At 41.6% G+C, this 71,174-nt stretch overlaps 7 protein-coding genes across 8 annotated transcripts; 4 read left to right on the forward strand and 3 right to left on the reverse strand.

Annotated features, from left to right (window-relative positions):
* Window positions 1-804: 804 nt before the first annotated feature.
* Window positions 805-3,828, forward strand: LOC306745715 (transmembrane emp24 domain-containing protein 9-like; the record flags this gene model as incomplete). Its single annotated transcript, XM_079228553.1, has 5 exons — window positions 805-925; window positions 2,139-2,239; window positions 2,986-3,093; window positions 3,188-3,319; window positions 3,718-3,828. 5 exons carry the CDS (start codon window positions 805-807, stop codon window positions 3,826-3,828), a joined length of 573 nt encoding a protein of 190 aa, XP_079084679.1.
* Window positions 3,829-3,969: 141 nt separating this feature from the next.
* tmem216 (transmembrane protein 216) lies at window positions 3,970-7,180 on the reverse strand (the record flags this gene model as incomplete). Its single annotated transcript, XM_079228554.1, has 6 exons — window positions 3,970-4,032; window positions 4,136-4,337; window positions 5,139-5,231; window positions 6,214-6,307; window positions 6,614-6,627; window positions 7,171-7,180. 6 exons carry the CDS (start codon window positions 7,178-7,180, stop codon window positions 4,017-4,019), a joined length of 429 nt encoding a protein of 142 aa, XP_079084680.1. The 3' UTR covers window positions 3,970-4,016.
* Window positions 7,181-8,285: 1,105 nt separating this feature from the next.
* On the forward strand, window positions 8,286-14,029 carry LOC306745708 (transmembrane emp24 domain-containing protein 9). Its single transcript, XM_079228546.1, has 5 exons — window positions 8,286-8,442; window positions 9,089-9,189; window positions 9,270-9,395; window positions 10,846-10,992; window positions 11,811-14,029. The coding sequence occupies exons 1-5, from the start codon at window positions 8,295-8,297 to the stop codon at window positions 11,958-11,960; spliced, it is 672 nt and encodes a 223-aa protein (XP_079084672.1). The 5' UTR covers window positions 8,286-8,294; the 3' UTR covers window positions 11,961-14,029.
* A 1,731-nt stretch (window positions 14,030-15,760) lies between these two features.
* On the forward strand, window positions 15,761-20,652 carry b4galt7 (xylosylprotein beta 1,4-galactosyltransferase, polypeptide 7 (galactosyltransferase I)). Its single transcript, XM_079228543.1, has 6 exons — window positions 15,761-15,899; window positions 16,678-17,052; window positions 17,994-18,219; window positions 19,121-19,204; window positions 19,295-19,399; window positions 20,487-20,652. The coding sequence occupies exons 1-6, from the start codon at window positions 15,847-15,849 to the stop codon at window positions 20,640-20,642; spliced, it is 999 nt and encodes a 332-aa protein (XP_079084669.1). The 5' UTR covers window positions 15,761-15,846; the 3' UTR covers window positions 20,643-20,652.
* A 2,662-nt stretch (window positions 20,653-23,314) lies between these two features.
* LOC306745717 (NLR family CARD domain-containing protein 3-like) lies at window positions 23,315-32,115 on the forward strand (the record flags this gene model as incomplete). The annotated part of the gene is given in 9 exon segments (XM_079228555.1): window positions 23,315-23,418; window positions 23,599-23,763; window positions 24,040-24,138; window positions 24,460-24,572; window positions 25,038-25,195; window positions 25,199-25,211; window positions 27,819-29,679; window positions 30,933-31,106; window positions 31,890-32,115. Coding segments are annotated over 9 exon segments (2,913 nt in total).
* Window positions 32,116-41,816: 9,701 nt separating this feature from the next.
* LOC306745705 (NLR family CARD domain-containing protein 3-like) lies at window positions 41,817-51,993 on the reverse strand. Its single transcript, XM_079228542.1, has 8 exons — window positions 51,858-51,993; window positions 50,920-51,151; window positions 49,052-50,840; window positions 48,778-48,951; window positions 48,137-48,310; window positions 45,142-45,315; window positions 43,047-43,220; window positions 41,817-42,462 (listed from the first exon to the last, which is right to left on the reverse strand). Exons 2-8 carry the CDS (start codon window positions 51,122-51,124, stop codon window positions 42,453-42,455), a joined length of 2,700 nt encoding a protein of 899 aa, XP_079084668.1. The 5' UTR covers window positions 51,125-51,151; window positions 51,858-51,993; the 3' UTR covers window positions 41,817-42,452.
* Window positions 51,994-52,205: 212 nt separating this feature from the next.
* Window positions 52,206-56,114, reverse strand: LOC306745707 (uncharacterized protein). 2 transcript variants are annotated; one of them, XM_079228544.1, is made up of 7 exons: window positions 56,017-56,114; window positions 55,898-55,936; window positions 55,584-55,677; window positions 55,379-55,495; window positions 55,027-55,161; window positions 52,465-52,584; window positions 52,206-52,336 (listed from the first exon to the last, which is right to left on the reverse strand). In XM_079228544.1, the coding sequence occupies exons 3-7, from the start codon at window positions 55,673-55,675 to the stop codon at window positions 52,276-52,278; spliced, it is 525 nt and encodes a 174-aa protein (XP_079084670.1). In that variant the 5' UTR covers window positions 55,676-55,677; window positions 55,898-55,936; window positions 56,017-56,114; the 3' UTR covers window positions 52,206-52,275. The 2 variants fall into 2 exon arrangements, with proteins under 2 accessions (XP_079084670.1, XP_079084671.1); XM_079228545.1 differs by lacking the exon at window positions 55,898-55,936 and having other exon boundaries at window positions 56,017-56,104.
* Between the last annotated feature and the right edge of the window lie 15,060 nt (window positions 56,115-71,174).

Below are 71,174 nucleotides of genomic sequence, written 5' to 3' on the forward strand. Positions count from 1 at the left end.
GCTAAATGAAAAGTCAGAGGGTTCATCTGAGGAGAGCATGAATGTGTGATGTTATACAGAAATACATAAAGAATAATTTAAAACAGTAAAATCCTGCTATTACATAGTCATAATCATGACATGGTAGATTATACGTTCAATACTTTCACATTTTTAATGCAGCACTTGTCCTATTATTTAAGATAAGATGAGATTTCAATAGAATATTAGCACACAAAAAAACAATAAAAAAGTATAAAAAAAATATGGACATACAGTATATGAACAATTATTAAGTGTAAAATAAATAATACTGACAGAATTTCAAAAATTAGAACACATTATAAATACGAGGATGATTAATAAATAGTGGTCCTATAGAACAAATACATGTTTTCCCATGTGAGTCATTTAAAAAAAGAACAACACAAGAGATATGTACTATGTATTTAATATAGTAGTACCATCTCAATGCAGAATACCTATAAAACAACTGACACTTTTAGAGTAATTAAATAATTATCTGCAAGCAATGTTCCTATATCAAAGGTAAATCAAGAGAACATGAAGATATATGTTCAATAAAACATAGATTCTGATGCCGGTATTTAAAATAACCACAACAATTATTAATAAATCAATAATCAATAAGCAGATTGATTGAAATCACCGTTTGTTTTCATTAAAAAGTGCAGGAACGGTAAAGAAAGAGAGCCACGGCCGTAAAGAACTACAACCCCCAGCAGCGCCACGGTCTGTCTCCGCGCATGCGCAGTAGCAGCAGCAGCAGCAGCAGCAGCACGGAGCTGTTTCCGCCTTGTGAATATGTTGATGGCGGTGCTGCTGAGCGCGCTCTGCGGGCTCGCGAGCTCTCTGTTCCTGCGCGTGCGACACAAGGAGCGCCGCTGCTTCACGGAGGAGCTTCCGGACCGCGCGAGGCTCGTGGGTGAGCGCGTCACGGAGTAACGGCTCCGCTGGTCCCTTTACGAGTAAACAACAACAAGTCAGCGGAAGTTCCTCAAAACTAACTTTAAAACCTTAACACGTTATTACTATTAGCATCGTTACTGTTTAGCCGAGGGTTATATGTATATACTTTATAATAGTAATGACATAATCACTTTATTTATTTCTTTATGCACACTCTTAGAAAATGTTTCCGCTTTTCCTTGTTCCGTTTTCTCCTTTACAATAAAAGCCCCAGACACACTGTTGAAGGTAATTCAATATAATATTATTAAACAGTAAGACTGTTAGGCGTCGTTACTGTGTAGCCGAGGGCTACGTATATATATACTTTATAATAGTAATGAAATAATCACTTTGTTTCTTTCTTTACTCACTCTTAGAAAAATGTTTCCGCTTTTCCTTGTTCCGTTTTCCCCTTCACAATAAAAGCCCCAGACACCCACTGGAGTAACTCAATATAATAGTATTAAATATTATTAAACGTTATTACTGTTATTCAACGCCTCTAAATGAGAGTTTGTGTATAATTATTACACTTTAACGTATACTTTAACGTGTAGCATTGTTTCTGTCTTCATTTGGTTTAATTTGTCATTTTATAAATAAATAAAAATAAATATAACATAATAAATATTTTAAAAGAGATCCTTGTGAAGGGGAAAGTGATTTCAAAAGGTGAATTAAAAGGATAAATCCTGAACAGTCTGTGTGGACGTTCATATTCAAAAGAAACATAATTCATTGTCTTTTTTTATGTGTTTGGAGTTGAAAATATCTTTATTGTTGTCTTTTAATCTGTTTCTTAACTGTGTTTGATCCATTAAATATTACAATTCAACAGAGAAAAGCAACAAATGCTGACATTGCAGAAGCTGGAACTAGAAATGCTGAAATTTCTGTTCAAGCAATTAATTAATAAAACCAATTGTTTCTGCTTGAAAACACAAATAACCAAATATCCAATATAGTCTCGTATCAGCAAAGGCTAACTTTATTATTGTTTATTATTAGTATTCAGTTCTCCTTCCCTTGCTTTGGACTGATATTAGTACTGTTATTATTAATGATAGTAATAATAATGATAATAATACAACTCATATTAATAGCAAACAAAGTGATTTTGTGATATACTGTGTATTGTTAATCAAACCTACTCATGGTAATAATGTATTTATATATTTCTCTCTCAGGTGTGTACTGGACTCGGCTGTACAATGAACAGAGAGACGAGTACCTGCCGGTGGATCCGGACCTGGAGATAAACATCATGGCCACAGATCCTGATGAGCAGGTTGGTCCTGATGACACGTGAGCAGGTGACACAAGCCCCTCCCCCGCAGTAAGGGGTGTGGTCTTACACCTGAGAAAGGAGCCTTTAGTCCGCCTCCAGGAAACCCATCAGACCCACATGTAGACTAGAGATACAATATCATGTTTATATGAAACCCATCAGACCCGCATGTAGACTAGTGATACAATATCATGTTTATATGAAATGCATCATCATCCCTTCACTAATGCACAATACATACATATGATTGAATATTATTATAATAATTAATAACATTATAATAATTAAGAACATTATTACATATTATTAATAAATACAAATTAACCCAAAAAATATGAAATGTTATAATATTAAATAATTCATGGATCATTTTATTTTAAATTATATTAATTAAAAAAATATATCTTATTATTATAATAGTTTGAGTGAAGGATACAAACATAAATACAAACATAAATATGAGTGAATATTATAATAATTAATAACATTACATTTTATTAATAAATATAAATTAACAAAAAAAATAAAAATATAATATTTATTTATTTTTAAATGTATTTTGAATTGTATTCATTTCTTTGAACATTTTTGGCAAACAAATTAAGTAATTTGATCAAATTAAATGTATTTATGAATAAATACAATTTATTTAATAATATAAAATAAAGTAAATAAAATGTATTAATTATTATTAATAATAGTTTGAGTGAAGTATAACTATGAGTGTGTCCGTCTGTCCCCTCCAGCTGGTCCTGTCCGGGTCTTACGGCTCAGCGGGACGCTTCACGTTCACGTCCCGGCGGCCAGGACAGCATCAGGTCTGCCTGCAGTCGTCCCAACGGCGCCCCTGGCTGGTGAGCGGACGCTTGAAGCTTCTTTTAATGCCGTCGTTGATCCACAGAGATGCGTGCGCGTCCCTCCTCACCCACTTCCTGTCGCGTCCCGCAGACCCTGCACCTGGAGGTCCGAGTGGGGAATCGAACCAACGACTACGACGACCGGCTGACGTACTTGCAGCTGAGGGTCCGGCAGCTGACCGAGCTGGTCTACCAGATCCAGAAGGAGCAGGACCACCACATTGTGTGTTTGTGTGTGTGTGTGTGTGTGTGTGTGTGTGTCAGTAGTCAAATTAAAACGGTATAATGAGCTAAAACGAAAACGTTTTCCGTTCAGCTGAAGTGGCTCCTTGCTTCCTTCACTAGCGTCCTTTCCTCTCAAAGGAGGGAGTGCAATGTTGTGCATGTTGTTTTTAATTCAGAGGTGAGACAACGCTATTATGTGTATTTAAAAAACAAACAGAGGAAAGCGCCCGCATCGTTAGCACCGTTGGCTCGGCTGCCTCCATGTTGAGAGCCATGTGGACTCAATCAACATGCTCTATATCGAGCATCTTTTTAAGATTCAGACAACGTTCTTCCGGCTCGGGGATCCCTTTTAAAAACAGGAAGTGAATCTCTGCTCCGTCTGTTTGTTCTCAGCTGAGGTTGAACGAGTTCAATAACGTCAACTTCTCCACCAACAACTTGGTTTTCTGGTGGGTCGTGATCCAATCTCTCTACCTGGTGGCTCTCGTCCCCTGCAGCTGGTAACTACTCTTCCTCTCTTTACATTATCTATCTATTATCTATTCCTCTATTTACAGAACTTTATTGTCATCGATACAAAACGTTTGTATAAAAACAACAGATTTACATTTTAATAGGAAAATAGACTTATTTATAGTTGTATTTACACGGTTGTGTCCACTGCGGCTCTGTTTCAGTCAAGCTTCTCTTCTTCAGTAGACTTTGGACCTACGAGTAGAAACATTTAAAAAGGGGACAGTTTAAGTATGAAGTTGAGTATTTCCAGACTTAACAAAAGATGTTTCTTGGCCTGAGAACAGGACTCTCCCACCTGGAGAAGGTGGACACGGCGAGCAGCCCGAGCAGCAGCTCCAGGCCGTAGAAGCAGAGCAGCACGCCGCTGAGGAGAAGCTCCAGCCGCAGGACGAAGGTCTGCAGCAGCAGGAAGTAGACGGCCAGCGCGGCGCAGGGGAGGAGGACGAAGAGCGCCGCGCACGAGGCCAGAGAGCGCTCACACAGGTTCCCCTTCCAGCCTGAACACAACGCAGGTCAGCACTTCCTTCCTCACTGGATCCCTTCCTCCTTCACTAGATCCACATCCTCCTTCACTAGATCCCTTCCTCTACATCCTCCTTCACTAGATCCCTTCCTCTACATCCTCCTTCACTAGATCCCTTCCTGTACATCCTGCTTCACTAGATCCCTTCCTCCACATCCTCCTTCACTAGATCCCTTCCTCCACATCCTCCTTCACTAGATCCCTTCCTCCACATTCTCCTTCACTAGATCCCTTCCTGTACATCCTGCTTCACTAGATCCCTTCTTCCACATCCTCCTTCACTGGATCCCTTCCTCCACATCCTCCTTCACTAGATTTCTTCCTCCACATTGTCCCTCACTAGATCCCTTCACTGGATCCCCTCACCACATCTCTCCTCCACACTCAGCACCAGGTCTGCTTTATTAAAACCGTTGACGGCCTCCAGACGGAACATCAGCTCCCGGTTTCCAGATGTATGCAAACAGATCGCATCTTTAGCAAAGTACTGAACAGCAGACCCGGCCTCCCTACGAACGTTTTGCAGCTTCCTTTAGACGATGCATCGCCTTCATGTGCAGAACAAACATCCTGAATCATTTGGTTGAGATGACAATAAGACGTTGCCTCATCTGAGTAGATTGTTGTTGACAGAATTCAATCCAGACGTCAATATGTTGGCACTATTTAGCCGTGCGCATCAATTCATCAGCACTCAGGTGAACAGCATTGAAAACCTGCAGCTCAGTGCTTCTGGGAGATGAGAAACAATCCAATAATTAAAGGAGCGGCTCACCGTAGAAGAGCCGGAGCGTCTCCAGCCCGAGGAACAGGACCAGCAGAACCACGTCCAGGACCAGATTATCGGCCGGGTAGGGAAGCAGCACCCCTGCAGGCGAGAGGAGGGAAGTTCAGCTCGACTGCACGTTGAACACGAACCAAAGAAACGTTTTTATTGCCACCAAAACAGAAACGTTTGATATTAAGTGAAGATGTTTTCTTTTTAATGCAGTTCTTTGACCTTCCTTTGACCTTTTCTTTTACGTACTATGTTCACTTTACTATTACCACACGTTACCGTGTCTAAACGTGGTATCCGTGTACTCGCAGTACTTCAGAAGCACTTTGTTTTCTACTTTGATTCCTAAATGAATAAAAACTGAAATTCTTCCCAATGCTTGTAATTTGTTTACTGGCTCCAATGTTCAAACACAGTTATAGTTTTACTGATTTAACAGGTAATAACTCAAACTTTTAACTAGTTTTAACAGATTTCCGCTCTGCATCGTTACACCACAGTCACTGTAAGATGTTTTATTTGACATGCACTGAACCTGTGTGCCTCATTAGGGACATTTTGGCCTTTTTTCACGTATTGCTCCTATAATGAGTCTATAATAAACGGTGCAGACACTCAGACCTTTAAGGAATAAAATGTCCCATTAAAACACCTTAAAGTCACAATGTTTTCACGTACAACATAAACTAATGCTTGTATTATACTTACTTATAAATCTAGAGGCTTTACAACTGTAATCTCAACTGTTTTCCACCACATTGAGCCTCTTGTCTCATTGGCTGTTTTCCACTAAGAAACATCGCTGCTGTTTGATAAAATGCATCAAAACATAAAGTATACGAATACATGTGTTTTTTATAGGGTTGATGTTCTGAAAAGTTATGATCTGAACCGACGTTGGTAAAAAGGCTGTGAAAGTGAAAGTGGAAAATGTTAATATATAATGTTATGACTTTTGTAAAGGGTTCAGTAACCTGTTGCAGTCGTCTGTCTGCAGAACTCTGATTTGTTTGTGTATTTCTCAGTAATAATGTTCACTATAATAATGATGTTGTTGTGGGACGTCTCAGACCTTTATAGACGAACATCAGGGTCTCTGCCAGGAAGAAGGCAGCAAAGTACCAGCTGTTCAGGTAGAAGAGGACCTGCAGAGCAGTGGACGAGAGCTGAGGGAGAGCGGGTCAAGGACAACAGAGGGACCAGAGACAGAGACACACACACACACACACACACACACACACACACACACACACACACACACACACACACACACACACACACACAGAGGGACACAGACAAACACAGAGAGAGAGAGAGAGAGAGACACACACTCACACACAGAGAGCGACAGAAAGAGCCCCGCGCCCCCCCACACACCCACAGAGAGAGAGAGAGAGACACAAAGAGATAGAGAGACACAGAGAGAGAGAGAGAGCAGGTGTGTGTATGCATCACTTTCCTGTGAAGGATACGATTGGTTGGCTCCCTGCAGAGATGGAGATGAAAAATAAATTAGAAATAATACATCAAAATGGATCACTAAACAAGGAATAATTTAACCACTTTTTTTGCATCACTAAATATTTTTGTTTTATTCACTGACAAAAGTTTCAAAAAAGTATTAATACAATACAGATGTCAAAATGGAAGTATTTGTACAAGTATGGAAACAAATAAGATTCTATAATAATGAAGCTAAAAATGTGAAGTTAGCCATAATGTATACTTTTACTACTTTGAGTACATTTTCTTATACTTACATACCATCACGTGTATTAACTAGTATTTTGAACAGTATCGCAGTATATTTGGCTATGACGTAGGCGGCTTGTTGAGGTGAATTTGCGCCAACGTGTCTGACACGAGCCTTTATTCGAAGCTAACGTCGGCTAACTTCGTTTCCGGTCACGTGGTTTACTGTCGCAGCGGTAAATCATTCTAAATACATCTTATTATTAATATTTGTTTCATCTAAACCTTAAGAAACCTTTTATATTTTATATTAGGCGGAAAGAGTGAGGGACCTTACCCGCCGCCATGTCTGATTGCCATGGAAACAGCTTGGCGGAAGTGCTTCTTCTTCGGCTCAATCAGAGCGGGTTTAGTTTACTGCCCCCCAGCGGTTGTATGCGGTACTACTAGTACTTCTACTTAAATACCTTGTATGTGAAAAGCCTAATAATTAGTTTCTGAGTAGTACGAGTATGTAATTAGGCCTTCACGTAAAATGAATTTGCTTTGATGTATTGGTCAATGATAAAACATTGGAAAATAAAACAAAATACAAAATTAGACTGTCTAAAAGTTATAAATAATACAAATTTTGCAAATAAATACATATATTGTATTGGATATTTTTATGAACTATATGATTATGCACAATATGGACATGTGACAGCGACAGTGTCAAAACACACACATATAAAACACACACACACACACACACACACACACACACACACACACACACACACACACACACACACACACACACACACACACACACACACACACATATATATATTTACTTACCTAGAAGTTCAAAATCATCATACCTATACCAGAAGTAAAAGTACACAGAATAATACATATTATATTCTTATATTCTAACTATTGATGCATCACATGTTCATCAAGTTAGTGCAAATATAAAGAGTGAAAATGATCTGTTGAAAGTCATACTGACATCATAGAAGCAAAAATAATAATCAGCCATATCAATATTAATAAAAGTATATACACTACTACAGTATACTTGAATAAATGTACGTAGTTTTATTCCACCAAGGGAGGACTTCAACTTTCATTAGAGTAAATACATGACTCAATACATAATTAAAATGTTTGCATTATTATAATTATTATATTTATTATATATATATTTAATTTTGTTCTTGTTGTTTTAAATATTATATATATAATTATTTGTAATTGTTTTTTTTATTTATCATTACGTACACGTAATATAAATGTACTTCCGTGGTGCAAAAATGCCACGGAAGTACATTTATACTTAAAAACTACAACCCCCAGCATCTTCTTGCGGCGCGCTGATTGGCCAGAGCCGATCGCTGGGTTTACGTGGCATTGCTGCCTCCGCGCAGACGCAGTGCGTCGCTCTGCTCTCTCTCTCGCTCCCCGGCAGGAAGGAAGATGGTGTCCGTCAGGATGCGATCGTGTGTTTCGTCGGTTTTACTCCTGAACGTCTTGTTCAGCGTCGTGTCTTCGCTGTATTTCCACATCGGAGAGACGGAGAAGAAGTGCTTCATAGAGGAGATCCCGGACGAGACGATGATCATCGGTGAGTGTCAGAGAGAGGAAGTCTGCCGGCTAATGCTAATGCTAATGTTAGCCCACCAACTAACTTAGCTAATCGGCTAACTAGCTCAAGTTGTCGTTCGTGTCCAAACTGTAGTGCTACGTCATAGCTTTGTAAACACACACGCACTCACTCACACACATGCACACGCACGCACGCACACACTACGTACCTGAGATGTTGTGAAGTAAAAAGTACAATATTTACTGTTGAGATGTAATACAGTAACAAGTACAATATGTATATTTGAGATGTAGTACAGTAACAGGTGCAATGTAGTACACTAACAAGTACAATATGTACCTCTGAGATGTAGTAGAGAAGAAGTAGAATACAGCAGAATAAGGAAGTACAGGCACCTCAAACTCTTTCAAGTACACAGATTGAGTAAACGTACCTGTACCTCTGGTGTTAGTATTCTTGACTGTCCTTGAACATCTCACCTGAACCAGAAGGTGAACTGGGTTCTGGTCACATGACCTCAGAAAAACTTTAATATTAATTAGTATGTTACAGGTGTGTATGTATGTATATATATATTTGTTGACGTATACATACAGTATTAAATGAATGAAGAAGTCTCACCTCAACACACCTCTCTCTCTCTCTCCCCCCCCCCCCCCAACAGGTAACTACCGGACTCAGCTGTACGATAAACAGAGAGAAGAGTACATGCCGGCCACTCAGGGTCTGGGGATGTTTGTGGAGGTCAAAGATCCTGATGACAAGGTGAACAAGTGGCTTCCTCACACCATCACCTTCATCATCTTCATCATCATCAGTGTTTAACCGCTCCTTGTCTCCTGCAGGTGATCCTGTCTCGGCAGTACGGGTCAGAGGGGAGGTTCACCTTCACGTCGCACACACCTGGAGAGCACCAGATCTGCCTGCACTCCAACTCCTCCAAGTTCGCCCTGTTCGCCGGAGGCATGCTGGTAAAGGAGACACCTGGAGGAGACACCTCACTAGTGTAGAGGAGACACCTAGAGGAGACACCTCACTAGTGTAGAGGAGACACCTAGAGGAGACACCTCACTAGTGTAGAGGAGACACCTAGAGGAGACACCTCACTAGTGTAGAGGAGACACCTAAAGGAGACACAAGTCTCTAGGAGACACCTAGAGTAGACGCAGGTCTCAAGGAGAGACCTAGAGGAGCCATGTCTCGTCTCCTCAGCGCTCTACCAGCGGTTGCTCTCTGAACCGGTTCCAACAGGAACTCACATTTCACTCGCAGCCGTTGACTTTGTGTTTACATAAAGATTCTTAGAGCCGCAGCCAAGAAACTGTTACCCTGAACTGTGACCACATTAACGTTAATATTGATAATGTTAACCTTAATGTTCGTCGTGTCAACTCTGAATTCAGTTAACTGTCAACCATACTTAATGTTGTACTTTTACTTTGTTCTAATAGTTTATACTGTTTTTTTCTTTATGAATTCACACAATTCAAAAGATAATGAAATAACATATTATTTTATATTCAGCGTTAGTGTTAAAATGTATTAATGAGCTCAGAGCAGCTCATAATGCAGCTAATATCTATTTTATATTCATGTGAAAACATCTGGAGTCATTCAACACTACATTTTACTAGATTACACCTGAACGCATCACCAACATTACATTTTACTAGATTACACCTGAGCGCACCACCAACACTAGATTTTACTAGATTACACCTAAACGCACCACTAACACTACATTTTACTAGATTACACCTGAACGCACCACCAACACTACATTTTACTAGATTACATGTGAACGCACCATCAACACTAGATTTTACTAGATTACACCTGAACTCATCACCAACACTACATTTTACTAGATTACATGTGAACGCATCACCAACACTACATTTTACTAGATTACACCTGAACGCACCACCAACACTACATTTTACTAGACTACACCTGAACGCACCACCAACACTAGATTTTACTAGATTACACCTAAACGCACCACCAACACTAGATTTTACTAGATTACACCTGAACGCACCACCAACACTAGATTTTACTAGACTACACCTGAACGCACCACCAACACTAGATTTTACTAGATTACACCTGAACGCACCACCAACACTAGATTTTACTAGATTACACCTGAACGCACCACCAACACTAGATTTTACTAGACTACACCTGAACGCACCACCAACACTAGATTTTACTAGACTACACCTGAACGCACCACTAACACTACATTTTACTAGATTACATGTGAACGCACCACCAACACTAGATTTTACTAGATTACACCTGAACGCATCATGAGAACGTTATCATGTACCTTCAGCCAGTACTCATGTTCACTGAGCAGAGCCTGAACGCACCACGTTGAATGAGACGGTCACAGGGCTGCTTGTTATGTTGCAGAGGGTTCACCTGGACATCCAGGTGGGAGAACACGCCAACAACTACGCGGAGATCGCGGCCAAAGACAAGCTGACGGAGCTGCAGCTGAGGGTCCGGCAGCTGGTGGAGCAGGTGGACCAGATCCAGAAGGAGCAGAACTACCAGAGGGTGAGTGTGTGTGAGAGAGTGAGAGAGTGTGTGTGTGAGAGTGAGAGAGTGTGTGCTCACAGAGGTCATGAGAGGCGTCTGAAGGTCGAGCTGCACAGTTTAATGAGGACACGAGTCAGGAACGCTGTAGGAGCACAGAACCAACACTTTCCCACAATGCAACAGGTCACACAACCGGCTACACGGCTGAAAATGTTGCTTATGAAACTGAAAATACTGAAAAACATTTTTTTTAATATAATTATCTTCTTCTTCGCCACACCTGGTGGACGAGTGCAAGCGTTTCAAAACGTGATCAAACAACTCACTCTAAAGCTGCCGAGGTAATAAATAAAGATAAAATTCACAAAAACAAAACATTATAATTTCTGCCAGAAAGAGTTTTTTTTATTCAACGTGTGTTTCCACCAAAAGCTTGTTGACCAGACGTTATGGGGACCTGCAGCTTCTCTTTATGTTTATTTAGTTTCAGTCGACCTCAGCGCTGTAAAAATGTAATATTCTTTAAATACTCATAACGTTCAGGTGTCGGACTTCCTGTTTCTATTCATTCCCGTCGCTCGCTGTGAACGCTCCGGTTGAAAAGAGAAGTTCTGGATTCGATGTCTCTCTCTTCACTCATCGTGGATTTATTTAATCTGTTCTTGAGTTACATTTAGTTTATAAATATAGTTTATAATCCGTTAAGGATTTGTTAAAGAAGATTACAAGGGTGACTTATTTTGTGAGAAAGGAGAAAATCGGTTTTCATCATGTGACCTCTCTCTCTCTCTCTCTCTCTCTCCCTCTCTCTCTCTCCCTCTCTCTCCCCCCCTCAGTACCGGGAGGAGCGTTTCCGTCAGACCAGTGAAAGCACCAACCAGCGGGTCCTCTGGTGGTCCATCGTGCAGACGCTCATCCTGGTGGCCATCGGCATCTGGCAGATGAGACACCTGAAGAGCTTCTTCGAGGCCAAGAAGCTGGTGTAGCTTTGTGTGTGTGTGTGTGTGTGTGTGTGTGTGTGTGTGTGTGTGGATGTGTGAGTGTGTGTGTGAGAGAGAGAGAGAGAGAGAGAGTGTGTGTGTGTTTCTGCTGATCGGCGGCGGTCGCTGCCGTCAGGAGGAGCTGAAGCTGCAGAGCAGACGGAGAGAAGCAGCTGCGAGGTTCTAGTTTCCTCGGCTCTGCGCTCGACTATCTGGTGCAGAACTGTATTTATTACACGGAGGTTTCTACATGAGACGCGTTACTGGCCACTAGAGATGTTTGGATCACGTGAAATATCAGTTTGTCTTTTAAGCAAAAGCCGAAATTATAATCTGGATTCAACTGCAAAATAACTTTGAAACGTTTTCCTAAAGTTGGAGATTCTGCCACAAAAGTAGAACGCGAATATTGACGGTCGAGGACGTCGCAGCGCAGTGGACGCTCCTCCTCCTCCTCCTCCTCCTCCTCCTCCTCCACCTCCACTTCCTCCTCCTCCTCTGTTGTTGTTGTTGTTTATTAAGTGTTCATGGTTGACTGCGTCATCGTCTCACATTAACAGGATTTGAGCTTAAACACCAACGATGATCTAAAATCTAAATGCCTGGAGACGAAGATACTGATGCAACAACAACAACACGTCTTCAGTTTCCACCTGCAGGACTTAAAGAGACAGTTGAGATGTTTAGAGGTGTGTGTGTGTGTGTATGTGTGTGTGTGTATATATATATATATATATATACACACACACACACACGTCAGTGTTTTACTGCAGTAGATAAAGTAAAGTTCTGCTGTAGACGTATTTTAGACTCCTAAAATGATCTCCATCACTTTCATGTTTAGAGTTTCTTCACCTCTTTACCTCGATGTCAGAGAACTGAAGTGATATTTTTATTCTCTCTTCAAACACACCAGACTCCATTCATAAAAACTGATGTAACCTCTGAGGACTCAGGAGCTGCTGAAGCTTCTGTAGTTAGTTTGTGTTGCTGTGAGTTTAGTGTCTTTAAGTTTAGTTCAGACTCACTAAAGTCTCACGACAACACAAACTACCTGAAGCTGCTTCAGCAGCTCCTGAGCTATTGGAGGTCAGTGAGTGTTTTCATGAATGGAGTCTGTTGTGTTTGAAGAGAGAATAAATAACGGCTTCAGTTCTCTGACAGAAAGGTAAAGAGGTGAAAATACTCTAAATGTAGGATATATAACTCTTTTAGTGTTCTAAAATACGTCCACAGCAGTACTTCTGTTGTACTGCAGTAGTACACTGAAGTACTTACAGCCACACGATACTTCTACTGTCCTGCTTCAGAAACAAAGCGCTGAGTGGAGGAAACGTCCTCTGCAGCACAGATTACATTTATTCATCTAATATTATTTAGTTTCCTTGATGAGGAAAGTCTTTTGGGGGTTTTGTGTGTCAGCTCTTCAGATTATTTTGTTTCAGTGAAACCGACCGAACCAGAGTTCAAACTGAGCCGAGGATCTTTAAATCTTCTGCTGTTGATCATCTTAAAAGCCACCTGCGCTTTAAAATAAATAAATCAATAATAACAATCGTGGGTTCTTTAGATGAGGCTGAGATGCAAACGGGCACATTTATTTTATTTCCTGGATTTTAGGTTGAAAAGCAGCTTCGGCTCTCGAGGCGTCCGTTGATCTTTGAGCACTGGTTTGACGTAGAGGACGCGCTACTTCTCGCCTCTCGCGTGGTTTCTCCTCGGCTCCGCGGCGTCTCGTTCCTCCACTTTTATTCTTGTATTTCTTTTCGTTGACTCGTCGGCGTCTTCGGGGTTTTTGTTCGGCGGTTTCAAATCCTCCTGACGTTCAGAGACAAGAAGCCGTGGAATAAACAAACGTCCCTCTGTTGTTGTTGTTTTGTTCTCCGCCTCTAAAGATCTTCTTCTTCTTCTCTGGTGGGTTTATGTTGCTGGGAGGGTTCAGACGTGTTTGGGGTTAGAATTTGAATCGGTTGGTTTGAGGCTTGATTTGATTTAATTTAATTTCTTTTGCAGACGTTCTGTCCGTGTGAAATGTTTCTCAAATTGCACTCGGAATAAAGTTTTGTCACATTTGGTTTGAAGGACTGATGCTTCTTTTGTTCTTGTAGTATTCTCTGCTGAAACTCGGTTTGTAAAAGTTTTTTATGAGCTGTAACTTTGTTGTATTATAAGGAAAAGATATATCCAGCAAAGAAATGTGACTGCAAAATAATGTAATAAAGTTCAAAGTAAAATAAAGATGCCTGGTTCCTTATGTGAGAATACAGCTGCTGGAGGCAGAATGTATTTATTTAAATACTCTGATCTTTTAATTAAAGAAGTATTACCACAGCGTACAGGTACATCCTGCAGTATGAGCATCAACATATACTTAACAGCATCAAAAATGTCAGAATAATATATATTATAATTATTGATGCAATAATATGTTCCTCACTTTAATGATGTAGCTGGTAAAGATGGAGCTCATTTTATTCACTTATGTAATTATAATAATACATAATTTATTAGTTGATCATAGTTTTGATTATCTGAATCTGTAAAGTTATTATCCAATAAATGCACTGCAGTAAAAAGTACAATGTATTCCTCGTGGAGGAGAAAGTAGCATGAAGTGGAAATACTAAGTAGTGTACAAGTACCGCCAAAATTCCACTTCACCACAGTACTTTGAGTAAACATAGTAAATGTGTGTGTAAATATAAGAAAGCCTGAAGCTAAAGAAGTCATTAAGGGACACGGCAACAGGTTATGGCAGGGAATAAAGGGAGTAAAAGAAAATATATATATATATATATATATATATATATATATATATATATATATATATATATATGAATAATAAAGAATATAACTCAATGTTTGTACTGCTCTTCACAGTTCTCTCTATATTATTACCTCAAAAAGTACTTGAGTAAACACAGTAAATGTGTCAGTGTAAATATAACTCAGACAGAAGCTAAAGAGGTCATTACGGGACACGTCAAAAGGTTATGGCAGAATTAAGGGAATACAGGGAGTAAAATAATATACATATATATATATATATATATATATATATATATATATATATATATATATATATATATATATATATATATATGCAATAATAGTAATTCTGTCTGTATATATACTGTTTCAGTTATTGTGGCTTCTTTACCGCTTTTATTTTTTATTTTCTTCCTTATAATACTTATTTTGAGCTGGGGAAAAAGGATTTCCCTGCTGCGAGACTAATACAGGATTATCTTGTCTCATATATATATTTAAAACAAACTATATATATATATATATATATATATATACATATATATATATATATATATATATATATATAGTATATAGTATATACTATAGTAATATATATAGTATACACTATAGTATATACTATAGTAATATATATATATATATGTGTGTATAAACCATTGGTGGAAGAAATATGAAATAATAAAAAAAAAAGGACTATAACTAGAATAAGGAATGACTTACTGATCTTCGACATTATTAGAAAGCATAATAGTATTAAGTATTAATAACACGTGAAACCATATTTTACTTGTTTTATCGGAACTCAGAAGTCGGAACCTTTCCTCGGTAACACCCGGAACTGTTTCCACTCGGACTCCGAAAGCCGTCGCACAGCAATCCAGTCGCAGCTCTTTTTTTCCTCCGTGTGTGAGAACCGCTACGTGGACAGTTTTAACGGGCAGCCCGCGGCGGCAGTGACCGGACGAACCGGTTAGAATATGGATTATTATTATTATTATAATATCACTGAACATGTAGACAGGCCGCAGAGGCGGTGAGGAGCTAGGACGCAGGACAGAGGAGACGAGGACATGAGACTGTAGCTGCGGTGTTTCTGGTCGTGGAGCAGCTGAGAGTCGTGAAGATGATGCACTCGTCGAGGAGGAAGCCGGTCCTCTACTTCAAAGAGGAGCGGAGGTGAGGAGGATGCTTTTGTTTTACGTTGTTGTTGTTTACTCTGTCGCCATGTTCTCTCTGTAGTTTCACAATAAAAGCACCAGAGGAGGGAAGTAAAAGTACTACTAAAACCCTGTGAATGTGTTCCACTAACGTCTCCCTTCAGCTGAAGTATGACTCTGCTAAATGTACTTAACTTGTGAATATGGTATCCTTCACAGTGAGTACTTTTACTATTTATTTTGCTTCTGTACTTTTTCTTGAATAAGTAAATACTTTGTTTACCTAAAGTTACTGTGAGGATATGGCCGTCATCAGTACAAAGTACAACAACCTCTGAGACGTAGTACAGTAAAAAGTACAATATGTACCTCTGACATGTAGTACAGTAAAAAGTACTATATGTACCTCTGACATTAGTTATTTGATCTCTCTCTCTTTCTTTTTTAAATCTCTTTTAAAAAAAAAACTATTTTCACTTAATTTTATAATCTCTTCTCTCATTTTTTAAAATCTTATTTCTCTTGTTTTGTCTCTTTTGAATGATCTTTGATCTTTTATTTTTGTATCTCTTCTCTTTTTTCGTATTAATTTGTATCTCTTTTTTTAAATCTTTTTTTTGTGTCTTTTTCTTTTTTTAATCTCTTTTTTCTTTTCTTAAAGTCCAGACCTTTTCGATGATTACTTCTTGTTGTTTCCCCCCTGACTGCTGCATGTTTGTTGTTGTTGTTGTTGTTGTTGTTGTTGTTGTTGTTGTTTTCCCCCTGACTGAAGCTCCGCCTCTCTCCCGTGTTCCCAGGTTCCTGTCTGGTAAATGTACGATCTACAAGCTGTTCGGCCTCTGCTTGGTGCTGCTGCTCGTGTCTCTGCTGTGGCTGCAGCTCGGCTGTTCCGGTGACCTGTCGACCAGCGTGCACGGAGACCGCCGGCAGCAGCAGCAGCAGCAGCAGCAGCAGCAGCAGCAGCAGCAGCAGCAGCCGCCCTGCCCCCCCGCCGCCGCCCAGGCGCCTGCAGCGGACGACCCGTCCTGGGGTCCTCACAAGCTGGCCCTCATCGTGCCCTTCAGGGAGCGCTTCGACGAGCTGCTGGTGTTCGTTCCCTTCATGCACACGTTCCTCAACAAGAAGAAGATCCGCCACAGGATCGTCATCATCAACCAGATGGATCACTACAGGTGAGGAGGGGGCGGAGCCTCTGCTCACCTGTTCACCGCTTCGTTCTGTTCAAAGAGCAACTTCACATCCTGAATGCGTCAATTAGTCTTTAACACGAAACTCTTCATCTTTAATAATCGCGACATTCATAAACATTATATTATATTTTGATATAAATTAAAATGCTAAGCGATCAGTTTAATAATAAAAATGTGACAGAAAATAAGAAACTCTTTATTACAGAAGCAAAAACAAAAAAAAACACAATGAAAAAACTTTATTTACTTTGATATTTTTTCTGAAAAAGAAAAAATAATATTTTAATTATTACTATTTATATCTTTTTAAGTGTCAAGCAAAAGCCAATAATCTGTTGGATCAATACTTTAATACTCTTATCAATACTTTTTGATTTAAATTGTGAGGAAAAAAAGACAATTCATAAAGAAAGGAATCCACATTTCTTTATTATTCTTGTATGTAAACAAATATTCTTTCTTGAGTTGTAAAACTCTTTTCTCAGCTCAGAGGTTAGGGTTAATGATTAGGGTTAAGGATTGGCGGATCAATGATCTCATTGAACCGCCTCATCATGTGTTGAATCACAACGTATGACATCACTACGTATGACATCACTACGTATGACATCACTACGTATGACATCACTGCGTATGACATCACTGCGTATGACATCACTGCGTATGACATCACTACGTATGACATCACTGCGTATGACATCACTGCGTATGACATCACTACGTATGACATCACTGCGTATGACATCACTGCGTATGACATCACTGCGTATGACATCACTACGTATGACATCACTACGTATGACATCACTACGTATGACATCACTGCGTATGACATCACTACGTATGACATCACTCCGTATGACATCACTACGTATGACATAGCGTCTCTCTCCTCCCGTATTGATCCTCGTCGTCGCTCGCAGGTTCAACCGGGCGTCTCTGATCAACGTGGGCTTCCTGGAGAGCGGCAACGACACGGACTACCTGGCGATGCACGACGTGGACCTGCTGCCGCTGAACGAGGCGCTGGACTACGGGTTCCCCGTGGAGGGCCCGTTCCACGTGGCCTCGCCCGAGCTGCACCCGCTGTACCACTACAAGACCTACGTGGGCGGGATCCTGCTGCTCACCAAGAAGCACTACGGCGCGGTACGGAGCCCCGCCTCCTGCTGCTCTTAGAGCGGCGTGAGGTCAGAGGTCACGCAGCGATGATGTTCAACTGCTGTCGCTGAACTGGGCTCATTTTGGCCTTTTTACGATGTTGGATCATTTTTTGTTATATTGATTTTATCTTAGTTCTTGTATTTAGTAATATGAGAACATGTCGTTGTCTTCTCCTGCGAAGGGACGCACTTTTATAAACGTCTTCATCTCCAGGGTGAAAAGCAGCGATATCGATATAACGTGCGGTTCTGATCGGGAAAGACAGACTTTTTAAACACGCTTCACCTGACAATATGTTTGCTTTTAGTTCATGTCATTAAATATAGCTTCAAGCTCCGGTTCCTCTTCAGCCCCGGGGTTCTGCATGATGGTGATGATGATGATGATGATGATGATGATGATGCTTTGAAGGCGTTGTTCCTGTTTTGCAGAATCATTTTCCATCTCTGCTTCAAACAAAACAAAGTCAGAGAGACGAGTCGTTTTCCCCTGCGGCTCAATCGCAATAAATATTAAACATGTATTTATTTAGTTTTATCGGTTAAACAAAAAAAAAGATTGCAAACGGATGAATGTTAGTCTGGATCGAACTGGTTCTTGTTTGTTTTTTTTGTCGAGGTTTGGTCGGGACTTTTGGAACAAATACAGGAAGTTCTGTCTTTAATGACGTTTATCTTAAAGAAGGCGGTTTGTGGTTGAAGTTCCTGCAGATAAAAAATAAAAAGCCCGACAGCCGTTTCGCAGCACGTTGATGTAATGATCCAAACTGTCCACCAGGTGGAGCTGTTCCACCCGTGTTTGACAGCAGGGGCTCGTCTGTCAGCTCCTCACAGTGTGTTTGTTTTTATTATTATGAAACTGAAACGTTCTCCGTTCTGTTCCTCAGTGCAACGGCATGTCGAACCGGTTCTGGGGTTGGGGCCGCGAGGACGACGAGTTCTACCGGAGGCTGAGGAAGGCCGAGCTGCAGGTACGCACCAGTTCTTCAGGGACCCCGGGACCCCGGGACCCCGTGCGACCCGGTCTTTGACTTCCCTCTGTTGCTTCTGGTTCTCCGCAGCTCTTCAGACCGAGTGGCATCACCACGGGATACAAAACCTTCCTCCACATCCACGACTCGGCCTGGAGGAAGAGGGACCAGAAGAGGGTCGCCTCTCAGAAGCAGGTAGAGCTCACCTGTGAGACCCGCGTCTCTTTTATCGCATAAATCAGGCCTGTGAGGTCGACCAATCACTCGTTTCAGTTTGAGACGACGAAGATTTATTTAGTAAACAAGTCATTTTTCAGCTTTTTTCATACTGAATGACGTATTTATTTAGTGAACTAATCGATCCTGTGAGCGTAAGTCGACTGAGAAGTTCTGTGTCTGAGGAGAGAGAGTTAATGCAAAGCTCCTCGTGTTGGAGGAGCAGCAGAATAATCTCGGTCACACAACACACACACACCACTTTTAAGACAGGCGGGGTTATTTGGTTTCTACACTTATTAAAATAGTGATAATAACCAAAAAACTGCAAGAAATGTTTATGGTGTGACGACTACTGCCGTAATACGTTGCAATATATACGTTGCTTCATGAGAGAAACCCTTGGTCAGCATTAGCATGGGGCTCAATGGAGGAGGGAGGTGGACGTCCTCCCACAGGCGGCTTCAGCCAAATGTGTGAATCTGTGGATTCCATCGACCTACGTTTACGACAAAAGACAAGACGTATACATTATACCTGAAGAGTGAAAATTGTGTAGTGAAAGGCAAAATATAAATATTTTTTTCGCAAGATCCTGACACTGCTCTGTGCTCTAGTGATGACATCACGTCCTCTGAGCTGCGCCAGGTTTGAAAAAAGCATAAAACAAAAACGGTGACAGTTCATAAAGTATTAAAGTTATCAAAAAGCTGAATCATTCCGTAATAGTTGGAGGTTTTATTAACATTTTAAAGATGAAATGGTGTCTATAGTTGACAGTATGGTGAACTTTTAAGCTTTTAAAGTTTAAGAAGTTTAAGCGGATTTAAAGATTTTCTCCATTGGATCCCATACATTTTTTTTGTTTCATTAAAGGTTAATTAAAATTTTAATTTTTTTAAATTTTTTAATTAAAAAATGTGAAAGGTTAGAAATATGAAAGGTCATAGCTGGAGGAGCTGAATATTTTAATAGCTGTTTTAATGTGAATGAAGGGATTCACAACACTCGTCAGCTCTGACAAAGTAATCAGTAATGAATACTAAATGGAAATCTCTCCCCGCAGGAGCAGTTCAAGGTGGACCCTGAAGGCGGCCTGACTAACCTCCAGTATCGGGTGGAGTCCAGACAGGAGCTGAGCATCAGCGGCGCTCCGTGCACCGTCATCAACACCAAGCTGGAGTGTGACCAGAAGACCACGCCCTGGTGTCTGCTGGCCTAGAGGAAGTACACACCCCCCTCCCCCCTGGTGTCTGCTGGCCTAGAGGAAGTACCCCCCACCTCCCCCCCCCCTGGTGTCTGCTGGTCTAGAGGAAGTACCCCCCACCTCCCCCCCCCCCACCACGCCCTGGTGTCTGCTGGACTAGAGGAAAATGAGATAATGGGACAAACTGAAATATTTAACATTTGTGAATTTCATCTCCATCGGGAGACACAGGACACACAAAGCGGAGCTTCGTGTCCTCGGGGATCAGGGTCACGAGGTCACGTGACTTTCCCACGCGGCGAGGTCACGGCGTCTGACCTCCAAACCTCAACGGACGGAGAAGACTGTTACGCCGAGCCGGCTGCTTTTAACGCAAAGAGTCTATTTTAGTTTTCGTTTCACTGGGATTGTGCAAAAGGAGCCGAGCTGCAGGACGACCGGAAGTTTAAATATTCAACGTCACGCTGGAACGAAATGAGGAGAGTTTCACCTCAAAGACGCAGCGAGTATCTGTCTTTAGGGGTCCATGCAGAAAGAGAGGTTTCATTTGTCATTATTATGAGATTATCTGGGTATTTATTCCATTTATAAAAACAGTAATTTAACCCTTAATAACTCTGCTGCTTTACTTCTTTCTCCATCTGTAGTTAGTTTGTGTTGTGAGAGTTTAGTGAATTTGAACTAACCTTTAAAACAATAAACTCTCACAACACAAACTAACTACAGATGTTAAATCAGTTTTTCTGAATGGAGTCTGGTGTCAAACGTTAGCTTTCCATCACGTCGCATGAACTTCCTCGGCTGTGTTTTTGAGCAGTTAAAAAATTTCCTCGTCAAAAATTAACTTTTATCCTCGTCAAGAATTCATGGTGTGAAAATAATATTATTAAAAATCTTTATTTCTAATGTCAGCAAGAAGAGCTTTGACCTCCTGATCTTTTCATGATGATGATGATGATGATGATGACGATGGGTGACCTCAAACGCAGATAGAAACCAGATGAGATTCGGGTGTATTTATTTTTGGGAGAAGTATTATTTTAGTGTGTTTTTGTTTCGTCTCTTTAGTTCAACATTTATTTTTTAAATAATTGAGCTGATCTTAAAAGCAGATGAGATTTATACTTTATTCTCTCACTTATTTAGATTAATATCATCAAATGAAATCTGAAGTCTATTTTAAAGTCTGGAGGAGCAGTTTGTGGTTTAAAGTACTTTTTTCATGAAAAAAAGTTTAAAGATTTGACCTGAAAATCATCTTTTAAAAGGTTATTTCAAAATAAAATGTCCGTCATTATCTGCTCACTTCAGTAAAATGTTGAGCAGAGATTTAAAAGTCACATCTTTATCTTCTGGCTTATTTTCTGTCTTTTATCGGCACGAAAATCTGCTAAAAATCTTCTCAAATCTGAGGTCACTTCTTTCATAATTGTGTTTTTTTTGTCTTGTGAGTTCAAACCTGCAGAAAGTTCCATCCTGAGGAAAAGCTGGAACATGTTACATATCATTTTTAATACCTATAATAGGTATTGTTACCTTTTTTGAATGCAGATTTTGGCTCGTTTGATTACACAAAAGGCCGAGACCCCGAGTTCTTCTGGACCCGAGACCCCGCAGAGGTCCTGGTTCTGGTACGGTTTTATATTCGGAGGTCGACCGACGCCGTCTGGTTCTCCGCTGCTGTAATGTGCCGGTCGGCCTCCAGAGGGCGCTCTGGTGTCATACTGATTTTATTTTCCAGAGACAAACGGTACCGTGTATTTGTACAATATTAAGTATTTATAAAAACCTGAGTCTTCAAAACTAAATCTAAAGGGTTGTTGTTTCTTTTCCACTACACACCTTTGTCTCCCCCTGCGAGCCCATCTTCAGTGGTAGGCTACCACTGGTAGGTTGGTACCACTGGTAGGCTACCACTGAAGATGAACTGCTTCTCTCCTGGAACAAAGACTAGAGCAGCGTCATCATCAGGGGGCGGAGCCAAACAAATTGTCAAAGCAGACCGTTTTCAGCCGTCTTCAAAGAATAAACAGGAAAAGCTGATTCTTGTTGCATCTGTAGGTTACTTGTAGTTTACAGATCTCGTTTTGAATTATTCATGTGTTTGTAAATATAGATTTATGTAGAAATGTGCGTGTAGCTGCATCTTTTGTTCTTTTCATGCACTTTATAATACAAGTACACACTATTTAGCATTAGTAAAGCATGAATAAACACTTAATTTATCAATTATAAAGCATTGTTCCAACATGAACACTCATTAGTAACTCATTAGTATGCAATTCATAAACAGTTATGAATGTTTCATTCTTGATAAATAAGCTTATTGGGTTTTCATACTTTATAAATGATGGATTCCCCATTTGTAAATGAAGTACTGATCTACTCGTCACATGACCAGAGTCTGAGATTAGTTTCGGTCCAGCATGATAACAGTTCACACACAGACGGGCGTCAGTAACACATTGAACTCAATAAGTAATAACTCAGTATCAGTGGGACAGGAAGCTACTGGCAGCAGCAACATTTTGACCAAAACTCATTTTAATTCAACCTGTTGAAGCCGAGAGACTCATGAACACATCATATTCATAACACACACACACACACACTTCTCACACTTCTATGAACTCGGCTGATTTCCTGTAAATGAAGAGGGGCGGAGCCACAGAGACCATGTGATCCAGATGCATGATGAAAACAGGAAAAGAAGCCTGAAGTGTTGCGTCATAGTCCAGACTCCATTCAGAGTCGACGGAGCAGAAGGAGAGAATATGGAGGCTGAAGCAGGGTGAGAGTGTGTGTGTGTGTGTGTGTGTGTGTGTGTGTGTGTGTGTGTGTGTGTGTGTGTGTGTGTGTTGGTCCAACATGTATTAGTCGTACTAAAGTAAAGTCAGTTTGATTCCTCCGTCAACACAAAGTCAGGATGGTGAATAAAACCTCACAGCCAGTGTTCCTGTTTATCCCTCAGACTGACTTCAGATCAGAAGATGAGAGGTGATGAGGAAGAGGAGGAAGAGGAGGAAGAAGAGGACAGAGCAGAGTCTCTGGTCTCCGGCTGTCTGTCCATGAAGAGTGATCGCTCCAAAAATATTATTGAAACCTTCAGTAATGAAGCTGGACCCTCAGACACAAAGTAAGAACTCATGTTCACCTCTGACAAAGTCTTCTGTTGACTTTCTGTATATTTTATTTTTCTAATCATACTAAATGTTTTTAACACCTAAATTATACATTTACCAAACTGGTCATGAGTCAAACTCTTCCTCTTCGTATCAGTGACAGCTGTGATGTCGTCTAAGAGCACTAATACTTGAAAGCCTTCTCCATATCTGCAGTACCAGAAGTTTGTGTGTTCAGATCTTCTTTAATGTCTTTGTTGTTCTGAATAAAACCCTCTTGATGTTCACAGAGTTCAGTCTCCAGGATCCGTCTGCCTGTCCATGAAGAGTGATCGGTCCATAGAGCATCCTCCACTCTTCAGTCATGAACCTGGACCCTCAGACACAAAGTAAGAGACTGTTTACTGTCAGCTGACCTGATGAAGACGATGCATTGAGGATGAAGACTAAATCCTCTGCTCAAAGGTTTATCTTCCTGAAGCAGAACTATGAGAGCAGATCCTGGTTCAGACTCAGATGGATCTCTGTCTGGTTCTAGAGCCTCAAACTACTGAAGTTTACATCTGGAGCAAAACACCTGAGAACCTTTTTCACAAGTTACACTTCAACTAAACACTCCTTTATGTCTGCTCACAGTCTGAGGTCTCTGTTCTAAATGAGGAAAAATGTGCTTCAGATGTGTGAATGTTTCCTCCCATTGACTCCATCAGCTGTTCAGACCCACCAGGGCTTCTGGAGTCACTTCATATAGTGATCCTGAAGGTCCAGACCCACCAGGGCTTCTGGAGTCACTTCATCACTGAGCAACATGTGGCGAAGAAGCGTTGGTAGAAAAGCTTTGATCTCTTTGCTTCTGTTAATGTTTGACTTTGTTCTTTAATATTTGTGTCAAATATGGAGAAGAAAGATGAAGCTCAAAGGTTCACTGACTAAAGATCCAGAGTTTTCAGCTGAAAGCTTTAAATCCTGAGTAAGAGGACCTTTAAGTTTAGTTCCTCTCCTCCATGTATTGATCCTGGAGGTCCAGAAAAAACTCGTGAGCAGAACTGATGTCAAAGTGATCAGCTGTGATCACTCGTGTTTTAATAACAATTATGAATTCATGCTTCATTTGATGTTGACAGTAGAAAGTGACAGAAAACGTGAAGAAGGAAAGTGTGAGGACTTGAACCTGAGACTCCATGTGACCTGCTGAGGGTCACAACATGTCCACCTCTTCATCCTCAGTCTAACATCACTTGCTCAGAGACTCCGAGACCGTAGAGGACACATCAGCGCTCTCCTTTAGTGATGAAGAAATGTCTCCACAGAAAGAGGAAGAAGAGTCCTGTTCCTGAGGAGGAGCTGATGTCCAGAACCAGAACCAGAACCAGACTGCAGACAGCCAGTGAGAGCAGCTCTGGACAAAGTAAGACGGTCCATTTCTCTGCTGATGTCTTCATGTCCTGAAACAGGACTTATTGTTTTAATACAGGGACACAATAACGGAAACACACACGAAGAAAAAAGGTCTCATGGATTCATGCTAAACCTGCAGAGAAAAACACATTTTAATACACGTTGTTGGTGTTTCTACACTCAGGGAATCTAGAATAAAGAGTTCCCACAGACAAACAAACAAGAGACAGAAGTAGAAAAAACATGACCCAACAGCCATAAATCACCAAAAAAAGATTCTGAGCAATTTTAGAGAAATATGTTGAACTTTCGCCGGAGAAAAACGATCGCCGATGTTTAAGCGCCGTATCCACATTGCTAACTGACGACTTACTTCCTGTTATGTGCAGAACAGCATTTCTGGGTCCATTTCAGTCAGATTCTTCATGTGGGTTACTTTTTTATCAGCCAATCGTAGCGAGCGTTTGACTGATTCTGGTTGGCTGTCAATCTCATTTTGGTTGATATATAGAGATCCTACAGTCTGTAAAAGTTAAAAGAAGGGGTCTTAGGCCATTTAGGCCATTATGTGAAAACATATATCTTATTAACTACAATATGTTGACAAAGTTTTCCTTTGGTTACAATTTGCGGTGGAAAAAAGGTAATAAATTGTAATATATCACAATACACAATGTATCGCAGTATCGTGATAATATCGTATCGTGACTTAAGCATTGCGATAATATCGTATCGTGGGACCTCTGGTGATTCCCATCCCGAGTGCATGTTGGTGCATGTGACTGTGCATGTTAGTGCATGTGAGCCTGCGTGAGAGCGTGCATGTTGGTACATGTGAACGTGCATGAGAGTGCATGTTGGTACCTGTGAGCGTGCATGAGAGTGCATGTTGGTACATGTGAGAGTGCATGAGAGCGTTGTGACGGGAAATTTGACCCTACCTGGTGTTGAGTCTTTTTAAGATGAAATAACGAATATCGAAGAAACATAACTTGTCTATGAAATCATTGATTCCCTCACAGAGAAGAGGCAGCATCACAGAGTCGCTATGAGTCGGCCTCAGGATGCACTGAAGAGAGACAGTTTACAGGGTCATTTATTTACAAAGAAACATGTTGTCTCAGGTTGTGATAGAACCAGAGTGATTGAATCAGTGCGGGCATGAAAATATCAATGTTTATATCCCTAGCTTGATGCCACACATGATTGGTGCACCTTTCTGGAAAGCTTATGAACTACGGAATCAAAACCACTGTCAGACAAAGCCTCAGTAAGATATCAACCACATTCCAGTCAAAACACTGAAATATGACTTACTTATGGATAAACAATACTTGCTTGGTATGTATTGTACTTACTTATGATGAATGATACTTGGTATGTATTGTACTTACTTATGGATAAATTATACTTGGTATGTATTGTACTTACTTATGATAAATGATACTTGGTATGTATTGTACTTACTTATGGATAAATGATACTTGGTATGTATTGTACTTACTTATGATAAATGATACTTGGTATGTATTGTACTTACTTATGATAAATGATACTTGGTATGTATTGTACTTACTTATGATAAATGATACTTGGTATGTATTGTACTTACTTATGGATAAATGATACTTGGTATGTATTGTACTTACTTATGATAAATGATACTTTCTTGGTATATTTTGGTGCATCTGCTTGAGCAGAGCACCTCTGTTGTGGAACCAGAGGCGTTCAAGGTCCAGGAAGAAAGTTAGGACATTTTTGCTCTCCGCTGACCTAAACCTACGGTTCACGAAATCTGAATCTAAATGTATTACTACAAATATTTGACTTCACTTAATCAAAGTAAATATTTGCACAGATACTGTGAAAACATAGTGATATTTTATAGTAGAAAAAAAGTGATGATTTGCGTAATCAAAAAGAGGAAATACATCCTGGAAAATCTTTTTTTAGGAAGTTTTTTCTTTTTTTCTTTCCTGTGTTCTATCATCAATCAATAAACCAGTAAAAAATATACTGCTATATGAACCTCTTAACTGATCTCATAACTGTTTTCTGTATATTATACCTTTTGAAATTATTCATGGTTGAGGAGATATTCTGTATTTAGTATGGGGATGCAAACCATTCCGAATTTTTGAGAAAAATGTCTGGGGAGCTAAACGCGTTTCAATAAGTTGCTTTGAGATTTAAAGCCAATCGATAACAGTGATAATTCATGTTTGATAATATAATCATTTCATAATTTAATATTTACACTGATGAAGTGTCAACATTTCCTGCTGCTTCTGCGTCAAATAAGAGTTTTCTACCAGCAGAAGGCTTTTATTTTGAAGCTGCTCAATTAAAAACAAGTCTCCACAAGAGGACCTGAACACAAGTGTTTGATTGGATCAGTTTAAAGTATCACAGGGAGGAAGCAACAGCCACAGTCAGCTGTTCAGATGAAGAGCTGCAGACGAGCAGCTGAGACTCATCTGTCAATCAAACATGAACACACAGTCAGAGAGGAAGATCGTTGTGCTCAAACTCCTGCTTTGCTTCCCGTTAGTCAGACAAACTATGAACAATAAATGTAAACATCACTTTGAAGTTATGTCTGACTTCAGGAAGTGTTACGACGTTCTAACTTTACTTCTTTATGTTCTCTCTTGTTCCTCTGGTTCAGTAGATCCTGGTCTGCAGGAGGTTTTAGATGAACACAAGATCAGTCTGAAGGAGAGATGTGAACGTGTGACTGAAGGAAGTGGTGAAAAAGGAAGTGGAACCCTCCTCAACAGGATCTACACTGAGCTCTACATCACAGAGGGACAGAGTGAAGAGGTTAATACCCAACATGAGGTGAGGCAGCTGGAGTCAGCCTCTAAGAAGAAGACCCTCCATGACACTCCCATCAAGTGCCACGACATCTTTAAAGCCTCAGCTGACCAGCAGAGACGCATCAGAGTGGTTCTGACCAACGGCGTCGCTGGCGTTGGAAAAACCTTCTCGGTGCAGAAGTTCACTCTGGACTGGGCCGAGGGTTTGGAAAACCAGGACATGGGTCTGGTGGTTATGCTTTCCTTCAGGGAGCTGAACTTGATAAGAGATGAGCGGTTCAGTCTTCTCAAGCTGCTCCATGTGTTCCATCCAACAATACAGAAGGTCCCAGCAGAGCAGCTCTCTGTCTGGAAGCTTCTGTTCATCCTTGATGGTCTGGATGAAAGCAGACTTGCTTTGGACTTCAAGATGAAGAACAAGGTTGTGTGTGATGTCACACAGAAGGCATCGGTCAACGTGCTGCTGACGAACCTCATCCAGGGGAACCTGCTTCCCTCGGCACTCGTCTGGATAACTTCCAGACCTGCAGCAGCCAATCAGATCCCTCCTACTCGTGTTGACAGGCTGACAGAAGTGCGAGGCTTCACCGACCCCCAGAAGGACGAGTACTTCAGGAGGAGGTTCAGTGATGAAGAGCAGTCCAGCAGAATCATCTCACACATCAAGACCTCCAGGAGCCTCCACATCATGTGTCTAATCCCAGTCTTCTGCTGGATCACTGCTACAGTTCTGGACCACATGTGGACCACAGACCAGAGAGGAGAGCTGCCCAAGACCCTGACTGACATGTACTCACACTTCCTGCTGGTCCAGACCAAGAGGAAGAAGCGGAAGTACCATGAGGGACATGAAACGAGTCTTCAGGAGCTGATGGAGGCTGACGGGGAAGTTCTTCTGAAGCTGGGGAGGCTGGCATTTGAACATCTGGAGAAAGGAAGCATCATGTTCTACCAAGAAGACCTGGAGCAGTGTGGTCTTGATGTCACAGAGGCCTCTGTGTTCTCAGGAGTCTGTACAGAGATCTTCAGAAGAGAGAGTGTGATCTTCCAGAAAACCGTCTACTGCTTTGTTCATCTGAGTGTTCAAGAGTTCCTGGCTGCCGTGTACATGTTCCACTGTTTCACACACAAGAAGACAGAGGTACTGAAGGACTTCATGAGAGAAGACTGCACTGATTCAGACCTGGATAGTGAGGACGATAGTGATGATGACAACAGCAGTCTTCATGGTCAAAGAGACACTGATTCATCTCTGGATGACTTCCTTAGGAGAGCCATGAAGAAATCCCTCCAAAGTAGAAATGGCCACCTGGACCTGTTTGTCCGCTTCCTTCATGGCCTCTCTCTGGAGTCCAACCAGAGACTCTTAGGAGGCCTGCTGGGTCAGACAGACAACCGTCCAGTAGCCATCCAGAGAGCCATCAACAACCTGAAGGAGATGAACAGTGAGAAGATCTCTCCTGACAGAAGCATCAACATCTTCCACTGTCTGATGGAGATGAAGGACCGCTCAGTCCATCAGGAGATCCAGCAGTTCTTGAAGTCAGAGAACAGATCAGAGAAGGAACTCTCAGAGATCCAGTGCTCAGCTCTGTGCTACATGCTGCAGATGTCAGAGGAGGTTCTGGATGAGTTGGACTTGAACAAGTACAACACATCATTGGAGGGACGACGGAGACTGCTTCCAGCTGTGAGGAACTGCAGAAAGTTTCGGTGAGTCCAGATGTGATTAACTTCATGAATCAGTGTAGATCAGTCGTTTAGTTCTTCAAATAAAGAAACTATAAAAATAACAATATTCTTAAAATAGTGTTCCAGTTGTTTGATACAAAGTTATAAGTCAGTCGCATTTAGTCTCAGATGTTCTTGTTTCAAAAGCTGGAGTGAAAACATGTTGATGTTTCAGTCGGTTGTTTTACTGTCAACTCAATGAACAGTTATTATATTCATTTATAATGATTGTTATAATCTATATTCATACAATTCTTCCTCTATTTCTCCACCATTCATCATCTATTCACCCTTTAATCACTAAATCTACCCCAGAAAAACGCTCCCTGATTGTGTTACTGGAGTCACTTCATGGAGGTCATTTCCAAAATAAAAAAAAAATATATATATATATTATTATTATATTATTATTATTATTATTATATATTAATAATATTAGTCTTCTGTTTGGACATCAGCTCCACATCAGGAAGTAGAGGATTCAGTTTGAGAGTAGCACTGCACCACCGGGGAAATACTTTGAGTGTGGGTAGTAGTTTATCTACAAATGTAGATAAAGCATTATTATGATTAATAATATAATTATTATTCTTATGATTAATATTGTGGCACAAGTGAGCATCAATTACACAACAATATGTATCTGATGAATTATTTCTGAATATGTTGAAAATGACTTAACCTCATTGGTTGGTTAATTGGGTTGAACAACGACAAAACGTTGTGCAGTTGTCTAAATATCTCATTATATTAATATTTAATCACGTACAGGTCTAATATCATCCAGCGGTTTGGTTCACAGAATTAAATAAAGATGATGATAAAGTGAATAAATCCTCTCCAAGGACTTCAAAAGAAAAGAAGATCAAAAGCCTCACTTCCTGCTCTCCTGCTGGAGGTAGAGGTGTGAGATGTGTCAGAGTTCACCTGCAGTACAGCACCACCTCACTTTTACTATGTTTCTAGCTATCTGGTTCATTGTCACTTTGATGAGTCAATGAATGAGTTGGTTCTTGAAGGAAGTGGATAGGTAGGAAGGTTTGGGTGAGCTGTGACTCACATTTGAGATGGAAACCTCAACAACAGATGCACTGCAGGAAGGAGAGTTCTGGTTTCATGTGAAACACAGTGAGATCAGATCAGCTGATCATGATGTGAAGAGCTAATGTTCATCAACACAGGAAGTCATATGAAGTCTCCTCTTTCATAATTTATACCATATTTTATCTTGACAGACTTTCTTACTGTTATCTCTCAGAGACTCACTTTGAAGTCGTGATCTCAGCTCTGAAATCCAACCCGTCCAGTCTGAGAGAACTGGACCTGAGTCACTACGACCTGCAGGATTCAGGACTGAGGCTGCTGTCTGCTGGACTGGAGAGTCCTCACTGTAGACTGGAGGTTCTGAGGTCAGTCTGGTATAATAAGTATAATACACAAGTATAATAAATAGGTATAATATATAAAATAAGATGTGAAGAATATAATATCTTGCATTTCTTGGTCGACGTCACTTCACCCTGAATGAACTGGATTTAAATCTGCAGGACATTTGTATTAAATTAAATTGTTGATTTTTACATGAACATTTTTCAAAAGCTTTCTGTTATATAATTTATTCTTAAATGTGTCCATTATTTTACTTGAATTGAGAGAATAACTTTTATTTATTAATAGAGAATATATTCATATTTCATCTAGTTGAATTTGAAAACTGATGATGAATATTATTGAGATATTATTCAATTCAACGTTCTTTATTTGATGACAGAAAGTTATTGGTTACGTCCAAACGTTGATTCAGCTGTTGGCTACTTTGATACATTTGGGACTAAATCATAGAACAAGTGACTTTATTGAGATGATCTGACCTTTAATGAGGACGTTTTCTATAGCTGGACCTCCTGAGCTGTGACAGAACCCCTCTAATCAATAAGGCCCTGATCCTGTAGCTCCAGACTGAGAGCAGCAGCATGGTCTTCATCTATGTGGACTTCAACAGGTTATGAATGTTGTGCTGACATGTGATGATGTCTGTAGAAGGCTGACATGATGATGATCCACAAGAACACAATGACAAAGAGAAAAGCTCATTGATGAGGACATCGTCATGTTGAGCTACACATTTAAACCTCAACACATCTGATGGATTATGAACGGATTCTGATCTTCATCTTTTATTCTTTATTCAGGTTGATGAACTGCAGCTTGTCAGAGATCAGCTGTTCTTCTCTGGCCTCAGCTCTGAAGTCAAACCCCTCCAGTCTGAGAGAACTGGACCTGAGTAACAACAACCTGACGGATTCAGATGTGAAGCTGCTGTCTGCTGGACTGGAGAGTCCTGACTGGAGACTGGAGACTCTGAGGTCAGTAGAGGGTTGGAGTCGGTCCATGCTGGTTCCAGCAGGGTTGAACTAAACACAGATCCAGTATTTCCTGTAGAACTCCAACGCTGATGGGTTTCATGAGCCAGAAGCTTGTTGTGATCGTGTGTTTGAGTTGATGTGAAGAAGTCTGTTGTTGTGTTCAGGTGTGCAGGAAATCACGCTGCTTACCAGCTGACAGCTGGCACTGAGACTGTGGTTTTAATCATCTCTGAACCCTCACAGCAGTGAATCCATCACTACAGTGAGCAGTGAACGCCTCTCTGGTTCTGCAGTCATGATGCGTTCAGGGCCCTCAGCTCTGTATGTCCACTGTGTACTTGTGAAAGCTGCAGAGGAAACAGACCTGATGTCCAGAGTGTCTGCAGGTGTGAGAGCTTGGAGCTCAGAGTGTTCACTCCAATACGTTCAGATGAGAGCTGAAAGGACTCAATCCTGCTGCTCTTTCTATTGGATGATGAAGGGAGTCTCTGAGACACTGGTCCATCGCTTCTTCTTCTTCTCTCCTCAGATGGAAGTGAGTCCACCATCATCTCTGTGTTCCTCTGGACCGGATCAGAGGATCCTCAGTGGATCTGGACTCCACCAGGACCTGGACTTAGTTCAGTCCTTTGGTTCCTTTATGTGTTCTGACCCTAAAGTACCAGATGAGTTGTGTTCATGACCTCATCGCAGTAGATGAACACATGTAAATACTCCTGCTTTGCTTCCTGTTGCAGCGCCTCCCTGTGGTTCGATGGAGTTCTGCACTTCATTGACTTATATTTCTCAAGAACAGTGGGAGTTGATATCATGTATAAAGTGTCCTTATTACCACCAGTACCAGCCTTTCCTCATGTCATGATGCATATTAGCTTGTAACAAACAGAAAGAGAAGATGAAACCTGAACCTGAATCCAATCAAAGCTTCACTTTAGTTCCTCAACTGACAAACAGATCAATATCTACAGTTAATATCCATGAATCATGTGACCAGGAGAATAATAACCTGACTCTCTCCTTGTTGTTTATGTGGAAGGCAGGAAACAGGCAGCCTACTAGTAGGACCCAGGCAGAGGGGCGGAGCCTATAAAAAGAGGTGTGAAGCTCACCTGGGCCTTTCTTCCTGGTTACCCAGACACACAGGACTTCATTTTAAAATGTGTTATTAGGCTCGTTCGTTAGAGCTGCGCCTCGCCTGGAATCCAGAGAGAGCAGCGGCCGCAGCAGAAGGCGTTGACAAAAAACTGCAATCAAGTCGGACAGTTTTCAGCTGTCAGCTGTGTATACGCAGGAAGTCACAGAAAAAAGTACTTCCTGTTAGTTCTGAACTTTTGTTTACTTGTAGTTTACAGATCACGTTTGGATTTATTATATGTGTTTATAAATATATATTTATTTATGTAGAAATGACTGTGTAGCTGCATCCTTTGGTATTTGTATGTCTGCCTGTGAAATACATTACTACTGGTTTAGATATATGTTATGAAAATACGATTTTGTATTATCAACCACACAAGATGTGTTTTTAGATTAAACATGAGACGAATAGTCAATAATCAAGGGTAAAGTATTACAACTACACATAAAATACGGATTTTCTACAACACGTGGCGTTTGCTGTCAGATCTAAGAGCCAATCAGCTCTCTGATGTGGCGAGAGCCAGGCGTTTCCCATCATGCACTGGGCCAAGCAGTCGGGGGAGAGCCACTGCAGCGCCTGCCTCTGAAATCGACGGTCGGCTTAGTCTCGTGAGAGTATCGTTGACCACGTGTGCATGACGTCAGAGCAAGTCGGGAGCAAGTCGGACACAAATCTAACCGGCATGCATTGCGCGCCGATCAACGCCGATCGATTCTGCGCAGAACTGGCTCATCTCGAACGAGCCTATTTATCTTCCTGTCTGTAAGGGACGACCTCTTGGAGTGATTGCTCAGCACATCAGCCAATAAGATGCCAGTCAGCTGCATGTTTCCAGCTGGGGGCGGTCCAGTCAGGTAGATCTACTATCATAATGTATGTTTTATAAAATGTTTTTGTAAAGGTTCTTTTAGAGGAGCAACCACTGTTTTCCCAGACCTGTTAGATTTTAGTGTCCTTTTTAAATAATCAACTCAATGGGCCTTTTCTGGTTTATTTCTATTGTGGGTCTTTGTGCTGTGCTGAAGGAGGCACATAGTGGTAGAGCAGCCATCTTGATGGCATTTTATTATGTGGTTTGAGTCCCTTTAGCTACCTGTGAGTAGGTACATTTAATTTAATTTGGTTTGTGTTTGTGTTTAATCATAATTTGCCTGCATATTTTGTAACAATTTACTTGTTATTTTACGTCTCAGTCTACATTGACCTCCCTGATGCTGCAGTTTAGCTCCACATGGTTTACTTTTAGGCCTTCTTTTGAAACTCACTTGTTGAGTTTATTATTTCATGCATAAAATCTGTATTTTCGGTGTCGTCGTCTCTGGATCTTGTGCGTTGAGTCTCACCAGGTCACATTTAGTTTATTACAGATTAATGTGAGAGCCTGCTAGTCGTCACGTTTCATGTCTGAACTCTGAGGTAGTGATGGCGAGATGAAGCTTCCTGAAGCATTGAAGCTTTCCATCCAATTGGTTCGCTCATGGGCCCAAGCTTCACGGAGCTTCATTTGCTCTACTGCGCCACCAAGTGGACAATACATGTAAAACAAGCAGAGTGATCATAACGACACCATGGCTTTGGTGTGTGAAGCTTTAAATTGAATAAATTATGTTTGTGACGCCAATACATCAATTATTAACTTAATATTGTGTCTATCTTTATGATATAATGGCGGGGTCAAAATCTAAACTCGAAACCAATTGGGAGAGGGTTGTGATGTGACTGTGGGTCGGTGGCTAGAATATCCGACTTTCAGTCAGAGGATCGGTGTTTCGAGCCTCAGCTCCGCTAGTCCATGTTGATGTGTCCAATTTTTTAAGTAAAAATAAGAACTTTTCCACAGTGCTGGGCTTTTTGAGACTATTTTGCCTGCTTTATAAAATACCCTTTCACAGGCACACATGAAGCTGGGTACAGAGAGGAAGGGGGAAATCCATTGAGTTTTGCTGCCCCTTATATTTCAAATCGCACGGCAAACCAACGAACCATGTTCTGACTCAGTCACGTGGTACGGCCGGCTCAGAGGCTTCCAACGTCACCACATACGTCATCGACACAAGCCTCGATACGCGATTCACCAAAATCTACCTGATTACTCGACACGCGCATCGAAGCCTCGACACACAAGGAGACATCACTACTCTGAGGAGCTTCTTCCCTCAGAAAGTCTAATCACAACGTTCTGCTTCTGGTTCCTGATGATGGAGCTGGATTAGTGAAGAAACCTGATTTAATAAGACTCAGTTTAGTTTTAATGTCAGAGAAATGATTTACTCACATGCCATCAAACTATTAATGCTCACATAGCTTTTTATAATCAATGTTTTTATATATTTATGTATTTAATGTTCAAGGCTTTTTTCCTCCTGTAACAATAAAGTTGATATAAAATTAATCTCAAATAGAGTCGTGATCTCTTCACGCAGTTACATCCTGAGTTGTTCTGTCTGTTAACAACATTTTTCTTTGTTTTATACACTTTGAAAATTTGTTTGCTGCTCAGTCTTACTGAGTGAATTATTACCAGCTGACAGTAAACTGAGTTTAGAGAAAACTAAAGATTCATCTCATTAGACATCAGCATGAGTTAGTTTTAAAGCTTCAGACTTCTCTTTCCTGCTCATTTCTTTCTAAAATATATTTTAATTTGTAATGTTTTCATTCTGTCTTCACATCTCGTTCATCGTAGTTTTTTCTTTGTACTTTAGTGCTCTTTGTGTTTAAAGTCACTACGAGGAACTTTAACTTAGTGTTGATTCTGGCGCCCCCTATGGACTGACGTGGTAGTGTCTCTGAGCACCAGGGTACCTTTAGAAAACCTCTCATTTTACTGCAGGGTCTGACAGTCTGGTCCTCTACGTCCTGGTCCTGGTTTTCCCGTGGCCCCTTTCCCTCCAGCGGGTCCAGCAACACGTCCTGGGTCTCCAGCAGGTCCAAGGCTGCAGGTGTAGCCGTATCTGGGTCTGGTGTCTGAGCTAAAGGATGATGTGCATGATGTCATCTGGTTTCACCTGATGGAGGTTCTGGTGAACCTACATGATGTCATCTAGTTTCACTTGGAGGAGGTTCTGGTGAACCTACATGATGTCATCTAGTTTCACCAGAATCCGACCCGGTGGCTCCGATGAGGCGTTTTAAGAAAAACTCTTTCGAACCAGACCATCTTCTCTCTGGTGGTCTGGTTACTGATGGAGGTCTATAGAGGACCAGGACTACACTGAGGTCTATAGAGGACCAGGACTACACTGAGGTCTACTATAGAGGACCAGGACTACACTGAGGTCTATAGAGGACCAGGACTAGACTGAGGTCTATAGAGGACCAGGACTAGACTGAGGTCTATAGAGGACCAGGACTAGACTGAGGTCTATAGAGGACCAGGACTACACTGAGGTCAATAGAGGACCAGGACTAGACTGAGGTCTATAGAGGACCAGGACTACACTGAGGTCTATAGAGGACCAGGACTAGACTGAGGTCTATAGAGGACCAGGACTACACTGAGGTCTACTATAGAGGACCAGGACTACACTGAGGTCTACTATAGAGGACCAGGACTACACTGAGGTCTATAGAGGACCTCAGAGTCATTACTATGGAATCTGAGTGTCGTCGTGGTTCATAATTAATATTTACAGACTTGTTATCTCGACATCAGGAGGGTTTGCCTGTGGACTTTATTATTTCAAGTCAGAATCATGACTTTCAGTAAATATTTCATCATCTGCAAAGATCATAGCTGTTCTGACTTCATGTCGTCTCATATCACATCTCTGTTCTGTTATTTACAGGTGATGTCACATTGTCTCTTCAATCTTATCATTGAAGAAGTTCATGTAGTCATTACTACGGAGGTCTGTCGGAATACTGACTCTCCGTCAGCCTGGTCACAGTGCTAAAGAGAAACCTGGGGTTGTTCTTATCTTTCTCTATTATTGATGCATAATAAACTGCTCTAGTTGTGATTTTGCCGTGGGATAGTTGCCGGTCTTTTCAAAATGGCCTTCAAAGAATACACAGGAAGTCACAGAAATGGTTTTAAACTGTTCCAGAAGGTCTTATTTCCAAAACAAGGACATCCAGTGAGGACTTGATCTGCAGCAGTTTGAGACCCATCAGCTTGAATAACGGCCTCTTAGCATCACAGAAGGGCTGAGCTTTTAATGGACAAAGGCCTCACACCAGTGGTGGCCGGCCAATAGAGGGCAACAGGACTTGGCCCCACCCACCTTGAGCTAGTGAATATACCCAAAATATATGCTTTCCTGCTTGTCCTCTCAGGCCCCTCTCAGCTGCTCCGTGCACGTCTCTGCTGCGCCAACAGTTTCTGAGTGAGATTCTAAAGTAAGAATAATACATTTTAGAAATGTCTGACATAATAAAATCCACCCGTGTTTTCGCAAAAAGTCTGAAGGTTTTCATACCCATACTAAAACTGGGTTTTCTCCTCAACCACAGGGGCTATTTGAATAATTCAAAGTGCTATAATACAGAAGCCCTTGTGAGATTACTTTTTACGAACACGTAACGGAGATGCAGCACGGCATGAGCTAAATGTGCTAACTTTGCTAAGGTAAATGTGCTATTGCAAAACAAAGTTTAGTAAATACACTTACCCATCTTCAAATGGATCCCTTCTCTCTGCATATTCCTCTTCATCGCATGAATCAAATTCTTCAGGCTCTGAAGCTCCTGTCGTCCTCGCCGCTACTCGCCAAAATCGCCGCCACTGCTTCCTTCGTAGTGAAGTGCGTCCTCGCCATATTCTATCTTTATCAACCGCGGGAGTGTAGAGTAGGGTCTTGTAGGTCCTTTGTGATTTCTTGAGTTTTCATTGGTCAGTTTTTCACAAAATATCGACAGACATACGAATCAACAAATCACGGTGAAGGATTTCGTGTCACGAGTACTTCCGACACTGCGTCATTCGACACATCCCTGCCCCTTTCTCTCTGTTTGAATCGCTGAGGTGTTGGCTAACTACAGACCACATTTTATTCACCTTATATATGCTTCTTTAGGCAATATTATCAGAAAACACTCCATAAACTTTCATTGTTATGCCGATGATACTCAACTATATCTATTGATTTACCGTCCTCTGTGGGCCAAAACTAACATGTATGTCTGAGGTTTTAAATCAGAACAGAAATGGAAGGATAGCCTACAGAGATGTTCCAGGAGAATGCAGTGCACATGTTGTAAAAGTGTAATAAAGTAATGCTTAAAAAGAGTTGTACCACCCCAACCCCCTGGGTCTCAGGGGGATAAATTGTAAATGTGCATTGAGAATAATGGGGCGAGGCTTTTGCCCTGTTGCATGCACACCTTCTGTTATGATAAACAGATCTATTCCAGGTGCAGTCGCTCAAATCATCACTGAGACCTGTGAATAGCTTATAATGGCTTTGTTTTTAAAATGTGAAAGCAAAGTAATGGTGCCTTTAAACACAGGGGTGAGGCCTTTGTCCATTACAAGCTCAGCCCTTCTGTTATGCTAAGAGGCCGTTATTCAAGCTGATGGGTCTCAAACTGCTGCAGATCAAGTCCTCACTGAGTCCTCCCTGAATGTCCTTGTTTTGGAAATAAAACCTTCTGGAACATTTTAAAACAGGTTAATAGATTCTAAAGTAAGATTACTACATTTGAGAAATGTCTGACATACTTTAAAACAGTTGAAAAGAGTCTAAAAAGGTTAAAACACTAGAAATTCCTGCTACAGTTTGAAACATTGTGTTACGCCCTCCAGTGAATTACTTTGGATCCTCCTATTACCTGACAATGGCCCAACCCCATCTCACCTGAGAGTGTCTTCATTGGTCCATTCCATGCACAGGTATCATGACATCACAATAGGGGTGTGAGCTCAAATGTTTGCTATATATACAGGAGCAAAATGGAATACAGTCCACTGTGTTTCTAGAACATAGTTCAGTTTCCTGCTTTTGGTGGATCTTTCCTAACTTTTTCTCTCCAGATCACTGATTGGATTCAAGAATGGCTGAAGAAGACAATACAAGGTAAGACTTGCTTGTGTCATTGATCATCCATTCATTGTATTTTTCTGCATTTTGAGTTAAGAAAATAAGAATTACATTTCAATGTTGTTAATGTCGTCTATTTGACATTATCTTGAAGGTTTGCTGATCTCAACATGGTCCATTGTTTGAAGTGCCACATAGCACAGCGGAACATCTCTGTTCATCTCAAGAGGGTGTGCATGAAGAACAGCACGCCAGAAGAACGGAGTACTGAGCGCCAGAAGATGAAGTTATCTGCCCATAAGTGGAACTGTTCAGACAAGACTTGGGATTACAGGTTTCTGTGCAAAATGGTGCCACACAAGCCCAGCCTTCGTATACTGCTGGATGAGTTCCATCAGCGTGGCATCGTGGTGAACAACGTGCCACATGAGTCAGACATGGTCTGGACCTATGGAACTGATGCTGCTGCTTCACCCTTTGATACTGCCAACACGTCAACTCCGTCTGGCGATTAAACCAGTCTGAAAAGCCAGCGCAATATCTACAGTGTAAGTGCTATAATCGAATAATACGACGATCAAAAATACCTCAAACTCAGAAATTAATTTAGTGTCAGAGATTACTTTTATGTCTGAATATATCTGTATTCTTTCTATCAGCACACTTAACACATCGCAAGCCGTCAGCCGGGAAAGTGTCCAGGCTGCTGGAGAAGGAAGGGTGGAAGGCCAACTGTCTTATGGCAGAAAAGGTTTTGCAGATGTGGGACAAGTACTGTCATGTCTAAATGTGTGATGATGAATTTCTGTAAAATAAAGGGTGAAAGTTTTAAAATTGCGTTTAAATGGTCATTTAAGCGGTGCACAATAACACAACCTAGCAGTCTGAAAGGGACACAGACACTTTTAGAAGCCAAATGCAAACAGTGACATTGTCCAGATCTGCAACTCAACTGGCAAATAAAACAATAAATAAGCATGTGTGAGTGATTTGGAACTCCAAAAAGAACTTCATACACATTGGGTTGAAGTAATGGTTAAGGTTAGATGGTAGGAGATAGGAGGTCATTTTTTGGACCGCAGCCCTCTTCTCGACTTGCTCTGACGGCATGCACACGTGGTCAACGATAATCACACAATTATGAAATGTATTTCACAGGCAGACATGAAAATAATTTGATGTAGCTACACACACATTTCTACATAAATATACATTTACAAATGAATAAATCTGAAAAGAGGTCTGCAAACTACAGATTGGAACTAACAGGAAGTACCGTTTCTGTGACTTCCTCTGTATTCTTTGAAGGCCATTTTGAAAAGACTGGCAACCATCCCACAGCAAAAGCACGGCTAGAGCAGCCTATTACGCATCAATAATAGAGAAAAATAAGAACCCCAGGTTTTTCTTTAACACGGTGGCCACGTAGTAATAACATGAACTTCTTCAATGATAAGATTCTGGCTATCAGAGGCAGGATTGGTGATCTCTTGCCCTCAGGTGGGATGGCCATGGAGGAGGCTGTGGGCCCTGTTCAACCTTGACCAATTGTCTTCAACGCGTTCTACTTCTAAACCAACTACCTGTCTCTTATATCCCATCCCGACGAGGCTGCTTAAAGAACATTAGCCAAATTATATTTATATTTATATTGATATAGCGTTTTCAATGTAGAGCTTTTGGTGTGTTGTTTAAGTACTTTTATGTAAGTCAATTATATTGTTGAGGATTGGGTTATGTAAAATACAAGTTCTTTTCTTCTTTTTTATTGAATATAACTACATATGTTTTGAGTGAAATTGTCTTCTATCACGCTGCATTATGCTAATTGTTTTGAGCAAAATTGTCTTCTATCACGCATTAGTACACTGTAGTACATTCATGGTAGATGGTATCATGTTGCTTTGCAGCTGACCTTTTGTGTCTTGCTTATCTGTATTATTGTAGCTGTGGCCACAAACGCTGTTGGGCGTGTGTCCAGGGTCAGAGCATGTTGAACCATGTTGCTACTATAATAATACAAGAATAGTGATGTGCTTGCATGGAGGTTTTGGTCCGGTTTTGGAAATGTTTAATCTAATGGATACACACACACACACACACACACACACACATACACACACACACACACACACACACACACACACACACACACACACACACACACACACACAGTCAGAGAGTGAGCTCTCAAACTTATGATATTGTTCATTAAAGCCACAGTGTAGATTGTTCAGCTTTGTCACCCCCTAGTGGTTTTATCAAAGAAGACATTGCGGCAGACATGAACTTTTTTTCTTATTTTTTCTTATTCATCATTTAAAAAAAAAACTAAAATGTTATCGTCATTCCAGCCCAAAAGGAAAAGTCTGAGGATCGACAACATCAGGATAAAGACGCCATCTGGGGAACATGAATATCCGGACAAGATGTTGACCTATAGTTGATGCTTGTGGATCTCCAAAATTATTGGAAATAATCCTCTGAGGAACTTTGTTTAGATATTTCAATAGAGGCCTAACAAGTTAACGTCATGGTAGCACTAGAGGAAAAGTCACCAACATTAGTGGGATTCATCCTCTGGGGAACATGAATGTATGAATGTCAAAAAAAGCAAAGAAAGGATTTGATGTCATATGCCAGATGTTTTATTTATTCATGTTGTTTGAAGAGCTGGGAAACATCTTTGAGGCCACACACTGGACTGAGCTGGTTCTGAAGATGTAAGAGTTTGAGCTGAAGTGGCAGACAACAAATAGAAAACCCTAACAAAAAGTCCTCGGGCCTAAATAAGAGATAATGTAACACCCGGTTAATTGTGTGTGTGTGTGTGTGTGTTTGTGTGTCCCCTGATTGTCATTCCCTTCACCTGTGTTTCCCCTCTCCTATATATACTCCCCCATCTTCCCTTGTCCCCTGTCGGATTGTCTTTGTTCATGTGTTCCATGTTATGTGCCACCTTTTTCTAGTTTTGTTTTGAGTTTTGAAGCAACTTTAAAGTAAAGTACGTTTTGGATTTTTCCCCCCTTAAACCTGCCTCCGGTCTCTTCCCTCTGACCTGCACCTGAGTCTCTGCGCAGCACACACCCGGGTCGTGACAGATAATCTGTTGTTACATGAGGCCCAATGTCTGTATGTGTGAGAAGGGGTCAGACTTTAGTCTTTTAAAAGTCTTCTGCTGTGTGGGAGACTAAATCAAATCCAGGTGGAGGTGGTGGACCAGTCTCCAGTCTCCAGATGGTCTCTGGATCATCAGGACTCAGCTGATCACTCCCATCTGATGAGAGAAGAAGAAGACAAGAGAAGAGATGGATCAGTGTCTCCAGAGACTCCCTTCATCAGCTGTCGGTCAGTGAGCAGCACATCCAGTAGAAAGAGCAGCAGGGCCTTCAGTCTGTGCAGCTTCCTCTCAGCTCATGTGAACCTCCACTGAGCTCCGAGCTCACACAGCTGCAGACCCTTTGGGCATCCAGTCTGAGTCTCTGCTGAGGGGCCTGAACGCATCATGACTGCAGAACCAGAGGGGTGTTCACTGCTCGCTGTAACGATGGACCCAACCCTGTTCTGCTGTGATCACAACAAACGCAGAGCCATTACATACAAAGTCAATGCAAAGAAGCAATAGACGAGGATTCCAGCCAATGAGGAGAAAGACAAGAAGTTAATTTAAATAGTTCAACACGAGTGAGGAATCCACGGGGCGCTGTGTCTTAAAGCCAATCAGTGTTGAGACTTCCTGACGTTGAAAAGAAACCACTGCTAGGTGTTCACTGCGATACCTCATATTAGTACAGAGACCAGATGAAACTGTGTTTAGTACAATACTGCAGGAACATGGACTGACTCCAACTCTGTACTGACCTCAGAGTCTCCAGTCTACAATGTGGACTCTCCAGAAGATCAGACAGAAGCTTCACATCTGAATCCTGCAGGTCGTTAAGGCTCAGATTCAGTTCTCTCAGACTGGAGGGGTTTGACTTCAGAGCTGATCCCAGAGAAGAACAGCCTTCCTCTGTGATCTCACAGTATAACAGGCTGCAAACACACAAAACAACACACAGAGTTTCTTACATCGATACACAATTAATAATTATTTGAATCATAAACATTTAGGTTTCATCTTCTTTTGTAGACAGACATTTTGTTAAAATCATGTCACTTATAAACACATTTAAAAATGATGTTTCCAGTGAAATAAGTTCTAATGCTGCGATCACACGGAACGCAACACAAATTTGTTGAGCGACCAGATTACATGCAAAGTCAATGCACAGATGCGACAGGTTGCGAAGGCGCGACATTTCCGCCGGGCGATGCGACTGACGCGTTTGAGGCAGTGCGAATAGCGCGTTTGACGCGGGACGAACAGAGCGAAGGACGCGACGCGACAAGAGTTGAAATTTCCCAACTCTGGCGACAAAATCGTGTGAGTCATAGTTGCGTCAGCCAATCAGCGTTGAGAACCGCCGTCCTGCCGTTGCTGAATCAAACTGCTGCTGCTCGCTTCATTCAGACGCTGTTGTGGAACTACGGATAATATTATGAACCCAGACACCATGGAGTTTGATGTTCCCACGTATGTGGAATTTACACAACAAGTATAAAGCAGAACTAGTGGTTATTTTCATGGTGGATGAAGGAAACGGTATCCATTTTACGGAGAGAATTGACGGCGATAAGCCACGCCCCCTTTGTCGTCGCGCGATTTGTCTTTGTTGCGTTTGGTGTGAACACCCTTGTTTCACTCGCACGACCAAACTGAAGCGGTAAGCGCGACGCGACAAATCGTGTCGCGTTCGGTGTGAACACAGCATTACAGTGCAGTGGAAGCTCTAACAAACTAAAAGCAGGACTTAAAGCGTCCTGGTTCCCTGAAAGCAGGAGGGCCAAAGGATGTTCATGTTGACCTCCAACACTTGATCCCCAGCAGGATAGTGGCCAGTTCAGCATTCAGTTCACAGCATTATGTCCAAAAGCATATTAAGAGACACCAGTTCTCCCACAGCAACATGTTGGGAACAACAGCATGAACTGGTATGCAGTAGATGATTTCAGAGCACTTCAGACTTCAGAGCTGAGAGAAGAACAGCTGACCTCTGTCAAGCTGCAGGAACTCAATCTACACCAAGAAGAAATATCAAGAGAAACAATCTGTTCATAATCCATCAGATATGTTCATGTTTTAAATGTGGAACTCCACTTCACAAGGTTTCCTGCAGCTGGTAGCAGACGTGTAGAAGCAGTTTACGGAGGACAATTCATGACTTGTTTCAATATAATATTAACGTTTAGGACAAACTCATCACAGTGAATGTTCACATGAACCTGGAGCACAACTGGTTGCTAAGAGATGTGAACTGATGATGCTTTCTATCACTTTTAGACATCTGCTACTAAATGTATTGATCGGTATTGATCCAGATTATTCACAGCAGATCAGAAAATATAAAAAAAGTTATTTAGAAATATCAAATGCACTGGAAAAAAAAGTCACAATCAGAATTATTATTATCTTCAAATACTTAAACAGTTATTTCCTTAAAATTAATACACGTTTAGTTCTTTTCAGGTGATTAAATTACTCTTTTTTTATTGATGAACATTGAATCACTCAAGTATAGTATATATATATAATATTCATAAAGTATAGTACATCATTACTCTTTTAGATTTTATGTGTCTCTTTGAGTGACATTTTTTAAGTGAAGGACAGGGGGCCCTGACACTTTGGGCCCCTGGGTCTGTGCCCGGTAGACCTGTTCAGTAATCCATCCAGCAGCATGAAGCCAGACAAGTTTTACATTTCATGATTGTAGAGGACGACATGCAGACAACGAGGTGTAAATGGAACATATTACCAGAAAATGTAACACTTGATGGATCAATACGTAGATAAATCAATACAGTTATTGATTAAACATGAAGGTGCTACACTAGCAGCAGACAGTGAACCCACCTCAGAGTCTCCAGTCTACAATGTGGACTCTCCAGTCCAGCAGACAGCAGCTTCACTCCTGAATCCTGCAGCTTGTTTACATTCAGACACAGTTCTCTCAGACTGGAGGGGTTTGACTTCAGAGCTGATCCCAGAGAAGAACATCCTTCCTTGGTGATCTCACAGTCTGACAGACTGCAAACACACAAAACAACACACAGAGTTTATTATATCCATACACAATGAATAACTATTTGAATCATCAACATGAGTGGCTTTCATTTTGGTTTCATCTTCTTTTGTAGACAGACATTTTGTTAAAATCTTCCTGGTTCCCTGAAAGGATGTTCATGTTGGTTGGACAAGACCTCCAACACTTTGATCCCCAGCAGGATATTGGCCAGTTCAGCATTCAGTTCACAGCATTATGTCCAAAAGCATATCAAGAGACACTAGACATTGTTGTCCCACAGTGACATGTGTGATGGGAGATTTTCTTTGTCACTCGGGGAAAGAGGAATAAAGTCTCAAGAATCAAAGTTGTCTTTGTACGTTTATTTCTTGCAAGAAAGGAGGAAACATGTAACAACTACCAAGGCAGTCTGCAGCAAGATTTCTTCGACATGTGAAAAAGTCACCAGCATATTTATGCATATCGGCAGTAACACCCCTTTTTAGTTGAACACTAGTAGAACTGAACTAGTCTAAACCAAATATGGTTTCTGCCCAGCAAGCATTTTTCTCACATCACAATACAATCAACTCTTATCAATGTTAGGTTTGCAAAAGACACTTTAAACGGGCTTTTCCAGGCACCTCTGATAGATGGTCTCAAGACAGAGGCCCATTGTCTTCTCTTGGCCTGTGACCCTCCACATCACTTTCTGCTTACATCGGCTTAGTACTTTTCCATGAGACACGAACAATTTCTCTACGTAACTTCTAAAACCTGTTGTAACATAAGCAATGCTATATTTTACCATTACACATGTTGGGAACACCACCATGAACTTGGAGCACAGCAGGTTGTTAAAAGATGTTAAATGGATGATGCTTTCTCTAACTATTAGACATCTGTTACAAAATGTATTGATCAGTATACTGACTAGTAGTGAATTTATTTTACAGAGAGGATTCACAGCTGCCAGGGTCCAGAGGACAACATGCAGCCACAACGGCAGGCCACAGCACATCATACCCACCATATAATAATACATTTGCATTTACATATGGTGTAAAACATAATTAAAGTAACTGTTAAGTTTGAGTATTTACGTAAACTCCGCCGACTATACTGCTGCTCCGTCAGCTTGCTGCGGCGGCCGTAAGGTTTCACTAAATCCATGATAAATACCCTTTACAAAGTCGGATTTCCCTAACAAACACATCTCAGTAATCGTACAGGCTTGTGGGAGTCTAACAAAGCAATCAAAATCCTTACAAACTCAATAATAGTACCTGTAAAATCACAAATCGGTCGGATTTTTCTTTTTCTTCTTCTCTGTCTCACAAATCCGCTTCCTGTGACTTACGTGTACCCCCCACATTTCTAGAAACACCTCACACAGCAAGGGGGAAGGCTTATGCAAATTTTAATACCCAGCAGCCTCTGGTGAGACGATGTATTGTCATGAAACAAGTACCCTTTCTATTTTTAGATCAAAGGTTTTACAGTGGTTTTTGTTGCATATTCTGATTATTTAGGTCCTAAGCTTTCCAAAAAGGTGTCCTATTAGTATTTTGGATGTTGGTAAGTGCCTGAACCATGGAGTTTGTAAAAGTTCGGCTACTTTTTTGGGGGGAAATCTAGCATAGATCATGCTGGACATTAATAGTTATGATCAAAATATGTTAAAAAAGTTTTTTTTTTTGAAAATATACATTTTATTCACAAATAAATTGTGAAAAAATGATATAAAATAATGCAAGTAATATAACTCAATTGGGGTTCATACGACTACTTGAATAAAATAAAGACGTAAAAAAAGAACCATATACGAGCCTCAGGTTTCAAGAGGTTAAGGTTAATTAAAAACACAACTATACAGATCTTCAGGTCTATCTATACTTGTGGCTCATGTGGTAGAGTGTTAGTCCTGCAACTGCAATGTAGCAGGTTCAGTACCTGTCCTCTTCAGTTAGTTTTACATTTTGAACGCATATCTTTTGCTACGTTTACACTGAACGTTCTCCTCACTAGAGCACCGCAAACGGAGGACGGATCCGTTTTTACTAGCGAACACCTCAGTGTCTCATGAGCTGACACAGAACCAGCACCAGTAGTGGAGTTTGGAGACATGATCCACTTCCTGAAAGTATGTCTACTTTACTCAGTTTGCTGCAGCAGTTGAGGAATCGCTCTTCTGCACTCATCTGCGCGCGAGGGCGGGGCTCTGACTCACGAGGAGCAGCTGCAGGGCGGAGGCTTGACAGCGACGTGACGCACATTTTAGTGAAAGAAATATTTAAACATTTATTTTTATTTTCAGTGACACAATATCACCTAAAACTCCAATATGAGAGGAATTCACTTTAAAAGTTTTTCCACTGGGCAAAAAAAAAAAGTTGTCTTTCTTTTTTTTTTGTCAAAGGCTCAGGGAGCCGCAACAGACGGGCTAAAGAGCCGCAGGTTGCCGACCCCTGCTCTATACCAACAAGTTTGTGTCTGCCGATTCTGTTACCTCGGCCTGTGCGACTGATCATCCGTGTACCGAACCCTGCTTGAGTAAAGACCTCGTTTTTGCACCCTACTACTGAGACTCAAGTCTGCATCTGAGTCCTACTGTCTTTGATCCCCAGTCCTTACAAATATTACCAGAAAATGTAACACTTCATGGATCAATACGTAGATGAATCAAATACAGTTATTGATTAACCCTCTGGACCCTGAGGTCATTTTCTCGATTTTACATAATTTCTTAAATTTAACGTTTAAAGGCACTTGCATATAAGATACAGTATATGCCCATGTTTTATATCAAAAATTGCAGAGCAATGATGCATGACTCCGACCCACCTCAGAGTCTCCAGTCTACAATGCGGATTCTCCAGAAAACCACTCAGCAGCTTCACTCCTGAATCCTGCAGCTTGTTGAAGCTCAGATCCAGTTCTCTCAGACTGGAGGGGTTTGACTTCAGAGCTGATATCAGAGAAGAACAGCCTTCCTTTTTGATCTCACAGTTTAACAGGCTGCAAGCACACAAAACAACACACAGAGTTTATTATATCGATACACAATTAATAATTATTTTCATCATAAACACGAGTGGCTTTCATTTTGGTTTCATCTTCTTTTGTAAACAGACAATTTGTTAAAATCATGTCACTGTAAACACATTTAAAATCATGATTCTAGTTAATTATGTTATTCCAGTGCAGTGGAATCTCTAACAAACTAAAAGCAGGACTTAAAGCGCCCTGGTTCCCTGAAAGCAGGAGGGCCAAAGGATGTTCATGTTGACCCTCAACACTTTGATCCCCAGCAGGATAGTGGCCAGTTCAGCATTCAGTTCACAGTATTATGTGCAAAAGCATATCAAGAGACACCAGTAGACATTGTTCTCCCACAGCAACATGTTGGTAAAACCACCATGAACTGAGTAGATCAGACACTTAGACCACTTCATCATATTTGTGGTAAATCCCCTGATCCTGACCTGAGAGTCTCCAGTGTACAGTGTGGACTCTCCAGTCCAGCAGAGAGAAGCCTCACTCCGGAGACCTGCAGCTTGTTGTGACTCAGGTCCAGCTCTCTCAGACTAGAGGACTGGGAGCTGAGGACTGAGGACAGAGCTTCACAGCTTCTCTCTGAGAGGTTACATCCACTCAGCCTAGGGGAGGAACAGGCATTAATACAAACTAAATGTTTAATCAAAGTAAACTATCAAACACATGTATTAATGTTAATGTATCCATAATGTGTCCACTTACAGAGCTCTGTTGGAGACTTTGACCACTGGCAGCAGCCTCAGAAGAGCCTCCTCTGAACCAGAGTATTTCTTCAGGTCAAACACCTCCAGATCTTCTCCTGATGACAGTAAGATGAAGCCCAGAGCTGACCACTGAGCAGGAGACAGTTTATCTGTGGAGAGACGTTCTGACCTCAGGGACTGTTGGATCTCCTCCACTAGAGAACTATCATTCAGTTCATTCAGACAGTGGAACAGATTGATGCTTTTCTCTGGAGACACATTTTCACTGATCTTCTTCTTGATGTGCTTAACTGTTCTCTGATTGGTCTGTGAGCTACTTCCTCTCTGTGTCAGCAGACCTCGTAGGAGTTTCTGATTGGTCTTCAGTGAAAGACCCAGGAGGAAGCGGAGAAACAAGTCCAGGTGTCCATTAGGACTCTGTAAGGCCTTATCCACAGCACTCTGGTAGAGATGTTTTGGTTCAGGTTTTGCTCTCAATACTTTAGACCTTGGTTGTTTTTCTGCCATCAGGTTGACACCAGAGTCGATGAAGGTCAGATGGACATGAAGAGCAGCCAGAAACTCCTGAACACTCAGATGGACGAAGCAGAACACTTTGTCCTGGTACAGTCCTCTCTCCTCCCTAAAGATCTGTGTGAACACTCCTGAGTACACTGTGGCTGCTCTGATATCAATGCCACACTCTGTCAGGTCGGATTCATAGAAGATCAGGTTCCCTTTCTGCAGCTGATCAAAAGCCAGTTTTCCCAGAGACTTGATCATCTTCCTGTTCTCTGGACTCCAGTGTGGATCTGTCTCAGCTCCTCCATCATACTTGACCTTCTTCACTTTGGACTGAACCACCAGGAAGTGGATGTACATCTCAGTCAGGGTCTTGGGCAGCTGTCCTCCCTCTGTGGTCTTCAACACGTCCTTCAGAACTGTAGCAGTGATCCAGCAGAAGACTGGGATGTGGCACATGATGTGGAGACTTTGTGAGGTCTTGATGTGGGGGATGATCCTGCTGGCCTGCTCCTCATCCCTGAACCTCTTCCTGAAGTACTCCTCCTTCTGTGGGTCAGTGAAGCCTCTGACCTCTGTCACCAAGCCAACACAGTCAGGAGGGATCTGATTGGCTGCTGCCGGTCGTGTGGTTATCCAGAGGCGAGCAGAGGGAAGCAGTTTCCCCCTGATGAGGTTTGTCAGCAGCATATCCACTGAGGTGGATTCTTTGACATCAGTCAGGACCTCATTGTTGAGGAAGTCCAGAGGAAGTCGACACTCATCCAGACCGTCAAAGATGAACAGAACTGGGAACTCTTCAAACCTGCAGATTCCTGCTTCTTTGGTTTCAGTGAAGAAGTGATGAACAAGTTCCACCAAGCTGAACTTCTCCTCTTTCAGCACATTCAGCTCTCTGAACGTGAATGGAAACGTGAACTGGAGGTCCTGGTTGGCTTTGTCTTCAGCCCAGTCCAGAGTGAACTTCTGTGTTAAGACTGTTTTCCCGATGCCAGCCACTCCCTTTGTCATCACTGTTCTGATTGGTTCCTCTTCTCCAGGTGAGGCTTTAAAGAGGTCTTCACATCTGATGGTTGTTTCTGGTCTGTGTGGTTTCCTGGATGCGGTTTCAATCTGTCTGACCTCATGTTCATCACTGGCCTCTACAGTCTCTGTGATGTAGAGCTCTGTGTAGATCTGGTTCAGGAGGGTTGGCTTTCCTGCTTTAGCGATCCCCTCAAACACACACTGGAACTTCTTCTTCAGGTTAGATTTGAGTTCATTTTGGCACACTGGAGCACTAGTTCCTGGAATGACAAAAATAATAGATGAAATTAGTGAGTGGTGGTCTTCTGTTTAATTTTAAAGTCTTTAAAATCCTCTTACTGCTCTGAAGACAGTCTGCCAGCTCCTTCTGCTTCATTCTCCTCAAATAGTTTAGTGTGATCTTCAGAAATGCTTCCCCGCTGCTCCTCATCTGCTCTTCATCCTCACAACCAGCCAACACCTCCTCATCTTCCTTCTGACCCGCAGAGCCTTCTGGGTAATCTGGACTGAGGACCTTTTGGATCTTCTTCAGCTCGCTCTTCATAAAGCTGATAATGTTCTCTTCAAGCAGCTGGAACCAAACAATAAAAGTATATTTAAATGTTAAACTACATCACATCAACACCTGGTGTGTTGAGGTTGGTTCAAAGCTTTGAAATATCACTAATTTCAGCTTCTAGCTTTCATGTTTCATCAAAACTGTAAACATTTGTATTGCGTTAGTATCGTGTTATTATTGTATACTCAAAAGTGTGTTACTACCTAATATGTGAACATTGTGTTAATGTAGATTGTCAATGCATTCTGGGAAATATTATTGTAAATATATATAAATTAATACCAACTGACAATGAACAACAATCACAATTCTCCATCTTCAATTGAAAGACCATAATGTCTTGAGTGTTTAAGTTTTGACATCAGAGGTCAGAAGAGGTTTAATAAATAAGGCTCGGCTAGGAACTTAACTTTCGTCTATGTTTCATCAAGTTAGGGCTGGGTATCCCGAAATAATCCAGAAACTAGTCTGATCGAAGCTTCTCTAATCAAACGATACCTGAGATCCGTCCTTTTTGTGCCCAGATGTAAAATCTTGATTTAACCGAATCGCAGCAGCTACAACCCAAACAGCCGGGATGGGTACCTGCCTGCACACTGTTAGCACCGTTAGCTTCTAGCCGCTGAGATGTCTGAGCCGGCAGCTAGCAGCTAACAGTGCTTTAAGCATGAACAATGCTATCGACGGCAGCATGGTGCTTAAAGAGCACAGTTTTAACCTTGGATGTACGGGAGGATGGTCAGGACGGCGTTGTCATTGGTCCTCCTGTGTGAGCGCTGTGCAGCGTGGCGGTGATTAGCTAGTCAGTGCGACAGACAAAAGCTCCAAAAGTGAGTTAATCCCAACAGACTTCCATGTTCAAATGCTCAACTTTACAGCAAAAGTAAACATGTTTACAGTCTGAGACCTTAAAAATACTAATATCCTTGTTTAGGGCAACTGTACAATCGGGGGGGCGGGGAGGAGATTCTATACAACTCAGCCGTTTAAATTATATTTGAGAGTTAGACATAATAGAGGGAGTGGGCTCTTTGACTGACAGGTGGACGTCTCCTCTCTTACTTCACCTGCCGGTCTCAGCTCCATCAACGATCCAACTCTTTGAACATCTCTATATTTTATACAGTATTTGACTCTCACACCTTAAATATGGGCTCCAGGTCTCCTGGAAACACGTTGGATCTCTGTTGCTGAACTCTTTGGAGAAAACAAAAGTATAAATTGTATATTATGTTCTGTCTTAAGGAATCCTGAAATCAAAGGTAAAGGAGAGCTGATCTGCTGATGGATCCTGATAGAAACACAGTAGCCTAATGAAAGCTCACCTTAGTTCAACAGACTGATGTCCATCCTTGAAATTCAAAGGGTATCCCATAGACCGGTCACTCTTCATGGACACACAGCTGGGTCCAGGTCCAGGAGAGTCAGCTCTCAACTGATGGATCCTGACAGAAACACACTGCTGATTAATGCACATGTTCAGTAAAATGATTTCTTTGTAATAGGGTGAGCTGCACGGTTGTGCGGCCTCTTGCTGTGAGACACTGTCGCCTCACACCAAGAGAGGCCCGGGTTTGGATCTCGGTCTGGGAAGTCCTTCTGTGTGGAGTTTGCATGTTCTCCCCGTGTCACCGGGGTTCCCTCCAGGTTCTCCGGCTCCCACAAAAAGGTTCATCTAAATTGCTTGTAGGTGTGAATGTGAGCGGGAATGGTTGTCTGTCTAATTCAGGGGTGAGACAACTTTTTAGTTCAGGGGCCACAATGAGTTTTAAAATTTGACCGACAGGCCGGGCCAGTATTAGATGGATGGAGAGTGTTTGTGTGAACTAATATACACTCACCTAAAGGATTATTAGGAACACCATACTAATACTGTGTTTGACCCCCTTTCGCCTTCAGAACTGCCTTAATTCTACGTGGCATTGATTCAACAAGGTGCTGAAAGCATTCTTTAGAAATGTTGGCCCATATTGAAAGGATAGCATCTTGCAGTTGATGGAGATTTGTGGGATGCACATCCAGGGCACGAAGCTCCCGTTCCACCACATCCCAAAGATGCTCTATTGGGTTGAGATCTGGTGACTGTGGGCGCCATTTTAGTACAGTGAACTCATTGTCATGCTCAAGAAACCAATTAGAAATGATTGGAGCTTTGTGACATGGTGCATTATCCTGCTGGAAGTAGCCATCAGAGGATGGGTACATGGTGGCCATAAAGGGATGGACATGGTCAGAAACAATGTTCAGGTAGGCCGTGGCATTTAAACGATGCCCAATTGGCACTAAGGGGCCTAAAGTGTGCCAAGAAAACATCCCCCACACCATTACTCCAACACCACCAGCCTGCACAGTGGTAACAAGGCATGATGGATCCATGTTCTCATTCTGTTTACGCCAAATTCTGACTATACCATTTGAATGTCTCAACAGAAATCGAGACTCAACAGACCAGGCAACATTTTTCCAGTCTTCAACTGTCCAATTTTGGTGAGCTCTTGCAAATTGTAGCCTCTTGTTCCTATTTGTAGTGGAGATGAGTGGTACCCGGTGGGGTCTTCTGCTGTTGTAGCCCATCCGCCTCAAGGTTGTGCGTGTTGTGGCGCACAAATGCTTTGCTGCATACCTCGGTTGTAACGAGTGGTTATTTCAGTCAAAGTTGCTCTTCTACCAGCTTGAATCAGTCGGCCCATTCTCCTCTGACCTCTAGCATCAACAAGGCATTTTCGCCCACAGGACTGCCGCATACTGGATGTTTTTCCCTTTTCACACCATTCTTTGTAAACCCTAGAAATGGTTGTGCGTGAAAATCCCAGTAACTGAGCAGATTGTGAAATACTGAGACCGGCCCGTCTGGCACCAACAACCATGCCACGCTCAAAATTGCTTAAATCACCTTTCTTTCCCATTCTGACATTCAGTTTGGAGTTCAGGAGATTGTCTTGACCAGGACCACGCCCCTAAATGCATTGAAGCAACTGCCATGTGATTGGTTGATTAGATAATTGCATTAATGAGAAATTGAACAGGTGTTCCTTATAATCCTTTAGGTGAGTATAAATTAAAAGTAAAAGCCATTAACTAAAAAGTAAAGAACACTTTAAGTTGTATTTAATTTCAGTGGGAACAGTGTTGATGGTCATCCTTTTTCGCCAGTGCATCCAAAGTTTGGGGCCAGTTTTGTTGTAACAATTCTCAAGACATGTTCATCAGTTAATGAGTGGTTCTCAATTATTGTTTTGTCACGCCCCACTTTGGAGGAAGTCAAATGTTCATGCCCCACTGAATTTTTATTGAAATTACAACTTGTTGTGACTCCATCCATGCTTTTTCAAAAAACAGAATAAAGAAAATTGAAATCTCTTTCAAGCAAACCATATTTCTCCTTCAAACAAAAACAAATAAAATGTGCAATCACTTTGTTAGAACAATGAAAATAAAGTTATATCTGTGCAAAAAAATAACTAATATTTGGCAAAAGACTAGCTATTTGTGGCTGCAATTAACTTGTTTTGCACTGAATACATTTGATAGATAATAACAATAAAGTGCAACCTGTGCAAAAATACAACTTTAAAAAAGAACATTTTTAAAAGGAATATAAGAGTGGGATCAACTGAGACAGAAAAAGACTAAATGAATGCGGTCTTTACTCTAATTTCAACAATGTTGCACCAATATTCAACAGGCCGGATTAAAAAGCCCTGTGGGCTGGATTTAAAAGGATTAAACAGCCCCATATACGGCCCTCGGGCTGTAGTTTGCCCATACCTGGTCTATAGATAGACAGGTGAACTCTGCCTAATGTCAGCTGGGGTCAGCTCCAGCGCCCGTGACCTGAATAGGATGAGTAGTTTGGATAATGGAATGGAATGGTTGTAAAAGCTTACCTAACAGGCTGACGTCCATCTTTGAAATTCAAAGGGTGTCCCATAGACCGGTCACTCTTCATGGACACACAGCTGGGTCCAGGTCCAGGTCCAGATCCGGGTCCAGGTCCAGGTCCGGGTCCAGGAGAGTCTGGTCTGTTCAATACAACACACACAGAGCTTAGAGGGTGAATAATGACGGAGGAGTGATGTGACATGGAGAAGAGTCCTGGTCTGTTGGAGATCCAGTGCAGTGATTTTAAGGCCACTGTAGTCTTTAATAATGCACATGTGCACGACTAAATATGTATAGTATGTGTATGCAAGTGTTCCTCAGCTAGAATGAACACTTGCAGACAATGTGATGTATGACCTAACAGACTGATGTCCATCTTTGAAATTCAAAGGGTGTCCCATAGACCGGTCACTCTTCATGGACACACAGCTGGGTCCAGGTCCAGGTCCAGGTCCGGGTCCAGGAGAGTCTGGTCTGTTCAACACAACACACACAGAGCTTAGAGGGTGAATAATGACGTGACAATGGGAAGAGTCCTGGTCTGTTAGAGTCCTGGTCTCACCTCTGAGCTTTGGTCTGGCTCTCATGTTTCCCATGCAGATCGGTTCTAGAGGGTCTCCCTCCGTCCTCCCGCTGATTCATAGCAGAGTCCATGCCTTCACACAAACACAATAACCTACTGTCATCACCACAACACTGACAAGACGGGACACAAACACTGGAACAAAAGTTGTCAAACCCGTTCTGACGCATATTTCATTAATGAGTCAAACTCCAGTTGGTTCAAGGTTTTAGCACTAATTATTATAAGACGTGCAAATCATGATCAAAAAACTCTCCTTTAACTCAAATATAAATTACAGACAGTTATTCCACCTGAAAGCAAGGTCAGCCAATCAGCATCAGGAACCAGTTCTAAAGAGAGAAATAACCCAAAGTGATCAAAGTGATCCTGATGATCCAACATGTCCAGATTCCTCTGGTAAGATTCTCACCTGCTGGACTGACCTCAGGTCAGTTTACAGACGCGTCCATCTTCATGTGCGGAGGGACACCCGGAGAGAAGCAGCTGCTTGTGTCAACCTGTCAGTCCTGGTGTCTGTGTGCATCGGACCTGAGGACGTCGTCACGCCCTCATCTCTTCAGTCGAGTGTGACGTCAGAACCAGTCCAACAGGAAGTCAACAGGAATGTTGATGTGTTTTCACCCGTTCAGCACACCCAGACTTCCCTTCTGCACTCACCCGCTCACCAAACAGCTGCTGTGTTATCCGTGGTTCTCCATCAGCTCGAGCCTCTGCAGAAGAGTGAGAGAACCTCTGATCATCATCTTTCGCGGAGAAGAAGACCATGACTCAGTTCCCTCTGATGAGCTGCAGCTCTGCACATTTCACTGTGAAGGGTCATGAACAAAATATATCTTAGGAGGCAGTTAGCTTAGCATAAAGACTGGAAGCAGAGGGGGGCAGCTAGCCTGGCTCCTACCAAAGACCAACAACACACCAACACTGAAAGACTTTAACCCTGAAGCTCAATCGGTATCTTTTCTATTTAATCTGTGCACAAACACAATGGAAGGCTCTTTAAAGCCATGACATATGCCAGTGCATATCTTGAAAACAAATACAATTTTATCGCAAAAAAAGTTCTGCTCCCAGCTTTTAAAATGTGATAATATGCAGATTGTCAAAAAAAAAAAGATTGACAAAAAAAAAGATTGTCAAAAGTAAAAGTCAACAGAAATATAAATAGTAAAGTAAAGTACAAATATCACAAAAAACGACTTTAGTACAGTAACAAAGTATTTCTACTTCGTACTGCGAAAGATCTTTCGTTTCATCAAAAGGGATGACAGCGTCACAAAGGACCACGCTGGCCTCCAGGAAAGGCTTGTGCTAAATGCTGACACTATCTTATTCATATAACAGACAAGGAAGCTGAACGGCTTCCTTTAGGCAATATGATCAGAAAACACTCCATAAACTTTCATTGTTATGCCGATGATACTCAACTATATCTATCCATCTATCATCCTGTGTGGGCCAAAACCAACATGTATGTCTGAGGTTTTAATCGGAGCAGAAATGGAAGGATAGCCTACAGAGATGTTCCAGGATAATACATAAACAGAGGTATTTGTTTTTACAAAGGAACTCTTGAAATGTTGACACATTCATTAGACGAGTAGACGTATTAATCTAGTGCAAAAGTGTTGTAAGAGAACTATCCCTTTAACATGTGCATAACATGTTAATTGTCTAAATGATTGAGTGTAATTAGTCTTTCTCTTTGGTTCACGCCTCTGTTGGATGAATACAAAATTGCACATGATGGTACAAAATCTTTTTTTTCTAAATGTAGTTAATTGTTTCACACTCGACATTAATGAAGTCGAGTTCGCAAGAAAGTGTTTTTCACAAAATAAAAAAAGGCGGAAAATCTAAGTAGGCGGAGTCCAGGGGTCTGAGAGGCTTTTTTGGACATTTGTGAATATTCTTCCAGTCAATCAGACATTCTGGGTGAGGGGCGTTGCCGGTCCAACTTCTAGGGGGCGCTAGAGAGCCATCTTTTAAAAAACAAATATCACGCCTAAGTGTGCCAAATTTTGTGATTTTTCAAGTATGGAATGTACCCCAAAAATGCACCCAATGTGCAAAAATAAAAATCTGAATAATAAGAAAAAGAATCCTAACAATAACAATAGGTTCCTCTCGGACTGACTATGCCAGTCGCTCAGACCCTAATAATAATACCCCTAACAATTGTAATAGGGTCCCTAATAATAAGAATGAATAAAGATCCTAACAATAATAATAGGGTCCTCTCGGACTGACTATGCCAGTCGCTCGGACCCTAATAAGCATGTGTGAGTGATTTTGAACTCCATAAATATATTGATGAAGTCATAATGTCTTTCCCTCTGACGGTACAGTTGTGGATTTTTGGGGACGATCCAAAGACAAAGAGAGGGTTGAACCCCCTTAGAGCCGTTACCCCAAGGTGCAATTTTCACCTTTTAGTTGGAGGTGACTGCGATGGAAACATAAAAAAGAAAAACACCTCCCCGCCGCCACAAATAGACTGCCGCAGCACTCCCTCGCTGCAGCTTGGTGCTAATTTCTGAATTCCCTCCTCTGTGATTAAAATGCTTTTATCTCGGCGGTAATATCGGATGATGGAAATTATAAAGTAATAATAACTAAGAGCCGGGCCGCATAGTTCACACGTATTTATAGACGCTGGGGACTCCGGAGCAGATGTGGTGCCAACACTTTTAATTTCCATCTTTTGTTAATGAACGTGAAGAGGGGGAGGCTTTTATTATGGAGCAATTAGCAAAGAATACAAGATAAACTGGAGGGATGCTAATAAAACAGGGGAAACACAGTGAACTTCTCATCCGCGTTTCCTTCTCCTCTTCCTATAAATCAACACATCAGGAGACCTTTTGTGTGTTTATAGGTATAATTGTTGTCAAGAGTGAGGCTTCAAGCTCTGTTTATACAACCAGCTGTTAGTTGTTGTTTCCACCAGACGGCGTAGAAATAAATGTGCTGTGAAGAAAACAAGGAGTGTAACCGTTTAACCAGCCTCCACAACATAGAGGTATTATAAACTCTCTCGTCTTATGTTCATAATCTACTTTATTACCTTCATACAAACCCTGTGAAGAAAGAAGTCAATTATTAAATGTGTTATAAAGAAACACAGATTGAATATCCTGTAAACTATTTGATTTGGCTGCTAGATATTTACTCTTGTGTAGATTGTTTTACTGTTGCAGTACACAGTAAAGAGTACAGTAAAGATGTTAATACAACAAAGCCAGCAATGCAAACAGCTTAACGACGTGGCTTTAATCCAACATGTAACAAAGAGAACGAGGAGATCAGCTGATGCCTCAAAGGCCGACTGGGTTCTGGCCACCGGGGGGCGCTGTGGAGCAACGCCTCTCAGAGCAAGAACCTCATTTAGTTTTTTATTTAGGATTCTTTCAGTCATGTGCAAAGACATGTAGCAGAAGAGAAGAAGAAGGCAACACACGGTTTACAAATATTAAGATATGTTAATGAAAATATAATAATATATAAACCCAGATGATGCACGAAACATGAATCTGTTGATTATTGTCTTGATTCATTGATTAGTTGTTCGCTCTAAATGTCTGAAAATGATGGAAAGAAAGTTGTGTTTCCTAAGACGATGTCTTCAAATGTCTTTTCTCAATTTAGTCACATGAGGAAAGAAACCAGAAAATATTCACATTCACATTTCATCATTAATAAAGTATCTATCTATGTGCGTGTGTGTGTGTGTGTGTGTGTGTGTGTGTGCGTGTGTGCGTGTGTGCGTGTGTGTGTGTGTGTGCGTGTGTGTGTGTGTGTGTGTGTGTGTGTGTGTGTGTGTGTATGTGTGTGTGTGTGTGTGTGTGTGTGTGTGTGTGTGTGTGTGTGTGTGTGTGTGTCGGCATCAGTCCACCTACAGATGGTCGGACTCTCACTCGTCTGTCACACTCTGATTGGCTGCTTCGCTGCTGCTGGAAGCTTCTGAGTCAAACCTGACAGACATTTCACAGAACAACACACACACACACACACACACACACACACACACACACACACACACACACACACACACACACACTCACACACACACACACACACACACACACACACGGACTGTATGGCACATATAGGAAGAACAGTATAGCAATATTATGTGACGTGAAATACCAGAGAAGATGAGATTTGATGAATTCACCATGAACACGCTACAGATACATTCAAAACTGTGTTATAAGAATAATATAGAAATAATATAATAGTATAATCAAATGTTTCATTGTGTTTGATTCCAATTCTAACCTAATTTATTTTAAGTTTAAAGATGATTTAATTTGAGTTTATTTGATCATCTAAATCGACATATCCATCTAATATCAAATCAATCAAGTAGTATTGTCAAATATATCAATTATCAAATATATCAAGTATCAAATATATCAAGTATCAAATGTATCAAGTATCAAATTTCAATGAAGTATAAGTATCGGCTCCTCCCATCACTTCCACCGATCGACCAATGAATCTATTGTGAACAGAATTATTACAGAGACGTCTGGAAATCTATTGATCGCAAAAGTAATTATTAATATTGATTGGCATCCGAAATTCGCAGAAATCCAAAGACCTGCGTAAAATAAAAATCTGCACCAAGCTGATTTCAGATGTTCCTCTTAAAGTGTGTTTGTTTCTCATAGATTTAACATTTCAATCTCACAGAATAGTTAAGGAATGTTCCTGTAAATTTCCGACTTTAATCTAGTTTTGTCTCTGAATATCAGCGTAATTTCCCTTTTTTTAAACACAGTGTCCCTAATATACCGTTTATACCGATCAATAATACAAAATAATATAGATAAATAAAAACCAACACACAGGGTTTTATGTTGTATTATTACACTCTGACCTTTTACTCCTGTTACCTATTTAAAGTGAATTCATTCTTCTTCTGTGTTGTTGATCTTCATGACCAACCCCGGCCACTGGAGGGCGCTGTGCTGTTTGTTATGAACGTTATTGATCCAGAGTTCTCAGATCTTTTCCCAGGAAACATTTCACTGTAAATGAGCAGAAAAACAATCCACTTCAACACAATACATATTAATCTGTTGTGGGAAGTTTGTCTGTAATCAGTCGTCATAATTAACTGATTGGAAGTTCACATAATTTAACTTAACCTAATTAAATAAAGGTTTACCAAATATCTCAGAAAATAAACATTTGTATCCTTTTATAAAAGTTATTGAAAAATGTCAAAAAGATTTCAAAACATCATTCGTGAAATATGCAGAAAGTTATTAATGAAAAAGCAATTTAAACATTTAAATGTTTAAAAAAGACTTTCCACTTAAACTTTCCCTTCATGAAGACGGAGTCTGTGTCCCCCCCCCCCCCCCCCCCCCCCCTTAAATCTCTCTCCTCCTCCCCCTTTAAATCTCTCTCCTCCTCTCTGTTTTGATCAGTGTCTTCCCCCTCCCTCCCTTCTCTGCCTCTTTATTCATTCGGTGTTTCTGTCTCTTGCCCATAAATCCAGTGTGCCCTCTCCCTCTCCCCCCTCTATAAATCTCCCCCGATATGAATACAGTGCCCCCTCCCTATAAATCCAGTGCCCCCTCCCTATAAATCCAGTGCCCCCTTCCCTATAAATACAGTGCCCCCTCCCAATAAATCCAGTGCCCCGCCCCCTATAACTACAGTGCCCCCGCCCCCTATAGATCCAGTGCCCCCTTCCCTATAAATACAGTGCCCCCTCCCAATAAATCCAGCGCCCCTTCCCTATAAATACAGTGCCCCCCCTCCCAATAAATCCAGCGCCCCCCTTCCCTATAAATACAGTGCCCCCTTCCCTATAAATCCAGTGCCCCCTTCCCTATAAATACAGTGCCCCCCTCCCAATAAATCCAGCGCCCCCTTCCCTATAAATACAGTGCCCCCTTCCCTATAAATACAGTGCCCCCTTCCCTATAAATACAGTGCCCCCTCCCAATAAATCCAGTGCCCCGCCCCCTATAACTACAGTGCCCCCGCCCCCTATAGATCCAGTGCCCCCTTCCTTATAAATACAGTGCCCCCTCCCAATAAATCCAGCGCCCCTTCCCTATAAATACAGTGCCCCCCTCCCAATAAATCCAGCGCCCCCTTCCCTATAAATACAGTGCCCCCGCCCCCTATAACTACAGTGCCCCCGCCCCCTATAGATCCAGCGCCCCCCTCCCAATAAATCCAGCGCCCCCTTCCCTATAAATACAGTGCCCCCTTCCCTATAAATCCAGTGCCCCCTTCCCTATAAATACAGTGCCCCCCTCCCAATAAATCCAGCGCCCCCTTCCCTATAAATACAGTGCCCCGCCCCCTATAACTACAGTGCCCCCTCTCTATAGATCCAGTGCCCCCTTCCCTATAAATACAGTGCCCCCTCCCAATAAATCCAGTGCCCCCTTCCCTATAAATACAGTGTCTTACCCCCTCTATAACGCCCCCCCTGAATTCATTGTCCCCCCTGCATAAATCCCCCCCTCCAGTGGGACATTCTCCTCATAGCTGAGCTGCATGTTAGGACACGTCTGAGATGCGTTTAGCTAATGGTTCACCTCCTGCAGCAATTTGTCCTCGACAACATAAATTACGGCTCGGAGACGACTGCAGGTGGAGTGACAGTCTGGGAGAGTATGGCGGGGTTCTCAAGCTGAGGTATGGGGGCTCCCCGAGGGTCCTCGAGGGGCTTCCAGGGACTCCCCCAATTAAACTTTGATTTACAAGAATTTAAATTAGAGGCTGAGGAGCGTCTCTAGATTTCACTCGTCTGCCAGGCGCTGATCGAGTGTTAAACAACAATCTGACCGTTTAAACCGTTTAGTTCAGTTCAGCTTTGATCATCAGAAGTACATTAAAAGTACATTAATATAAACCCAGGGGCAGAATTCTTCATTAGGAGCTCTTCCTCACTCTCTTGTGAGCCTGGCAGTACAGGAGCATATGAATCCATTTTACATGTTTATAACACAATTCAACCATAAATATTAACATAAACCATAAATATGACTCGAATGACTCGAGAGCTCCCCAAGTTATGATTTTGTGTTATTTGTTTGTTATTATTTTTATATATATATATATATATATATATATATATATATATATATATATATATATATATATAGCACACCTTTATGGAAAGCTTACGACCGACAGAATCCACCAAAACCGCTGTCAGACAAAGCCTCAGTAAGATATCAACACATTCCAGTCAAAACACTGAAATATGACTTACTTATGATAAACAATACTTGGTATGTATTGTACTTACTTATTGATAAACAATACTTGGTATGTATTGTACTTACTTATGATAAACAATACTTGGTATGTATTGTACTTACTTATGATAAACAATACTTGGTATGTATTGTCCTTACTTATGGATAAACGATACTTGCTTGGTATGTTTTGGTGCATCTGCTTGAGCATGTTGGCTCTCCCATTTCGGTTCACAAAATCTGCACTAAATGAATTACTAACAATATTTAACTTCACTTAATCAAAGTCAAACATTTGATACATGATATATTTAAAACTTGATACATTTGGCTTTCGGGTGGTATTTACTTTTCTCACCTAAATTTGTATTGTAATCATACTATAGTATATTATACTACAATCTGAGTACTTGCTTCTTATCTGAATACTAGCGTTATTACCTCGCTGAGAGCAGATTACCTCCAATATACTTCAGAGGGTTCAGTGCTGTCATCACTCCCTTCCAACCGGCGTGTCAGAGAAACAAACTCAGCGCTGTTTCATCAGAGCTGAGGAAACAGAAGTGACAGGAAGTGAAGTGTGTTTCACAGCAACAATAATAACAAGGATACATGCAATGTGCAACTTTAAAGAAATGGAAGGTTGAACAAAAACTGTCCTTTAGTCCACCTTTCTTTCCTTCATTAGTTCCTTTCCTTACTAAAGGGAAGGCCCTTTAGTCCTTCTTTCCTTCCAGAATTATTTCATCTCATTTTGGTTTCTTTTTGGTTTTAAAAGCTTAATTCATTGTGTCCTTCCCTCTTTCCTTTTTCTCTTTTACTCTAGCTTCTTTTATTTAATTATTTGGTTTGTTTATTGGTCTCTTGGTTCCTTCCTTCCTTTCTTCCTTCCTTCCTTCCTTCCTTCCTTCCTTCCTTCTCCATTTTCAAAATATCCAAAACCTTTTAAATCATGAGAATTGGTGAAACCACGTATTCTTTCAAGCTTTGAGTTTGACCGCTTCCCTTCGTTCCGACATGGAGCGACGGACTTCTCTTGCGCCGCTCGTCCTGCTGTGAAGTCGTTCCACCGCTGGGTATCTATGTGTGTAAAGTTCTGCTTTCTCTGTTAAACCAGAGATATGACTCGATTATAGAATAACACCTCACATATGCATGTGGAACACGCGGCGGTCAGAGGCTCAGCGGGTGTTTCATGGCGGGTTCACGGGGCCGATGATGGACGATGTGTCTCGACACGACCGCTCGGCTCTCCGCGAAAATGGACGTCCGTGTCTGGGCGAAGAAAAAAAAAGATTGATATATTTCAATAAGCAGCGGGGACGAGTCCACAGACGCCTGAGCACCGACGTCCCAGTCCGGAGGCGGAGAAACCATCAGAGTTTGTCTCTTTGGTTCTCTTCGTCCTGCAGACGGAATCCAAACCACCCGACTCACTTCAGCTCCTTTATATTAGATTCGTACAAGCAGTGGTGTCTGTTTGATGGATAGAAGGCGATAAACACCTTTAACCAAAACATCAAGAAGATTTTAAACTGATCTACTTCGTCTTCGGATCAGTTGATGAATATGATCCGGTGTTCAGAAGCTTCGTCGACGCTCAACGGACGTTCAACCGACATTGTCGCACATCCGCTACATTGTTGCACATCCGCGACATTGTTGCACATCCGCTACATTGTTGCACATCCGCTACATTGTTGCACATCCGCTACATTGTTGCACATCCGCTACATTGTTGCACATCTTAGACACAAACAAAACTTTAATCTCCAATTTAGTAGACTGTTGAAGGTGCCCTGCGGAGGTTTGAACACTCGTATTCCTTAACAAAAGCAGAGTAGAAATAGAGTGATGGATGTAAACAATGAAAAGTTTAAAATACTTAATATTAAATAAAAATAAACTTTTTAATCATCAATAATTATGTTCCACATATAATGCACAATGAGTACTTTTACTTGTTTTGCTTTAATGAATCCTTTTGAACTTTTTTTAGTAAATTATTTTGAATACAGTACTTTTCGAGCCTGTGGTATGACTACTTTTATTTAAGTAAAACTTCTACCGCCTCTTATTGTACTGATAATACTTATTTCAGGAGACACAACTACATTTTCATGTTTTATACAAATTAATAAATGGTATTACTAAATGCATGGTACTACACCCTATTGGCCAAGAATTATTATAGAAATGGGAAAATACTTGAATGAGTTTAAAGACTGAATCACAAAAAACGTGTGAGAGATTTAATGTATCACTTTATCTGTGTACTTCTGTTGTAAATATGTAAATATCTATGTATATAATAATATATGTTAATAGTTTCACCTGTTTTATTTTGGGAAAGAGATTCAAGCAGATTCGAAATATGCCCAACTTTTATGTTTTAGTCTCATATAGCGATGACCTTTATTGTGAAAACAGGAAGCAGACAGCAGGGCTGTGTAAACACGAGTTCACACGACCCAGAAGCATCAAGTGAAAACCAGACGGATGTGTTTGGTGTCGTCAACGAAACTTGTGTTTCTTTTTGTTCTTTTTGTTCCGTTGTCTCCTCTTTCCTCAGCTCCTCTCCGGACGTTCCTGTCGGCGACACGGTGAAACACCAACCAGGACAAAAAGCCAACATGGCGGCCGGCGGGCAGGTAAACAACCAGCGGCGAGCAGGGAGGCGTTTAGCAGCTAATTGTCTTCACTGGGGAGCTGTTATGGGCTCAGTTAAAGCTGTAAGGTCCCCGGGCCTGAGGGGGAGGAGGGGGGGGGGGGGGGGGGGGGGGGAGAGGGGGTGCTGATACAGGAAGAGCCCAGGGGCACAGAGGAAGACACACACACACACACACACACACACACACACACACACACCTGAATGCACACACACACACACATACACACTGATGCATAAATGAGAAGAAATGCATGAGTGTCCCTGAGCGACACACACACACACCTGGAGACAAAGGGAGTGTCTATCATCAACACACACACACATGGACTCACCTGAGCAGCCCCCCCCCCCCCCCTCCCCTCCTCATGACACCTGTCAACACTTGAGGTGAGGAATAAACATCCGCTGAGCTCGTCCAGCAGGTAAGTTCCACAGATCAAAGAGAAGCAGTGACAGGACAGATCTCAGATCAGCTTCCAGACCCGAGCAAACGATGGACGAGATCAACTGATGGAGACGATCAATACTGATGCTAAAGCAAACAATGACAGCGTCTCCAACACCAGTGGTGGAGGAAGTATTCAGATCCTTTACGGCAGTAAAAAGTACTAATGCCACACAGATCCTACGCTGCATTACAGCTGTTATTGGTGATATAAATATAGGTTGAGTACTGAAGAAGCTTTTACTTTGACATGAAAAGAAGGAAGTGAAATGAGACTATTGCTCAACTAAACCAGCCAGAATGCATTGTGGGTAAATCCGGCTGTGCAACGGAGCAAAAAAAAGCTGAACAGCAATACGTTTAAAATCAAAGTGATTGATGAGAATCAGCAGGAAGAAGCAGTGAAATCTGAACTAAACTCAATTAGATTTAGTAACTTTGTTTTTACTTCCTCTCGTCTTTTCTTTCTCTCTCTCATCTTTCTTGATTGTGAACCGGATCACCTTCGCCGCCTGACGCTCCTCCTCGTTAAATCTCCTCGTTTTAGCGCTCCATAAATACGAGGCGTTCCCGCCTGTCGTCTTTACTTCCTGCCTGCAGCTGTCTGACAGCTCTGCCCACCCTCAACACTAAACCTGGGTTGGGGTGGAGGGGTTACGGCTACTTAGGTGGTAATATATCGTCCTGGATGCCACAGGTGTCTTCCTAAAGTGGTCTGGATCTGATAAGAACCGACCCTCCTCCCCTTTCCCGCCTCCCACACTTCAGCCTGCCCTCACACACTCTGAGAGAGTCAAAGAGCTTCAGGTGTTCATTCATCGGACTGATTGAATTATAACGAAACTGGTGACGATGATCCATCTCAAAGCCTGAAGAGGCGATACAACTACAGGTCATAGGTCAACATGGAGAAATGTTTAGTGATGTGATACATATATTTATTATTGACAGACGTCCTGAGCGGGTCCCCTGATGAACACCTTTATGTGTTTCCACCTGACTTTATAGACGAATCCCTGAAGGGATTTCTGTCCTTCTTAAACGTCTCACAGTCAAAGCAGCTGCAGAATGCTCTGGACGAAACAACGCAGCAAAACATCATCCGGCAACGCAACTTTGTTGACCAATCACAGACATGCAGAGTAAAGTAAATGTATTTCCACTGTTTCCCTCACCAGTTTTAAATGTTTACTGCTGCATTGTGTCCATTTAAACAAACACAGAGGACCTAAACAGGTTCCCTGATGGACTCCACTCAAACAAACACGCAAACTTGTGACGCGTGATTGTGCGCCATTATCTCCTTTAGGAGGCGTCGCTAATGAGGTGACGTGGCCAAAAATAGAGCTGGTTCAGGACTTTTTACATGTTTACACATTAATGAACCGTTCCTCTTCAGAGTCCCGAATTATATTTAAATATAGCTTTATATTCATATGTGATATTAAGGAATATCCGTTCACAAATATGATTCCCGCCTTCCTCAAGGTGCCACTGCAGCCAGGTGGCCTCCCAGTAGCAGATTTACTCTTCCTGGTTAGCCAGCGTCATCTTCTTCTTCATGCTTGCTCAGCGTGTTTGTTTGGCGTGCTCTTGACAGCCTCTTAATTGTGTTGTCAGTTGAGGTGTTCATTAGATAGGAGATGCCACTCAACTGTCTTCATATCAGAGACGTTTGTCACAAACGTGTTTTCAGGCCTCAAGATGATCTGTTTGAACATTTGCTCATGCCTTTCCTCTGCTGGACCCAGTCCAAAAACCCTTTGTTGTTGCATTTCTTTAACTGAAACTTTGCTATTAGTAACACACAACTGCATGTGACATTCATCAATTATTGCCAAATGCATTAAGCGTATCCTCCACCGTGTGCAGATCCTCCCAGATTAACCTTTATTCTTCAGAGTGGCGCAGACCCCTTCAGGAAGGAAATGTGAAAGTAATGATATATTAAAGCAGACAGATGAAGCCTGGTAGTAAATCTACAGACAGGCAGATGGACAGAGAGACAGTCGGTGCACCTCGAGCGACTACAGCATGATGGTATGTTCGCTTCTCCTTTGAAAAGATGGAAATGTGGAAATTAGGTAACATGTGAGCGTGGAGGGGAACTGGGTTGCAGGTCCTCATACCTGCCGGAGATAATAACAGGTATTTTAGCAGCAAGATGAGTCGATGATTGTACACAGGAGGCATTTTCTTTTGCAGACGGAGCGAGGGAGGGAGGGAAGCTTTGGCATTTTGGAAGCATAAACTAGTCGTGACAAGTGGCCATGAATTACTCTTTGAAACCTCCATTAAAACTCATCTGACACAAATAGTCACTGATGCCATCTATCAACATACCTGAGTGACACTGACGGCGTGATTGGCTGCCAAGATTTATGTGGCATTTGTTGGACCGCGAAACACTGCGGCAGACTCGGAGAAAACACGCGAGCCGGAGATTCGATCCGACATAAATGTTGTAAATACAGCAGTGATTGCATAACACACCCATATTGTAAACCTTCCATGGAGGAACGATTAGATACGGTAGATAGATGCTGCGTTCCTTTTGATCTGCGAAGTTGGAATCTCCAAGTTCCCAATCGGAAATTTCAACTGGACCTCCATCGGACTTTAAAACGACGTAGTAATATCTTATATATATCTTAGTAGTATATTTATTTAGTTTATTAGCACTTCTGTCAAACTTGTGTCTCATTACATTTGTCAAACATAAAGTACTGTCCAACTCCTATCTGTGGACATTACTGCAGTGTTTGAATGCGCAAAATACCAGCAGAATGTGTTGTTATGAACTGGAGTTGCTAATAATAGCTGAGCTGTCTCACTTGCTGTACTGGAACTCGGATGCAACCTCATTCCCAGCTCTGACTTCCTTTTTTCGAGGTAAATGGATTGCAGAAATATTTTCCATTGTAGCATCAAAGCATGGTGGATTAATAAGCTAAGTAGCGGACGGCTAGCTACTTAGCTAGCCTGCTAATTCTGCTCTGTTCAACACTGGTTTCAGAAAATTATCCGAACAAATTTGCGATAGCAAAGTGCGTTCCTACCCTGGGAGAAGAGTGTGTGGATGAATTGTTTAGAAGTTGGCGAGTTTTGCTAGCTACCTTGCTAATTCCAACATGATTTCACGCTAATGTTATGCTGCTTTCAGACAGTCTACGGTCCATCCGCCTCACTCCGCCTCACTCCACGCCTCCAGAGACTAGACCTAGGAGACTAGACCTAGTCTAGACCCAGGAGACTAGACCTAGTGTAGACCGAGGAGACTAGACCTAGGAGACAAGACCTAGGAGAGCAGGCGGGAGCTCTGGACACTAGCGAGCTAAATCGCTAGCTCTGGAGAAGGACAAGCTAGCTTGCTCCCGTCTGCTCTCCTCAAGGCGAAGTAGTCTGCCAGAGCTAACTAACATGTTCAGAGAATTATTCTGCCTCCACCCACACACCGTCCACAAAAAAAACTCAGCGTATTCACTAGAAGTAGAGAAGTATGTCGGTAGATCGATGGTTGCAGGAAGCTTGCATGGCTAGTTGGAGAGCTACTGTAGCCGTCAAGCTAACGGTGAGATCAGGTGTAGCCGGCCCTGCATGAGGCAGCAAGTTTTCTCTGTGTCCGTCACATGAAGTACATTCTCTTTGTCACTTGACGTTTCAACTGTGGATGTGTGTGTAATCCTTTTTAATGCATGCCAAATGCCAATGTCTGTGTGTGTAAACACTGACAGCACTCCTCGTTTGTTCTGGACTCGACCCAGAAATCTGTCTATGTGTGTGTGTGTGAATGTGGATTATAATGAACCAGGGTGTAACTTTTCATTACACGCCTGTCCATCAGTGCATATTTTAATTGCATGCTAGGCTAACCCTCAATTTCCCCTACTGCCAGGTTGCTTCTTTTTAAAGAGGAACACACAAGTGTTGTAGTTCTCTGGGAAAAGTCCAGGCGCAGCACCAACAACAAAAGAGTCTTTCATGACCTCATCGCTGGGGCGTTTTATAGGTTGCATCAGTCTAATGAAGCTGTAACTACAGTGTTTTAGGTTTATTACACCTTTATTTTGAAGGTCTAACAGCTGATGAACGGCGACATTATCAGATGATAAATACGACTTTATCATTACAGAGGGTTCCAATGTAAATGTTGCAGCAGCACAAACAGATGAAATAACTATTAATTAATGTATTCATCACTATGAGATTTTGCAATTTACAATGATCTACTTTCATAATGTGCCATTTGTTTGTCATGCGTTTGTGTAAACTTAATAATTGCATATTTTTGCTGAGCCAATGAATCCATAAATATTCTCTGTGGAATTACACTGTATATTAGTCACTGGTAGAAGAAGTATTCAGTTCCTCTACTGCAGTAAAAGTACTAATATCACGCTGTGAGAATACTTTACTTAGAAAAAATAAAGCTGTTACACAAGTATAAAGTAGCAGAACATGAAAATAGTCAAAGTACCTTGAACATAAAAAGAGTACTTGACTAAATGTACAGGTATTATTTTGTGCATCAGAACCAGACTTTTCTAGATTTGTGAAATCTGATACCAAAATAAAAATGTTCACATCAACACACTTCATTTAAATGATGAGGATCCTTTTTGTTTCATTTTAAAGTGCAACGAGCAGAACCTCCTTTCATCTGTGATCATCTCCATGTACACACTCATGGGTAAAATCATGGATTTATGTAAATTAGCGTATATATTTCAGGTACTTGTGTGTGTGTGCGTTTGTGTGCGTTTGTGTGTCCCAGCCAGCTCCATGCAGTCTGCATCACAGATGGGCGAGCGACTCGATACCCTCCTTAACTCCAGACGTGTCAGAGAGAGAACAAAAAGAACAACAGAGCAGGAGAGAAAGTGAGAAAGAGGGTGTGTGTGCTTGTGTGTGTTTGTGTGTGTGCGTGCGTGTGTTTGTGTGCGTGTGTGTGTGTGTGTTTGTGTGTGTGTGCGTGAGAGAGAAAGGGAGAGCAGACATCAGTTAAGATAAAGATTTAACCGTTTTAGCTTCCTATGAATATTGCAGAAGCAGCACCCTCAGGTGACACAAGGGACGGACAGGAAGTGTGTGTGTGTGTGTGTGTGTGTGTGTGTGTGTGTGTGTGTGTGTGTGTGTGTGTGTGTGTGTGTGTGTGTGTGTGTGTGTGTGTGTGTGTGTGTGGTGAAGGCAGAGTAATGCCCTCGGCCGTTTGAGGTGAG

Source organism: Taurulus bubalis (genome assembly GCF_910589615.1).
Source record: "Taurulus bubalis genome assembly, chromosome: 13".
Lineage (NCBI taxonomy): Eukaryota > Metazoa > Chordata > Actinopteri > Perciformes > Cottidae > Taurulus > Taurulus bubalis.

Coding starts and splice junctions, on each gene's coding strand:
- LOC306745708 (XM_079228546.1), top strand. CDS start 8,295: ATGGTGTCCGTCAGGATGCGATCGTGTGTTTCGTCGGTTTTACTCCTG. Junction 8,443..9,088: donor GGACGAGACGATGATCATCG/GTGAGTGTCAGA, acceptor CCCCCCCAACAG/GTAACTACCGGACTCAGCTG. Junction 9,190..9,269: donor TCAAAGATCCTGATGACAAG/GTGAACAAGTGG, acceptor TGTCTCCTGCAG/GTGATCCTGTCTCGGCAGTA.
- b4galt7 (XM_079228543.1), top strand. CDS start 15,847: ATGATGCACTCGTCGAGGAGGAAGCCGGTCCTCTACTTCAAAGAGGAG. Junction 19,205..19,294: donor TGAGGAAGGCCGAGCTGCAG/GTACGCACCAGT, acceptor GGTTCTCCGCAG/CTCTTCAGACCGAGTGGCAT. Junction 19,400..20,486: donor GGGTCGCCTCTCAGAAGCAG/GTAGAGCTCACC, acceptor CTCTCCCCGCAG/GAGCAGTTCAAGGTGGACCC.
- LOC306745705 (XM_079228542.1), bottom strand. CDS start 51,124: ATGAAGAGCGAGCTGAAGAAGATCCAAAAGGTCCTCAGTCCAGATTAC. Junction 48,311..48,777: donor TGTACACTGGAGACTCTCAG/GTCAGGATCAGG, acceptor GTGTGCTTGCAG/CCTGTTAAACTGTGAGATCA. Junction 43,221..45,141: donor TGTAGACTGGAGACTCTGAG/GTGGGTTCACTG, acceptor GTGTGTTTGCAG/CCTGTTATACTGTGAGATCA.
- LOC306745707 (XM_079228544.1), bottom strand. CDS start 55,675: ATGGACTCTGCTATGAATCAGCGGGAGGACGGAGGGAGACCCTCTAGA. Junction 55,496..55,583: donor AGCCAGACCAAAGCTCAGAG/GTGAGACCAGGA, acceptor TGTGTTGAACAG/ACCAGACTCTCCTGGACCCG. Junction 55,162..55,378: donor GATGGACATCAGTCTGTTAG/GTCATACATCAC, acceptor TGTATTGAACAG/ACCAGACTCTCCTGGACCCG.